The sequence below is a fragment of the Sorex araneus genome, chromosome 3, assembly GCF_027595985.1.
Source record: "Sorex araneus isolate mSorAra2 chromosome 3, mSorAra2.pri, whole genome shotgun sequence".
NCBI classification, from domain to species: Eukaryota; Metazoa; Chordata; class Mammalia; order Eulipotyphla; family Soricidae; genus Sorex; species Sorex araneus.
The window spans coordinates 233,587,091-233,654,176 of NC_073304.1; the positions used below are offsets into that span (position 1 = coordinate 233,587,091).

General features: G+C 63.7%; 5 protein-coding genes across 7 annotated transcripts in view; 4 read left to right on the plus strand and 1 right to left on the minus strand.

Annotated features, from left to right (window-relative positions):
* Positions 1-1,815, plus strand: part of TTYH2 (tweety family member 2) — a 35,120-nt gene extending 33,305 nt beyond the window's left edge. Inside the window, 1 exon segment of the mRNA XM_055130925.1 lies at positions 154-1,815. Coding sequence (XP_054986900.1) covers positions 154-237 — 84 coding nt within the window. The 3' untranslated portion in view covers positions 238-1,815.
* A 3,456-nt stretch (positions 1,816-5,271) lies between these two features.
* On the plus strand, positions 5,272-25,297 carry DNAI2 (dynein axonemal intermediate chain 2). Its single transcript, XM_055132439.1, has 13 exons — positions 5,272-5,335; positions 8,216-8,409; positions 9,654-9,815; positions 12,157-12,278; positions 12,784-12,926; positions 13,602-13,715; positions 18,099-18,238; positions 19,043-19,165; positions 20,427-20,650; positions 21,731-21,866; positions 22,385-22,531; positions 23,906-24,133; positions 24,580-25,297. Exons 2-13 carry the CDS (start codon positions 8,227-8,229, stop codon positions 24,691-24,693), a joined length of 1,836 nt encoding a protein of 611 aa, XP_054988414.1. The 5' UTR covers positions 5,272-5,335; positions 8,216-8,226; the 3' UTR covers positions 24,694-25,297.
* Positions 25,298-30,599: 5,302 nt separating this feature from the next.
* Positions 30,600-55,126, plus strand: KIF19 (kinesin family member 19). 3 transcript variants are annotated; one of them, XM_055133352.1, is made up of 20 exons: positions 30,600-30,705; positions 32,343-32,423; positions 41,222-41,332; positions 41,741-41,828; positions 42,651-42,787; positions 43,252-43,377; positions 43,899-44,093; positions 45,455-45,601; positions 46,684-46,806; positions 47,856-48,021; positions 48,584-48,758; positions 48,845-49,043; positions 50,122-50,392; positions 50,493-50,614; positions 51,586-51,719; positions 51,926-52,031; positions 52,159-52,258; positions 53,724-54,121; positions 54,320-54,479; positions 54,718-55,126. In XM_055133352.1, the coding sequence occupies exons 1-20, from the start codon at positions 30,667-30,669 to the stop codon at positions 54,846-54,848; spliced, it is 3,009 nt and encodes a 1,002-aa protein (XP_054989327.1). In that variant the 5' UTR covers positions 30,600-30,666; the 3' UTR covers positions 54,849-55,126. The 3 variants fall into 3 exon arrangements, with proteins under 3 accessions (XP_054989327.1, XP_054989329.1, XP_054989328.1); XM_055133354.1 differs by having other exon boundaries at positions 54,335-54,479; XM_055133353.1 differs by having other exon boundaries at positions 41,744-41,828.
* Positions 55,127-55,553: 427 nt separating this feature from the next.
* On the minus strand, positions 55,554-60,646 carry BTBD17 (BTB domain containing 17). The gene is made up of 3 exons (XM_004621672.2): positions 60,511-60,646; positions 58,890-59,166; positions 55,554-57,000 (listed from the first exon to the last, which is right to left on the minus strand). The coding sequence occupies exons 1-3, from the start codon at positions 60,593-60,595 to the stop codon at positions 55,926-55,928; spliced, it is 1,437 nt and encodes a 478-aa protein (XP_004621729.2). The 5' UTR covers positions 60,596-60,646; the 3' UTR covers positions 55,554-55,925.
* A 5,158-nt stretch (positions 60,647-65,804) lies between these two features.
* Positions 65,805-67,086, plus strand: part of GPR142 (G protein-coupled receptor 142) — a 3,045-nt gene continuing 1,763 nt past the window's right edge. Inside the window, exons 1-2 of the mRNA XM_004621682.2 lie at positions 65,805-65,933; positions 66,389-66,550. Coding sequence (XP_004621739.2) covers positions 65,840-65,933; positions 66,389-66,550 — 256 coding nt within the window. The 5' untranslated portion in view covers positions 65,805-65,839. The remainder of the gene's footprint in view (positions 65,934-66,388; positions 66,551-67,086) is intronic.

Consider the following 67,086-nt stretch of genomic DNA (forward strand, 5'->3'; position numbering starts at 1 on the left):
GCACCCGGGCCTCCAGGCTGCTCGGACCCCCTGTCACCCAGGCCCCCCCAGCCCATGTGGCCGGGGACGGAGCCTCACCCCGTCCACAGCACCCATCCCGGCTGGCGCGTGCGGGCTGCCGCCCGCCCTGACTCTCCCCTCCTCTGCCCACAGTACTCGCCCAGCATGCGGCCCGCCTACCTGTCCGTGGCCGAGGAACAGCACCTGCGGCACTACGGGAGCGAGTTTCCGGCCTAGCGCCCGTCGGGGCGTCCTGCCTCGCCGTCCGCCCTTCCGCCAGGGAGGAGCCGAGAGCATCGGGGCCTGGAGCAGACCAGACCGCCGGGACTGACGGCACGGGGGGGCCAGCTGGGGCTGGGGGAGAATCAGCCCCCGCAGACACCAGGCTCTCCGCTGCCCACCTGGCCCGCAGGTGCCCCCAGCCGGACACTGACCATCCATCCCCGCCGGACACTGACCATCCCCGCCGGAAGCTGGACATCAGGGCAGCTCACGCCTCTGTGCCCCCGGGCCTGGGGGCGTGGCAGGGGGTGGGGTGCCACCGCAGAGGGGCCAGACTCCTGCGGGTGGACGCGGGGCCTCAGCAGAGATGCACGTGCGGAGCCGGAGCCTGACCCGTCCAGTGGACAGCGGGGTGGGGCGGCCGCGGGCTCCGCCACGGTCTGACTTTGCAGCACCACCCTGGGCGGGAACACGGGCCACCGTCGACCCGCAGTCGCGGCCACTCTCTCGCCCCTGCCCCGCAGCTGGGCGTGGGCTGCGGCCAGCCCAGACTCAGGTATCCACGGACGCTTTGGTCGCCAGTTTAACTCCGCCTGTTTTTCCCCTTTTCCCAGTGTTTTCTCGATATGTTGATTATCCAAAGAACCGGCCCCCTTGCTCCACCCGGTTTCCACGCCCCGCTTGGCTTTCTGGCTTGGGCTGGTGAGAACTGACCCTTCACTGCGCCGGGAAGGCGAGTGGCCACAGGGGCGGACCCCCGGCTCCCGGCAAGGACGGATGGAGAAGGAAGAACAGAGAGACACCCCCTCCCACCCCCCCAGGCCACGGCCACACGTGCTGGCCGGCCCCGTCTCCGTGTCTCCCAGCAGGCGGCCCTCGGGGGGATGTGTGGGTACACCGCCACTGTCCCGGGACCCCCAGCACCCGGCACGCCTCCCAGCCACTGGGCAGCAGGAGGCGGTGAGGAGACCCCCAGCGTTGGGGTCTTTGGTGCTTTCAGCCTCCCGCCGACTCGGGCAGGGAGCCCACACTCCAGGTCCCCCCGGACGGGGACGCTGACCACAGCACTCGTGGCCCGCCGTGCCACGGCGGTTTTGCTTCCTAATGCCGGGCCCTCGGCCATGGGTGCGAGCCTAACGCCTGTCAAGCACACTCGCATCCCGGGTGCAGGAATAAAGCCCTCGCCTCGCCCCTGCCCGGCTCTGCCTCTGGGAGTGGGGGGGTGGAGGGGGGCAGAGGGTGGCCCCCCCAGCTGGGCTTGGCCAGGGGAGGCTGGTGACCCGTGAGGGACTCAGCAGGCTTCTGGCGGGCCCTCCAGTGCCCTCCCCCCAGCCCCACTATCGTTTTTTTGGTTTTGTCTTCTCACACCCGGAGGTGATCAGACTTTACTCCTGGCTCAGTGCTCCTGCCTCCGGGCGCAGGGCTCACTCCTGGCAGGCCTGGGGAGGTCCTGGGGATCGAACCCCAGTCAGCAGCGTGCAACAAGAAACCTGCCCACTGTCCATCTCTCTGGCCCCCTGCCCCCCATCTTCAGACTAAAGACAGGCCTTCCGCCGTAGCCATTTAAAATGTAATAAATGCAGCTTAATAGGACGGCCCGGCAGTTCTGTTTCCCCAAGGGTTGAAAGCAGGACTCTTTTGTGTGCTTGGGGGCTGCGACCCTGTCTGTTTGTTATGGGGGGATGGGGGCTGGTCACTCCCGGCTGGGGGGCAGAGCCAGGCCCGCGTGCTAAGGCCCCCCAGCTCTGAATCAGCATCTTTTTTTTTTTTTTTTTGCTTTTCGGGTCACACCCGGCGGTGCTCAGGGGTCACTCCTGGCTCTGCACTCAGGAATCACTCCTGGTGGTGCTGGGGGACCCTATGGGAAGCTGGGAGTCGAACCTGGGTCGGCCGCGTGCAAGGCAAACGCCCTCCCGCTGTGCTCTCGCTCCAGCCCCTAAAGCAGCATCTTGGAGAACTGTTTGTACATCGCATTATTCACAGGCACAGGCGAAGGCGAGGCTGGAGAGAGCCACACTCGCCACTCGCCGCACACGCAGCGGGGCCGGCCGGGTCTTCCTGCCACACACAGCTCCTGGGAGCATCTCCTGCAGGGATCCCCGAGCCCACCCCCCGCCCCCAAAAGACCAGAGGCCACCGGACCGCTCAGCAGTGGGACGATCAATGAACCGATTGGGTCTCTCCGTGCGCACGCTGGAACATTCTTCGGTCTCACGAAGGAAGGACGTGCGTGATGGGCGGCCTCACGTGGGGGGACCGTGAGGGTGTCGTGCTCAGAGCCACCCGCTGACAAGTACCGGGCCAGTTTGTGGACACGAGGTCTTCAGTAGAAGGCCGGCACACAGGGAGGGGGGCGCAGGGGAGGGGCGAGGTGCTGTTTCCTGGGGGGGAGAGTTTCAGTCTTGCAAGAGGAAAGGGATTTGGAGCTGATGGCTCTGGTGGGCGCGCAAGGCCCTGAGGGTCTTCATTTCCCCCAACTGCCCACTTGAAAACAACGTCAAGGCGGCCAACTTTACGTGAGGTGCAGTTTGCCACTTTTTTTATTCCTGCTTTTTGGGTCACACAGGTTGGTGCTCGGGAGTTAGTCCTGGCTCTGCACTCCGGGATCACTCCTGGCGGTGCTCGGGGGACCATATGGGATGCCCGGGTCAGCCGCATGCAAGGCAAACGCCCTCCTGCTATTTTTTTTTTTTAGCGAGGGTAAAATGGACCAGAGCAATAGTACAGCAGCTAAGACTCTCCTGCCTTGCACTCGGCTGACCCGGGTTCCATCCTTCGAATCCCACATGGTCCCCCAAGCCCCATCAAGAATGACTCCTGAGCACCGCCAGGTGTGACCAAGAACCAAAATAATGATAAATAGGGGCTGGAGCGATAGCATAGTGGGTAGGATGTTTGCCTGGCACGTGGCTGACCCAGGTTCGATCCCCAGCATCCCATAGGGTCCCCTGAGCACCGCCAGGAGTAATTCCTGAGTGCAGAGCCAGGAGGAACCCCTGTGCATCACCGGGTGTGACCCTAAAAAGAAAAAAAAATGATAAATGGGGGCAATGTGAGGGACAGCACAGCAATTTTATGGGGGGAGGGAGGCTGGGGGAGGCTCCGGGTCAGGGAGCTGCTGTGGATACAGAATTTCAACCGTCAAGGCTGGAGCAAGACGAGACAGTCCCGCGGGAATAGCGTTTGCCGTGCACATGGCAGACCCAGGTTCCATCCTGACACCCCATACGGTCCCCCAAGCACCACCAGAAGTGATTCCTGGGTGCAGAGCCAGGAGTCACCCCTGGGCACTGCTAGGTGTGGTCCAGCAGCTAAGACAAAAGAAAGTGATTTCAGTTGTCAGCGCTGCCAAGAAAACAGTCTTCGGTTACCAGTTCCCACCCCCCTCCCTCCCTCCCGCCGGACTGGCTGTGCGTGCTCCTAATTCTATGACTTCATGCAGGCTCCGGGGCGGCTGAGGGGGGTCCTGCCAAGGGGTGACGCCACCATTGTGCCCTTGGCACTGGAGGCTTGCAGGTCTGAGCGGGGGTGGGGTGAGGAGAGCCTGAGAAGTGTGGGAAAACGCTGCTTCCGACCTTCCCACAGCCCCCAGCCCAGCCCCTGTCTGCAGGGGGCCCGAGCAGGGGCGGCAGGCGGAGGGGGTCTCTGGTTGCAGAACCACCCAGTGTGCTGGCCCTCCTGGAGCCCTTATCTGCATCCGATTCGCCTCTGCCCAAGGCGGCTGTGGGGGGCAGCTCTCTCCCCCCTGCCCCTTCATCCTCTCCTGCCCACCCCTGTCTCCCCCCTGCCCCTTCATCCTCTCCTGCCCACCCCTGTCTCCCCCCTGCCCCTTCATCCTCTCCTGCCCACCCCTGTCTCCCCCCTGCCCCTTCATCCCATCCTGCCCACCCCTGTCTCCCCCCTGCCCCTTCATCCCCTCCTGCCCACCCCAGGGCGCCCCCACTCAGATGCGAATATCTTTTGGAGGTTGGGCAGCGTGGCCCCAATGAAACCTTTTATATCTGCCCCCCAGAAGATCAGGGTACATTGCTTGAGATGTCGGGGGCGGGGGGGGGTGTCTCCTACTTCCTGTTTCACTGGTTCTCCCCAAATCCCCTAGGAAGTTTCCAGGCATCTGAGACCCCTCTGCACCAACCAGGGCTGACCCTCACTTCCCACCCCTGTAAAACAGTCCCCCACCCCCACACCCGACACCTGCGCACGCGCGCGCGCGCACGCACGCACGCCTTCCTTCCAAGACACCCGCCCCTCCCTGGCTCACCCATGACCCCCCACCCCATCCCCCACAAATCTGGAATGTTCTCCCACGCCTTCCCTCTTGGACTCTCAGCCATTTCTCAAGCTCGGGCTCCACCCCCAAACTCTGAGCTGACACGTTCCCGCCTCTGCCCCGCCCCCCCAACCCCCTGGCTGGGCACCCCCTCCTGAGCTCAGGCTGGCCCGCCGCCCTGCGGTGGAGGGGCCGGAGCTGGCCTTGCTCCAGGCGGCCACTCTGCCGTGGGCACCGGGCTGGGCAGCCCCCTGAAGTCCAGTGATCCTAAGCACTTCCGCTTGCGTCTTAGGAAAGGACGGCCACCTGCCCAAAGGGCCACCATCAGTTGGTGCCCCGTCTTCTAGCCCCCGGGTCGCCCTCGGTCCTCTCGCTCTGGCCACTTTTCCAGGAGTTTAATGCAGCGGTGTCAGACTTGAGGATGTTCCTACAATGCGCAGGACGTGGACAGGGGCAAGGAAATGGCCAATGGCTATTCCTGATGGCAAACAAGTAGCTGTACCTGTTTTTTTTTTTATTTTTTGCTTTTTGGGTCACACCCAGCGATGCTCAGGAATCACTCCTGGCAGTGCTCGGGGGACCCTATGGGATGACGGGGATCGGGACCCCCTCGGAGAAGACTTTCCCAACTCTTCACCCACCGGGGCCTTGGACTCCCTGGCCGTGTGGCTGGGCCACTGGCGAGCCGGCGCGGGCCAGCGGGCTCCGGGGTCACGTGCCGCGGCCGGCCCCGCCCCCGCGGCTCCAGGCCCGGCCGGGGTTGCTAGGCGACGCGCGGACGCCGTTGGAGCAGCCCTGGAGCCGCCGAGCCCGGCTCTGGCGCTTCCCCGCGTCGCAGCCAAGGTAAGGGCGGGCTCCGGGGCCCGGCGGGGGCGCAGGGAGCGCGGGGCCCGCGACCCCGACGGGGGTCCATCAGCTCCCGGACGGGGCGTCCTCCTGGGCGAGCGCCCGGGGGTGACCACCCCGCCGTGCTCCCCGCCGCCCCTCGAGGCTGCCCCGTCCCCACTCACAGGCGCCTGCACGTTCTCAAAGCTCTGCCTCCGGGAGGGAAGCGGGGGAGCGCCCTGAACGCGGTGGCCGCTGCCCCGAGGGAGGTCAGCCTGGGATGGGCTGGGCCGGCCCCGGACCTTTCTGCAGAGACGGGGGCACGCAGGCAGGTCTTCCTAAGGACCTCATTTCTTTTCTTTTTTTTTTTTTTTTTGCTTTTTGGGTCACACCTGGCGATGCACAGGGGTTACTCCTGGCTCTGCACTCAGGAATCAACCCTGGCGGTGCTCAGGGGACCCTATGGGATGCTGGGAATCGAACCCGGGTTGGCCACGTGCAAGGCAAACGGCCTCCCCGCTGTGCTATTGCTCCAGTCCCAAGGACCTCATTTCTTTCTTTTTGCTTGTTTATTTATGGGTTTGGGACTCCGTGCCAGGCTGTTTTCACTCAGGCCGCCCCTGAGAGGGGCAGGTGAGAGCCCTCCCTGCCCCAAGGGACCCAGCCCTGGCAGCCGACCTCCACTACCCAACCGCTGCCATGCTCCAGGCCACTCTCCGGACCTGGACACATTATAAGACACTTCCTACCCATTTTCCATAATTACCACACCATATTTGATGGAGTTCAGACAGTTCGCAACAAATCATAGAGAGTAATATATATGGACCAGAGCAATAGCACAGCGGGTAGGGTGTTTGCCTTGCACGTGGCCGACCCGGGTTTGATTCCTCCGTCCCTTTTGGAGAGACTGACAAGCTACCAAGAATATGCTGCCTGCATGGCAGGGCCTGGCAAGCTGCCCATGGCGTATTCGATACGCCAAAAACAGTAACAATAGGTCTATTTCCCCGACCCTGAACAAGCCTCCAATCGTTGGGAGATGAGTCAGGAGAGGCTGCTAAACTCTCAGGCCAGGGAGATTTTACTGGTGCCCACTTGAGTAAATCACGAACAATGGGATGACAGTGATGACAGTGACAGTGATTTATGGGTTTGGGGCCACACCCGTCGATGCTCAGGGATTACTCCTGGTTCTGCACTCAAGAATTAATTACACATAACAGTGCTCTGGGGACCCAATGGGATGTGGGGGATCTAACCCAGGTCAGCCGCATCCAGGCAAATGCCCTCCCGCTATACTATCATTCCAACCCATTGTTTGTTTGGGGGGGCACATAGGGAGGTGCTCAGGGCTGATTCCTGGCTCTATGCTCAGGGGTTACTCCTGGCAGGCTTGGGGAATCATATGGGATGCCAGGGATCGAGCCTAGGTCAGCTGTGTACAAGGCAAGTACCCTACCCACTGCGCTACCACTCTGGCCCCAGGAATGCCTCTTTTTGATTTGTTTGTTTGGGGCCACACCTGGCAATGCTCAGGGCTGATTCCTGGCTGCGTGGTCAGGGATGACTCCTGTTGGGTCTCAGGCCACCGTATGGGATGTCGGGCATCGAGCCTGGGCTGGCCACGTGCCATGCAAGTGCCCTTCCCATTGTCCTATTGCTCTGGTTCTGGGAAGGCCTCTTTTTGAAGGTGAGTCCGTGAGGACCCCAAATTCCAGAAGGTTCACAAAGACACAGGTAGGAGGGTCACAGCCTCCCCTCCCCCCGCCTCCATCTGCCTTGCCTGGGGTCCCTCGTGGCCCCGCTCAGACCCCAGCCCTCTTGGAAACCCTCTTTGTTCACTGCGGGTTCCGCTTCCCCCATTTCCGTGCTCCCCTGCAGACAGGAAGGGGGGCCTTGATCCTTTGGGGTCTGGCCGCCCGCCGTCAGATGTGCCATCTGGGGTCCCGTGCGTCCTTGAGACGCCTGGGTCTCCAGCTTCCCATGGGGGTGGGGGGATGCTGATCTCCCCACAAGCACCCAGAGGGCGGCGAGGCGCTCGGCCTCCTCTGAAGGGCGCCCACAGGCAGCCCGGAGCGCTCAGGCTCTGTTGGGGTCCCCACGGGACTTGTCTCACCAGGGTGGGGAGTGACATGCCCCCAGCTTGACCCTGACCTGGCGATTCATCTCCGTGACCCCGCTTGTCTGTGGGAACAAGCGTGCACAGTCCTGGCGGGGGGCCAGTTTCCTGTTTCCTTAAGTGCCTTTCCAGCTGCTGTCTTTGGCGGGAGTTTCGGCCACACCTGACGGTGTGCTCAGGAGCTACTCCGGGCTCTGTGCTCAGGGTCACCCCGGGCCGTGCTCGAGGAACCATACCTGCTGATGATAGAACAGGAGGTTGGCCACTGACTTCCTGTACTATCTCCTTTGTGGGGTTGTGGTGTCACACCCAGAGATGCTCAAGGTGGAGTGCTGACTCTGCCGCAGGAATCACTCCTGGCGGTGCTTGGGGACCCTGTGCGATGCGTAGGATCAAACTCGGGTCGAGCGCATGCAAGGCGAACGCCCTCCCCCCTGCACTATGGCTCCAGCCCCGACTTTTTTTTTTTTTAAATCCATATTCAGGGGCTGGAGTGATAGCACAGCGGGTAGGGTGTTTGCCTTGCACGCGGCCGACCCGGGTTCGAATCCCAGCATCCCATAGGGTCCCCTGAGCACCGCCAGGGGTAATTCCTGAGTGCATGAGCCAGGAATGACCCCTGTGCATTGTCAGGTGTGACCCAAAAAGAAAAAAATTAAAAAAAAAATCCATATTCATACCCCTAACCCAACTGCTAATCTGAAGCCCCCTGGGCCCCCCCAGGTGTGTGTGTGTGGGGGGGTGTTACAGGACGCCTCACCTCCCTCTGCCCACAGTGCTTGTTGCCATGGAGATCGTGTACGTGTACCTGAAGAAGCGCAGCGAGTTCGGGAAGCAATGCAACTTCTCGGACCGCCAGGCGGAGCTGAACATCGACATCCCGCCCAACCCCGAGCTGGCCGAGCAGTTCGTGGAGCGGAACCCCGTCGACACGGGCGTCCAGTGCTCCACCAGCATGTCCGAACACGAGGTGTGCGGCTGGGCTGGCGGCCGGGTGCACCGCGGGGCCTGGGGCTCCCCGGCTGGCCTGGACCCAGGGCCGCGTGGACCTAGGCAGGCGCAGAGCGTGTGAGCGCAGGGTCCCCCCCACCCCCCCGAGCTCCACCCCGGGGGAGGCAGAGAACCAGCACGGCCCTGCCCGGCGCCCCTGCCCATACCAGGAGACCAGGGGCTCCCGCTCAGTCCCCCTCCCCGGAGGTGCCTGTGGGTGCGGGGGGAGCAAGGCCCCGTCAGCTGCGGGCAGGGCAAGTGTCTTCCCTGCCGTGCCGTCTCTAAGGCCTCCCACCCGTGAACTGTCTTCTTGGCTTAGACTTTCTGTCCACTTAGCACAACTGAGAAATATATAGGGGCAGGACAGCAGGGAGGGCATTTGCCTTGCATGAGGTCAACCTGAGTTTGATCCCTGGCATCCCGTAGGGTCCCCCAAGCACTGCCAGGAGGCCAGGAGTGATTCCTGAGCACAGAGCCACGAGTAACCCCTGAGCATCACCAGGTGTGGCAAAAAAAAAAAAAGAAATTGTTTTGGTCGGAATAATTTTTTTTTTGCTTTTTGGGGTCACACCCGGCGATACAAGGGGTTACTCCTGGCTTTGCACTCAGGAATTACTTCTGGCGGTGCACGAGGGACCATATGGGATGCCGGGAATCTAACCTGGGTTGGCTGCATGCAAGGCAAATGCCTTCCCCGCTGTACTATCACTCCAGCCCCTGTAATAATTTTTTTTGCGGAGTAATAGTACAGTGGGTAAGGCGCGCGCGTGGCATGCAGCTGACCGATCTGGATCCTCAGCATCCCGTAGGTTCCCCGGAACCCCTCCAGGGGCGATCTCTGAGATCCTCCACGCATGCCCAAGACCCCCAAAACAAACCAAAAAAAAAAAAAAGAGAGAGAGAGAATGAAAGGCAGGCAAAGCCATAGATGAAGGCATGAAGTGGGTCTGTGTTGGCCGCCCAGAGCCTTGTTTCTGTCTGACCCTGCGACCTCGTGGGGTTGCGGGGAAAGGGGGTTGTCCCGAGCCCTTTCTTTAGCATCCGTCACGGAATCAGCCAGGCCAGCCCGCGTCTCCACGGGCCGCCGCGCCAACCCGGGTGGCACGCGGTGACTCTCCGGGGGCCAGCGCCCCCTGCTGGAGGCTCAGAGTATCGCACCGCGGGGAAAGGGCGCCACCGAACCCTGACCAGCTGTCTCAGCCCTGTGGCTCTCTCTCTGCTCAGGCCAACACCGATCGGTTCGAGATGGAGACCCGGGGGATCAATCACGTCGAGGGGGGCTGGCCCAAGGACGTGAACCCCCAAGAGCTGGAGCAGACCATCCGCTTCCGGAAGAAGGTGGAGAAGGACGAGAATTACATCAATGCCATCGTGCAGCTGGGCACGGTGAGGGCAGCTGGGCACGGTGGGGGCAGCTGGGCACGGTGGGGGCAGCTGGGCACGGTGAGGGGCAGCTGGGCACAGTGAGGGCAGCTGGGCACAGTGAGGGCAGCTGGGCACGGTGGGGGAAGCTGGGCACAATGAGGGGCAGCTGGGCACGGTGGGGGCAGCTGGGCACGGTGAGGGGCAGCTGGGCACAGTGAGGGCAGCTGGGCACAGTGAGGGCAGCTGGGCACGGTGAGGGGCAGCTGGGCACAGTGAGGGCAGCTGGGCACGGTGGGGGCAGCTGGGCACGGTGGGGGCAGCTGGGCACGGTGGGGGCAGCTGGGCACGGTGAGGGCAGCTGGGCACGGTGGGGGCAGCTGGGCACGGTGGGGGCAGCTGGGCACGGTGGGGGCAGCTGGGCACGGTGAGGGGCATCGGGGCGGGGGAGACACGGAAGAAGGTCCGGAAGGAGTGTCTCTGGGGGTGCAGAGAGGAACAGGGCCAGACAGTTTTCCTGAGGAACCTGAAAATGGGAAGAGACCCTTAGGGCCGTGGACCCCAAAGGACAGTCCCCACCATCACTAAGACCTGAACACAGACGCTGTCCAGCCCCTTCAGCCTGGGTTTCTGGTCGGCCAGGCCCACCGGAAGTTGCAGGGAAGAAGCTGACATATTTCCAGGGCCCAGTGGTTGCACGAGGGGACAGAGACTGACTTAGGGTCACCACAGAAAGGCTGGGGGTCTGGGAGGCTGGAGATAGTGCGGCAGGGAGGGCGTTTGCCCTGCACACAGCTGACCCAGGTTCCAACCCCGGCATCCCACAGGGTCCCCCGAGCACTGACAGGAGTGAGTCCTGAGTGCAGAGCCAGGAGTAAGCCCTGAGCATGGCAGGGTGTGGCCCCAAAGCAGACAAACAAGACTGGGGGTGTATCTCATCAGGAACACACATGCATCTCACGTGGGAACCCTGGGAGCATCCAGGCAAACACAAAACACACAAAACAGGGGCTGGAGCAATAGCACAGCGGGTAGGGCGTTTGCCTTGCACACGGCCAACCCGGGTTCGAATCCCAGCATCCCATATGGTCCCCTGAGCACCGCCAGGGGTAATTCCTGAGTGAAGAGCCAAGAATAACCCCTGTGCATGGCCGGGTGTGACCCAAAAACCAAAAAAATAAAAATAAATAAATAAATAAATAGACAAAACACAAAAAACACACAACACACACACACACACACACACACACATGAAACACCTGGGGCTTGAGCCAGAGTAAGGGTTGTGCTTGCCTTGCACCTGGATTCCAGCCCTGGCACCCTGTATGATCAGTCCCTGGGGCCTGCCAGGAGTGATCCCCGACACAGAGCCAAGAGTAATCCCAGGGTGGCCCAGGAACAAAGAAAGACACAAATAAAAATAGGTGAAGCAACGCTGAGCTATTTTATAGGCCCCAGGACACAGCCCCGTGGTAGAGCTTTATCTGTTACATGTGGGAGGCTCTGGGTTCAAAGTCTGGCATCGCCACCAATGAAAGAGGCAAGGAAGGATACTTTGCCATTTTGCTCGGAAAGAAAGGAGGCTTGCTATCTTGCTGAAGGCATCAGGGAAGGCTTCCTGAAGGAGGTGACCCTTGATCTGGACTTGCCTGGTTGAACATTTGGAACAACGGGGAGGACACTGTGGGTGCAAGAACCAGGAAGCGGGTGCCGTAGGCGAAGTCGCAAATGTGTCTCTTGCTCAACCTTCCCCCTGCCCCCTGGGTGTCCTAATGCCCTCATGAAAAGCGAGTGCCAGGGTGCATGTGGATTGTGTGTTCCTGCTCTGTACCTGAGCCCAACCCCGCTACACCTCCACAACTGATGCTGGTCCCGGCTGAAATGGGTGGATAAAAACCCCACTGAGGGGCTGGAGCGACAGCACAGCAGGGAGGGCGTTTGCTTTGCACACCGCCAACCCGGGTTCGATTCCCAGCATCCCATACGGTCCCCCGAGCACCGCCAGGAGAGATTCCTGAGTGCAGAGCCAGGAGCAACCCCTGAGCACCGCTGGGTGTGACCCAAAAAGAAAAATAAATAAATAAAAACCCACTGATTCTTTTTTTTTTGGCTTTTGGTTGGCGGGCACGCCCGGCGATGCCCAGGGGTTCCTCCTGGCTCTGCACTCAGGACTCACTCCTGGCGGTGCTCGGGGGACCCTATGGGATGCCGGGGACCCAACCAGAGCCGGCCGTGTGCTAGGGAAACGCTCTCTCTGCTGTCCTGTCGCTCCAGCCCCCACCGGCTGCTTCCTGTCCTTCCCACGCTCCATCTCAGCCCCAGTGAGGCTGAAGGAAGCCCCCTCCCCGCCCTCTGTGCCCCTCAGATCATGGAGCACTGCATCAAGCAGAACAACTCCATCGACATCTACCAGGAGTACTTTGACGATGAGGACACGGCGGAGGTGATGGAGGAAGCCCCTTCCGCTAAGACCATCAATGTCTTCAGGTGCCTCCACAGGGGGCCAGGGAGGGGGGGGGTGGTCAGGTCAGGGGGAGAGGTGTCCAGGGATAATGCCCTGTGGGAGCCGGGCCAGGAAGGGACGGGCATGAGGCGCCCAGCCAGCGCAGGCTTCCCATGCAGGAGGTCCCAGTGTGACCCCCACCACTGCTGGGTCCCTCAGATACCAGCAGGAGCAACACCCCTGAGCAGAGCCAGGAGTAGCCACTGACCACCACTGGGTGTGGTCGGGAAGGAAGGAGGGAGGGAAGGAAGGCAGAAGGGTGGAGGGTTAGTACCGCGGGGAGGGGGTTTGCCTTGCATGCGGCTGATCCGGGTTCGATCCCCGGCACGTCCTATGGTCCTCCAAGCACTGCCAGGAGTGACCCCTGAGCACAGAGCCTGGAGTTAGCCCTGAGCATCGCCTGGGGTGGTTCTCGCCTGCAAAAAGAAGGAAGGAAGACTTTTGGGCAACCCTGCATTCAGTCTTCTGTCCTCCGGCTGCTCCCTGAAGGGATCCCCAGGAAATCAAGCGGCCCGCCACACACCTGTCCTGGCACCCCGATGGCAGCCGGAAGCTGGCGGTGGCCTATTCCTGCCTGAATTTCCAACGGGCACCCCAGGGCATGAGCAATGAGTCCTACATCTGGGACCTGGGTGAGAGGCGGGGCCAAAGGCGGGGCTTCGGGGATAAGGGGCGGGGCGGGCAACACAGGAGGGGCTGGGTCAGGGGCGGGGCCTATGATGGTGGGTGGGGCCGCGTAGGGGTGGGGCCTAGGTTGGTGGGCGGGGCTACGTACCCCCACCTCCCGCCCCAGACCCTAGTCTGATCACACGGCATACAGAACCCCCGGGGCAAGGTGGCCAGTTGTGGCCACGGGGCCTCCGGAGTGGCCCCCGGGAGAAAGAACTTCCACCCTACAGCTACAGAAGGGTGCAACTGTGTGACTTTGTCCTTTTATTTCCAGTTCTGGTGGGGAGACAGGTGGACGGAGAGGTGGATGGGTTGATGGACGGGCCGAGAGGTGACGGATGATGACAGCTAGATGACAGATCGCAGATGAGCAGATGGACGGACGGGTTGCCCATGGTGATAGGTGGTTATCGGTGATGGTGGTCGCTGATGAATGGGTAGGCCAGTGGACAGAGGGGCGGGCGGATGGACAGGAAGTGGACAGGCAAATGGTGGCGATGGCGCTCAGGCAGTGACAGACGGTGGACGGAGAAGGGTCGCGGATGGCATGTGCTAGCGGGGGTAAGATGCAGAGATATAATCGGATCATGGATAACTGCTCCCCGCCCCCCCCCCCCGCTGTCTTTCCTGCCTTGCAGACAACCCCAACCGGCCGGAGATGACCCTGAAGCCGGCCTCCCCGCTGGTCACCTTGGAGTACAACCCCAAGGACTCCCACGTGCTGCTGGGGGGCTGCTACAATGGGCAGATTGGTGAGGGGACACCCAGACCCCGCCCCTGGGGCCGCACCCCGAAAGACGGCCCAGCGCCCGGGCACTCCCTGCCCCCAGCCCTCCTGTGTGGCCGGTGGCGATCACCACGGTGGTCCCAGTGTGCTTCAAAGGGGCCGGAGCGATAGCACAGCGGGCAGGGCGTTTGCCTTGCACGCGGCCAACCCGGGTTCAAATCCCAGCATCCCATAGGGTCCCCTGAGCACCACCAGGAGTAATTCCTGAGTGCAGAGCCAGGAGTAACCCCTGTGCATCGCCAGGTGTGACCCAAAAAGCTAAAAAAAAAAACAAAAAACCAGAAAGCCAAAACACAGGGGCCAGAGAGATAGTCCAGTGGTCAGGGTGGTGACCCGGCGTGTAGCCCCCCACCTGCCGTTCAACCCCAGACACCCCATGGGGTCTTCACGAGGAGTGGTCCCTGAGCACGGAGCCAGGAGTAAGTAAGCCCTGAAGCACCTCTGGGTGTGGCCCACAAACAAACCAACCAAACAAAATTTGCTGCAAAAAGTTCAGGAGGTCTGCTTGGCGCGCCTGTTTGGGCTGTGGACTTTCTGACTTTCTGAATTTCCTCAGCCTGGGAAAACAACTCTCGTGGCTGCCTGGGGCTTCCCCCGGGAAAAGACAGGGCACTCTCTCTCTCTCTCTCTCTCTCTCTCTCTCTCTCTCTCTCTCTCTCTCTTCATTCCCTTCTGCTTCCTGGATGAACCTGTTTGGCAGAAAGAAAGTTCAGGAGGCCAGAGGCCAAGTGAACTCCAGTTGCATTTCCTGCAGCCAGCCTGGGGGTCCAGGGTGAAGGGGGAGGGCGAGGGGGAGGGGGGAACTCCCGCTCAGCAGACAGACAATGCCAACACAGAAATGGGGCCGCACCCTTGGGACGGAGCAAGCAGAAGCGTTGCCCCTCTCTGGTGTCAGGACTAACCGGCAAGAAGCTGCCACAAATTTTGGTTTGTTGTTGTGGGGCTCCGGCTGTGTTCAGGGCTGACTCCTGGCTCTGTGCTCAGGGGTCACTCCTGGTGATGCTCAGGGGACCATCTGGGCTGCCGGGAATGGAACCGGGGTGGGCTGTGTGCAAGGCCAGCGCCTCCCGCCCTGGCTGGCGTCTCTCCAGCTCCAGCACGGGCATGAGCTTCTCCCGTGTCCTGTGGGAGCCCCCGGCCCTCTGCTCTTGCGGGGATTCTCCGGAGTGACGTTGCAAAAGTCACCAATGCAGACACTCTCAGTGCTCCCTGTCCTGCTGTATTCTGTTCCTTCCCGAATCCGTTTGCCTGTTTTTTTTTTCTTTTTCGGTCACACCCAGCGATGCTCAGGGGTTCCTCCTGGCTCTGCACTAGGAATTACTCCCGGTGTTGCTGGGGGGACCCTGTGGGATGCTGGGAATCGAACCCGGGTTGGCCACGTGCAAGGCAAATACCCTACCTGCTGTGCTATTACTCTGGTCCCCCGGTTGACTTTCTTGAACTTCCTCCAATTAGCCATTTGTTTGCGATGACCCTGGAGGTGACTGTGAGGCCCCTATATCATTGCTGACTTTCTTTTCCTTTTCCTTTTTTTTTTTTTTTTTTGCTTTTTGAGTCACACCCAGTGATGCTCAGGGGTTACTCCTGGCTCTACATTCAGGAATTACAGTTACTCCTGGCAGTACTGAGTTCTTTTTTTTTTTCTTTTTGGGTCACACCTGGCGATGCTCAGGGGTTACTCCTGGCTCTGCACTCAGTAATTATCCCTGGCGGTGCTCAGGGGACCATATGGGATGCTGGGAATCGAACCCGGGTCGGCCGCGTGCAAGGCAAACGCCCTCCCCGCTGTGCTATTGCTCCAGCCCCAGTACTGAGTTCTCACATGTGTAGATTCGGGCTTTATTCCCTCAAAGCTGGAAGCTTCTGGTACCTGTTCCCCCATGTCCTCTCCCTGGCCCCTCTCTTTCCCCTCTCATCCTAGGACTTCTGTGTGGGGTGCACCCCTCGGCTCTCTGGGGCCTTGCTCCCCTGCCTCACTCTCTTTCCTTTCTCAGTCTGGATAATCTGCAGTGACCTGTCACCACGCTCGGTCACTTCTGCCCTCTCAGCTACCTGCCGAGTTTGCACTCCTGAATTTTCATTTCAGTTCACGTACATTTTCCGACTCTTTCCGAGAATTCTTTTGGTCTTCCTCTTAAAAAGAATTCCAGGGCCTGGAGCGATAGCACAGCAGGGAGGGCATTTGCCTTGCACAGGGCCGATCCCCCGGGTTCGATTCCCAGCATCCCATATGGCCCCCTGAGCATGGCCAGGAGTAATTCCTGAGCACAGAGCCAGAAGTAACCCCTGTGCATCGCCGGATGTGACCCAAAAACCAAAATAATAATAATAATAATAATAATAATAATTCCAGTGGACAATCTTTGTTCTTGTTTGGTTAATTTTGTTTGGGGGCCACACCCACCCGACGTTCCCGGGGGTTCCTCCTGGCTCTGTACTCAGGAATTACTCCTGATGGGGCTTGGGGGACCATAGGAGAAGCCCAGGATTGAACCCACTGTACTAGCTCGCCATATATTTATTGTCTTGGATCAACATTACTTGGGTCCAGAGCGATAGTACAGGGGGGAGGGCGTTGGCCTTGCATGCCTCTGACCTGGGTTCAATTCCCGGCACCCCATATGACCCCCTGAGCCCTGCCAGGAGTGATCCCCGAGCTCAGAGCCAGGAGGAAGTCCTGGGCACCGGCCAGGAGTGGCCCCCAAACAAAAACAAACAAAAAGCCAACATTCTTCAGAAAAATAAGGGTAAACATCTGTTTGCAGACAGTTGCCTGTCGATGCTAATTTAACCTGGCTGAGCTGTTACAGGCCCCCAGGAAACCAAGTCCTGATGGGGGAAGATTTCTAAAGTGGATTATCTCAGGGGGGTTTTCTCTCTTGGGGAGAAACAGAGATCAGCAGTTCCAGATGCCCCGGGGAAGTAGCTTTCCACTTTCCAGGTTAAAGGTCCCATAAACCTCCCATCCGGCTCTTCTCAGTCTGACTGGCCAAGCCCCCTCTCCCCAAGACCCAGTGGAGAGCAGAGATTTGTTCTAAGTCTGTGCTCAGGAGCACCCCCTGGTGGAAGCCAAGATATTTGCTTTGGTTTTGTTTTGGGGTCACACCTGGTGATGCTCACGGGTTACTCCTGGCTCTGAGCTCATAAATTACTCCTGGTGGTCCTGGGGGGGGAGGGCAGGGGCATATGGAGTTCCGGGAATCAAGCCTGGGGTGGCAGCGTGGGCAAGGCAAATGCCCTCCTGGCTGGGCATCATTTTTGGTGATTTGCACCTGGGCAGTCGTGCTCACTGCTGTGCTGTACTGGGGATTTTCTCAGGAGCATTTCAGAGTGTCCAAGACTCCCCGTCACCTATCTGCTTAGCCTTTTGCTTTTATTTTCTTCTGGGGCCACACTCAACAGTGCTCAGGGGCACTCTTGCCATTCTTTGGGGGACAAGATGGGGTGCCTGGCACTGCACCTGGGTAAGTCTCGTGCAAGGCAGGGCCCTACCCACTGTACTACCATTCCGGCCCCAGCCTATTGCTGTGGTTTGGGTTTGGGAACATTCCCAGCCGTGCTCAGGGCTTACTCTTGGCTCTGTGCTCGGGGCTCACTTGTAGCTCCACACTCAGGGGTCACTCCTGGTGGGGCCTGGGGGCCCTGTGGGATGCCGGGGATTGAGCCCACGGCGGCAGCTGTGGAGGGAGAGGAGGGGAGGACCCAGGCCCCATCTGCGAGGAAGGCTTGTCCCTGGGACCTTGCCTTGCAGCAGCTGGGCTGGCTTCAATCCCCGACGCTCCCTATGCCCCCCCGAGCCCCGCCAGGAGTGAGCCCTGAGCACAGAGGTAGGAGTCAGCCCAGAGCAGAAACAGGGGTGTCCTCGTGGCGCTTGGGGTGCAGGTAACGTTCCCTAGGTTTCCTTCCCTCCGAGGCAGCGCGCAGAGGAGCAGGTGATGAACGAAGCTGCGTTTCTGCGGCAGTGAAGCGCGTTCTCTGTTGGGGAGGGTTTTCCTCCTCTGCCGGGCTCCTCGCGCCCCATCTTGGCTCCTGCTCCAGGAAGCCTTCCCTGACTGCCACAGAGGCCCTCTGATGGGCCAAACTTGCAGGTCCCTTTCCTGCCCCTCAACACTTGTGCCTGGCCCAGTGACTTTCCCAGGGCGAGTATGGTGGTCAAGGTTCAGCAGAATGAGCCAAGTGTCCACTCGGGAGGCTGTTTTACAGGATCGGGGGTGGGGGTGGGGGGGAGCAGCGGGAAGCTCTGGTTGGTCAAACCCAACCTTGATGCTGAACACCAAGACGTTTGCCCCAGGGTGGGGTCCCCCGTCCCCCGTCCCCCGTTGAGCGGCCCACCCGTCTCGCCCCCCAGCCTGCTGGGACACGCGGAAGGGCAGCCTGGTGGCAGAGCTGTCCACGATCGAGTTCAGCCACCGCGACCCCGTGTACGGCTCCATCTGGCTGCAGTCCAAGACGGGCACCGAGTGCTTCTCCGCGTCCACCGACGGGCAGGTGCGGGGGCGGGGCGGGGCAGGGCGGGGCTGCGGGGGCGGGGCCTTAGGGAGGGCGGGGCTGCGGGCAGCGGCGAGACCTCAGGGAAGGGCTGGGCTAAGGGTAGGGGCGTGGCTCCGGGCAGGGGCGGGGCCTCAGGAGAGGGGGCTGCTGGCAGGGGCGTGGCCTCAGGGAGGGGCATGGCTCCAGGCAGGGGCGGGGCCTCAGGGCAGGGGCGGGCCTCAGGGGAGGGACCTCAGGGGAGGGGCGGGGCTGCGGCGGGGGCGGGGCTTCAGGGGCACGGCAAGGCTTCCCCACTGCACCCACCTACAAACGTTCCTTTGACACTTCACTTTGTTGGGGCCTGGAGGAGCACACCCAGAGGGTCTCAGGGCTGACTCCTGGCTCTATGCTCAGGGACCAGATGGGGTGCCGGGGATCGAACCCAGGCGGCTGTGTACAAAGCAAATGCCCTCCCCGCTGTCCTGTCGTTCCAGTCCTGGCTCCTCAGTAGTGACCATCCCCCACCACACAGTGACCATCCCCCCATAGTGACCATCCCCCACCACACAGTGACCATCCCCCACACAGTGACCATCCCCCCACAGTGTCCATCCCCCACTCCACACAGTGACCATCCCCCCCATAGTGACCATCCCCCCATAGTGAACATCCCCCCAACCCACACACAGCGTCCATGCCCAACCCGACATACATGCTCCCCGCCTTCTGTGCCCAGGGCTGGCCCTGCACAGTGAGGGGCGTGAACGGGTCAAAGCCCGGAGGCCCCCGGGGCCTGCGCCTCCAGGTGGCTGGTCCCCACAGGTCATGTGGTGGGACATCCGGAAGCTGAGCGAGCCCACCGAGGTGGTGATCCTGGACATCACCCGGAAGGAGATGCTGGAGAACGCCCTGGGGGCCATCTCGCTGGAGTTCGAGTCGGCGCTGGTGAGTGTCCTTCCTGTCCTCCCAGGTGGCCCCTGGCCAGTGCGGAGGATGCTGCTGGCTGCCTCCTCCTCCAGGGGGCGCCATGCACCCGCCCCTGTGTGGCCACACCCCCGTCCAGCAGGGAGCAGCCCAGCCGCCTGGCCATGGCCCCCTTGCTCCTTCTGGCTGGTTCCTGGGGGAAAACAGGACAAGGGTCCAGAAAAGCCCCCTCTGTGGGAGAGGCCGCCGGGGCCAGCAGCGGGAGCCCAGGCCTCTGTCTGGGAAGGGCCCTGGGCTGGTAGCTGTGCTTTGGGGGCAAGGGGAGAGGGAGGAGAGGAAGTGACGTCAGAAGACTGGGGGGGCAGCAGGAGGAGATCCCAGAGGGGGGAGTTGGGGAACGCCCCAGGGGGGCCGGCTACTGTCCAGGAAAGAGACCAGAGTCAGAAAAGAGCAATGCCCAAGTGATTGTGATGCGAGTGTCAGAGAGAAGCTTCTGGAAGCAGGAAATAATGCGCGGCCCAGGGTGCCAGGCTTGGCTGGCCCCTGGTTGCGTCCTGCCAGCTGGACCTGGTTTCCCCCTTGGACGGTCACCGGGTCACATGGGCTCCCGCAGGCTGGCAGGAGGGCCCAGAATCGGGGAGGGGGCGGGGAGGGGAGGCCCCGAGTCCGTCTGTCCCGTCTGTGTGTTCGTTTGTCTGGGGGCTGGGAGCCTCATCAGAGCCTGGCTCGGGTGGGGAGACAGCGGCCCGGGTCTGCGGGGCGGCGGTGACCCCCGGACTGCAGAGGCACCCTCGGGAGCCCCTCCCCAGCCCCCAGTTCTGCACGGCCCCTGCGGGCTTGGTCCTGCCAGGGGGCAGGGCTGTGTGGCCGCAGGCCGAGCCGAGGGACTGAGGGTGGGCAGGGACTTGTGTGGCGGAGGGGGGCCTTACTCGGGGACGGGGCGAGCACTGGGCAGGGAGTCTACAAAAGTGGGCAGAGCAGCTACCGGCGGGGGGACGTCGGGGTCTCAAGAGGGCCACACAGGCCGCTGGGGACCGAGGGCCAGCCAGGGCCTGCGTGTCCCTGAGTGCCCGTGGGGAGCCTCATAGCTCGGCTGGAGGTCCCCGCGCTCCGGGCGCAGAGCCCCCCGCATGAGCCCCGTTTACTTGTGGCCCCCTGGGCTTCCCTGGGGGGGTCCAGCCCTGCTCCTGCCTCGCCGCCTCCCTCCCGCCCTCCCCGCCGAGCCCCTGCTGAGCAGCAGCTTGACGGAGGCCCCCCGGCCCGTGTCTGTCCCCCCCAACAGCCCACCAAGTTCATGGTGGGCACCGAGCAGGGCATCGTCATCTCCTGCAACCGCAAGGCCAAGACGGCGGGCGAGAAGATCGTGTGCACCTTCTCGGGCCACCACGGCCCCATCTACGCGCTCCAGAGGAACCCCTTCTACCCCAAGAACTTCCTTACGGTCGGCGACTGGACGGCTCGCATCTGGTCGGAGGACAGCCGGGAGTCGTCCATCATGTGGACCAAGTATGGGGGAGGTGGGGGGCGGGCAGCCCTCCGAGCGGCCGTCCCTCCTTCGGAGCCGGCACCCCTGCCCCGATGATGCCCCCCACTTGAGGCCAGGCGGGGGCATGCAGAGATCCTGGGCCCTGCCCTGTCCAGGCCCCCGACGGTCACGGTCACCACCGTGGGTCTGTGCTTAGAGGCCTGGAGGCCGGGCCAGGAGCAGGTGATGCTGTGAGTCCCGGGAGAGAACAGAAGCCGGACGTGAGCAGACAGACCCTCCCCCACAGGCAGGGGCGGAGGCGGGATTTGAACCCGGGCCTCTGGGGGCCTCCCACCAGCCACCGTTTGTAATTCAGCCTGTGCCGGCCCCATAGCGAGGGGGCCCTGGCTTCTCCGCGTCCTGCTCCTGGCTCTCGGGGACGGCCGTAATGACCCGGTGTGGGCCTGGACAATAGCACAGCGGGGAGGGCGTTGGCCTTGCACGTGGCTGACCCGGGTTCGATTCCCAGCATCCCATAGGGTCCCCTGAGCACCACCAGGGGTGATTCCTGAGTTCAGAGCCAGGAGTAACCCCTGTGCATTGCCGGGTGTGACCCAAAAAGCGAAAAAAAAAAAAAATAACCCGGGGTACAGCGGGTCAGCCGTAGTCAACAGGCTTTAGTGCCCGGACCGAGACGACCCGAACCAGGGCAGAACTGGGTGCTGTGTCTGGTCTGGCTTAGTCTGGGGGCCACGCCTGGTGGTGCTCGGGACCTGCTCCCGGCTCTGCCCTCGGGGCTCACTCCTGGCAGGGCCGAGGGGTACCTCTGGGGTGCCGGGGATCGAACTCAGGTTGGCCGTGTGCAAGGCACGCCCTAGTCCCTTCATCCCTGGAGGTCCCAACGCTGCTGGGGGCCTCCTGCCTCAATCCCCGCTGTCGGGTCCCACGTCTGGGGACTCCCAACACCTGTTCGGTGCGCGGAGTGAGCTGGGTGGCCAGAGAGTGGACAGGGCCAGACCTGGGAGGCTGTTGGCACTTCTGGCGAGCTTTGCAGGGTCGTGTGGGGGCAGGGAGGGAGAACGTGCGCCTGTCGTGAGACCCCCCTGGGCCCGGACCCCCAGGTACCACATGGCTTACCTCACGGATGGCACCTGGAGCCCCGTGAGGCCGGCCGTGTTCTTCACCACCAAGATGGACGGGACCCTGGACATTTGGGACTTCGTGTTCAAGCACTGCGACCCGGCGCTCAGCCTGAAGGTCCTGCAGCCCCCCGGCCCCCCCGCCACCGGGGCCCCCAGGGCCCTGTACAGCAGCTAAGGGGGGAGGGCGTTTGCCTTGCACACGGCCAAGCCAGGTTCCGTCCCCGGCACCCTGTATGGCCCCTAAGCCCCGCCAGCAGTGGCCCCTGAGCACAGGACCAGGAGTCAGCCCTGAGCATCTTTGGGTGTGGCCCCAAGGACAGAACTAGAAGAAAAGCCGATGCGCGACCCCCTCCCCCGACCCTCCAGCACCCCCACGCAGGACTCCTGACTGCTGAGCTGTCGGCTGGCCCACGGCGCGGCCACCCTGGTGGCCGGTCACTCGGCCGCGCTCGGGCGTCACTTGTCACGGCCAGTGCCGTGTCGCTGCTGCCCTGGGCGGGGTGCAGGACGGCTGGGGGGACCCCGGGAGGACCTTGACAACCAGGCTCAGGGTTTGTGCTGGGCCCTGGGGCCCGGGGGCCAGGGCCACACCCTCGGCCCAGGAGGGGTCACGCCGCCCCCCTCCCCCCGCAGGTGAGCGACGAGCCCCTTTACTGCCTCCGGGTGCAGGACAACGGGACCTTCATCGCCTGCGGCTCCCAGCTGGGGACCACCACCCTGCTGGAGGTGTCCCCCGGCCTCTCCACCATGCAGAAGAACGAGCGGAACTTGGCTTCCTCTGTGAGTGCCGGGGGGCCGGGCTGGGCCCCCCTGCCAAGCCTCGGGCACAGACAAGGCACAGCCCTGCCCCGGGGCTCAGCCTTCCCGCCCCAAAACCACGTGTTTCCAGTGCTCAGGGCTGACTCCTGGCTCTGTGCTCTGGGCTGACTCCTGGCTCTGTGCTCTGGGCTGACTCCCGGGTCTGTGCTCAGGGCTGACTCCTGGCTCTGTGCTCAGGGCTGACTCCTGGCTCTGTGCTCAGGGCTGACTCCCGGGTCTGTGCTCAGGGCTGACTCCTGGCTCTGTGCTCTAGGCTGACTCCCGGGTCTGTGCTCAGGGCTGACTCCTGGCTCTGTGCTCTAGGCTGACTCCCATGTCTGTGCTCAGGGATGACTCCTGGCTCTGTGCTCTGGGCTAACTCCCGGGTCTGTGCTCAGGGCTGACTCCTGGCTCTGTGCTCAGGGCTCAATCCCGGTGCCGTGCTCAGGGTTCTCTCCTGGTGGAGACCGGGGTCCCACCCATCCATGGACCCCCTCAATGCGGCTGGTTCCAGCTGCGTCTGTTTCTTAGAACCCACCAAAACAAGGCGGAGCAGATTGAGCCCGTGGAGAAGAAAGATGGGCCGCCCCCAGCCCCCAGCCCTCCCCCCCGCAGCTGACCTGCCTGGAGGGGCACGTGGTAGAACGGAGACCCCAAGGGAAAACCTCTGGGCTCTGGCCGAGACTGGACTTCCACCCTTGAGCCGGCCCACGGCCACCACATGCTGCTGTTCCAGAACTTTCTGCACTCTGCAAACTTGGAATGGAGTCGCTGGGGGGGGAATCCCTGTTCCCACCTCCCACCTCCCAGGGGAGATGTTTGGAGCAGAGCTGGAGGAGATACTGTGCCCAAGGCCGCCCCTGGCCCCCACCCTCACTCTCTCTACATCCCAGGGGGGGTCAGATCTTCTTGTTTTTGGGGGGCCACACCCGGCGGTGCTTAGGGCTGACTCTTGGCTCTGTGCTTGGGGCTGACTCCTGGCTCTGTGCTTGGGGCTGACTCCTGGCTCTGTGCTCAGGGCTGACTCCTGGCTCTGTGCTCAGGGTTCACTCCTGGTTCTGTGCTCGGGGATGGCTCCTGGCTCTGTGCTCAGAGTTCACTCCTGGTTCTGTGCTCAGGGTTAACTCCTGGCTCTGTGCTCGGGGTTCACTCCTGGTTCTGTGCTCGGGGATGGCTCCTGGCTCTGTGCTCAGAGTTCACTCCTGGTTCTGTGCTCAGGGTTAACTCCTGGCTCTGTGCTCGGGGGTCATGCCTGGCGGGGTTCGGGGGACCCTCCGGGATGCCGGGTATTCAGCCCTGGCCGGCGGCGTGCCAGGCGAGCGCCCTCCCCGCTGTGCTCTCGCTGGGCCCGACTAGATCTTTGAGCGGGAGACGAGGCGCGAGAAGATCCTGGAGGCGCGGCACCGGGAGATGCGGCTGAAGGAGAAGGGCCGCGCGGAGGGCCGGGACGAGGAGCCGCGGGACGCGGAGCCGGCGGGCAGCCTGGACGAGCTGGTCAGCAAGGCCGAGGAGGAGTTCTTCAACGTCATCTTCTCCGAGCTGAGGAAGAAGGAGGCGGAGGCCCTGAAGAACCAGCAATCGGCTGTAGGGGTGCTGGGTCGAGGGCCCAGGGGAGGCGGGGGGCGCAGGGGAGACATTGGGGGGGTCCAGGGCTTGGGGGGAGCACTGGGGAGTGTGAGGGGACTCAGGTGGGGTCCCGGGGCACAGGTGGGGGTCAGGGAGTGGGGGTGCGAGGGGTCAGGGCACAGTGGGAATGTGGGAGGGGCCAGGGTGGGGGCCCGGGGGCGTGGGGGGCAGACATGGGGGACATGGAGGGCCCAGGGCACCGGTGTGGGTCTGGGGTGTGGAGGGCGTTTTAGGGGAACATGGGAGGGGCCAGGGAGCAGGGGTGCGGGGGTCAGGGCGCAGGGGACGCGGGTCGTGGGAGGGGCCGGGTGCAGGCGGGGTCCCTGGCGCCTGGCTGATCTGCAGGCTCTGCCCGCGGGGTCCAGGCCCCGCCCCCTCAAGCCCTGACCCCGCCCCCCTGGCAGGCGCTGGCCCCCGTGGAGGAGGAGGAGCAGGAGCTGCAGAGCGAGGGCGAGGGCGCCCCCGAGGGCGAGGGGGACACCCACCTGGGAGACACCAACGAAGCCGAGGAGCCTTAGCCTGCACCCCCCCGCGCCCGGGAAGCCCCTCACCCCGCCCCTGGCACCGCCCGGCTTCCCCCCGTGGAGGGCTGAGTCCTCTCCCCGGTTTATGTTTGTTTACTGGGTTTTGGGGTTGATTTTCTGGGGAGCCACACCCAGCGGTGCTCAGGGCTGACTCCCAGCTCTGTGCTCAGGGGTCGCTCCTGGCGGGGCTCTGACCTCACGACCCCGGGACAGCCTGTGGAAGGCCAGTGCCCTAACCACTGTGCTATCTCTCTGGCCCCTTGCTACACCTGGTGCTGGAAGCCAGGCAGGGCAGAGGCCAAACCTGGAGGAAGCCTGAAGTCCAGCTCTTGGAGTCCTCTCGGGGCCACTGGACAGAGCCCAGGCCCAGGGTGGGCCCATGGCGGGAGGGCGGGGCAGGGCTCCCCCTCCATCCTTTTGCCTTCGTCCCTCTCAGATGCCCACAGGCCCAGGGGAGGCTGCCAAGGCGCCTCCTCCCGCTCTGGAATGACCGTCGTAGCCACACACGAGTTCTGTCCATTGTCTCCCGGGGTTTCCGCCGGGGGCGGGCACTGTAGCGCGAGCCCCAGGCTGCTCCCAGCCCTTCTCCCCGGGCGGACGCGGCACATTAAACACCAGATTGCCTTGCCAGGGTGTCATCCTCTTTGCTAAGATTTCTCTTGTCATTCTTAATATAAACACACACACACACACACACACACACACACACACACACACACACAAAAGCAGATGGGGGTTGCAGAGACAGCAGCTGCCGAAGGCACGCGCCTGGAGATGTTGCAGACCCGGGTTCGACCCCCAGCACCCCATAGAGTCCGCTGAGCTCGCCAGGAGTAATTCCAGAGCACAGGGCCAGGAGTATCCCCAGAGCACTGCTGGGTGTTGCCCCCAAGCCTAACACCTAAAGCCAGTGGGGGCGGGGCGATGGCACGGCGGTGGGTGTTTGCCTGGCACGTGACCAACCCCGGCTCCATTCCCGGCGTCCCACCTGCCCCCCCCACCCCCTCGCACCGCCAGAAGCAGTTCCCGAGCGCGGAGCCGGGAGTGACCCTGGAGTGTCCTTGGGCCCCCACACATACAGCAATGAGAACACAGCCAGGAGTAAGCCCCGAGCATTGCCGGGTGTGGCCCCAAAGCCAAAAAGAGGAAAACCAAGCCCCTGAGTCTCACCGGAGCGGAGCGGGGCGGGCCGGGCCCACCTCTGTGACCACAGGCAAACATGATCCGCGGGCTCGGGTCCCGGCGTCCCGATAAGATCCCCGGGGCTCCACTTCCCCCGCCCTTGATCTTGGCAATCGCCCCGGGAGGAGCCAAGCCACCCTCCCTGTTCCCTGGGGACAGGGGCGCCAAGGGGGACTCGGGTGGGGGGAGGGAGGGACCTGCTCGCCCCTGGGGGGGGTAGCCTGTGGGAACTGGTGGGTGCCCGCGGCAGGCTGGCCCCTGTGCTGCCGTGTGGCCCCCGGGAGCCGGGAGGGCGGCAGTTTCCGCTCGTGGCAGGGACTCTCCCTGCAGGCACGTCCCTGGGTCTGTCGGGGGCTTCGATGGCCTCGGGGCGATGCTGCTGGTGTCCAGTGGGCTGAGGCCGGAGCCGATGCCCGGGACGGACAGATGGCTGGAGCTCAGGACAAAGACGACTCGGGGCCCAGTGCCAGCTGCTGAGAGTGGGTGGCCCACTTAGGACCTGAATCCCAAGGGAGCCTCCCGGGAGAGGCCGGCACAGGCGCGGGGGTGCAGAGCTCTTGGGGTGGCAGGGGGGTCTTTGCTGGATTTTAGGAACAGTGGTCTGAGCCCCGTGATCGGGTGCCCGTCTCTGCCCAACCTCACAGCGACCCTTCACCCCTCACCAGCCTCACCGGAAACGGAGCCTCTCCTCTCCCGGGGCCGCAGAGCCCAGCCGAGCTGGTCCCGGGGGGTGGGGGACACTCCCCGGCGGGGAGGACCATCCCGAGTGCCCACAGCACAGCTGGGTCTGTGTCACGGCTGTGTTCATGCGTGCCTGTGTGTGCGTGTGCATCTGTGCATTTGTGTGTCACCTGTGAGGCATCTCTGCCCCGTGTGTCACCTGTGTGTGCACATGTACATGTGTGCATGCATTTTCATAGCATATCTGTGTCTATGTATGCATTCATGTGTGTATCACCTGTATGCACACATGTATCTGTATAATATGCATGTGCATATGCATGTATGTATATCTGTGTGCATGTGTGCCACTCATGTATGTGTGTGTGCATGTGTATGCCTCTTTTGAACATGTGATTTTATGTGTTCACATGTGCATGCACGTGTGTGCTTCTACCAGAGTGTGAGGAAAGGGGGGATTTCAGGCAGCAACAACATACACACATACACACTCTTTCACACACACATGCATAAACACATATACACATACCCATACACACAGACAGACACACAAGCACACATACACACTCATGCACACACATACACCACACACACGTGCTCACACACACACACACACACACACACACACACACACACACACACCCGCCGAGGAGGCTGCTGGTGCCATTTGTCCGAGCCGAGGGAGACTCGGGGTGGCCGATGGTCACCTCTCCCCTGAGCTGCTTTCCAGGCTCTCCTGGGTGCTGCGGGGTGGGGGCACCGTGGGGCTCTGCTCCCTGCACCCCTGCCACGGTGTCGGGGCTCCTGGGAGCGGGGATGCACAGGGGACTCAGGCTTAGGCGAGCTTCCTCCCGCCCCTGCCACGAATCCAGGCCCGTGAGGAGCCACGTGACACCTGATCCCTGATCTCTCCGGCATCTGAGCCCCAGCCCGGGCGGCCTGGGAGCCTCAATGGGCGCTGTGTTCGCCCACGGGGCCCTTCCTCCCACGCCCGGCTCCATCTGTCTTCCTGAAGCTGCTGCAAAGCCCAGCGACAAGGCTGCCACCCTGCTCTGCGCCAGTCCCCAGCCCGCGGGGGGAGGGGACGCTCCCGCCCACCCCCCAACCAGCCGTGGTGTTCACAGGCTGTCACCAACCCCCTGCTTGGAATTCCCCCACCGCCAGGGTGGCCCCTGCACGGGGGCCGGGAGCTGCAGGTGGTGGGCGGAGGGCCCCAGTGTCCCCCTCCAGCACAGCCAGGAGTGATCCCTGAGCACAGAGCCAGGAGTCAGCCCCGAGCACCACCAGAGGGTGGCCTAAAGCCAAAAGGAAATCTGACCGGCGCTGGCAGAAGCAGCTCCTAGAAAAAACAGCCGGAGCCCAGGTGTGAGCCGGAGAAAGGACGGGAGGGGCAGGAGGGACGCGCCTGGGTCCCCGCTCAGATGGAGCTTTGGAAATTGGGGGAGTGGGGCAGAGGGCTCTCCCACAGGGCGCCCAGCTGGAGGCCCTGAGGTTCCCAGGATGTAAGAATGGAGGCCCGGGGCTGGCCAGGAGCAAGGAAGAGAAACAGGAGAACAAGGAAGTATGTCAGGGGGTGCTTGCCTTGCGGCCCCTGACCCCAGTTAGACCCCAGCGTGGCACAGGGTCCCCTGAGCACGGCCAGAGCCAGGAGCAAGCCCCAAGCACCGTGGGGTGAGGCGCCAAGGCAAAAAAAAAACATCTTCTGTTTCTGGGAGCTTCCATTCACCCCCTTTCACCAGCTCCCTCTGCTAGCAACACACCTTTGCTACCTCAAGTTCAAAATTCATGTATACGGGGGCCGGAGCGATAGTCCAGCGGGGAGGGCGTTTGCCTTGCATGCAGCAGACTCGGGTTCGATCCCCAGCATCCCATTTAGTCCCCCGAGCACCGCCAGGAGTAATTATTGCGTGCAAAGCCAGGAGTTAGCCCTGAGCATCGCCGGGAGTGACCCCAAAAGCCAAAACAACACCACCAACAACAAAATTCACATATAAACTACAGTACCAGCACTGTAGCTGTGAGCCTGAGCACTGAATTCCCATAACAAGCCCCCAGATGGGGAGGGGGAGGGAACCTGGGGCTCTGGCCAGGGGAGTGGGCGCTGGTGGCGGGATTGGTGCTGGAACATCGTACTCCTGAAAGCCAGATACGAGGTACTGTGGAAATCACGGTGCCTTTGGGTTGTGGTGGTGGTTGTTTGGTTTCTTTGGGGGCCACACCCTGCAGTGCTCAGGGGTTACTCCCAGCTCTGTGCCCAGGGATCATTCCTGGGGGTGCTCGGGGGGACTCTATGCGATGCCAAGGATCGAACCGGGGCCGGCTGTGTGCAAGATAAGCACCCACCTGGGGGAGGGCTCTAGTCTATGGTGCCTTCATAGTTAATAAAAAATAAACCGAAGAAAGGGGTAGCAATAAAACCATGCCACGACAAGTTGCAGAAGCGAACAAGCCCCATGGAAATGGGGCAGAGGACGGGGCCAGAGGAATAGCACAGTGGGGAGGACACTTGTCTTGCACACGGCTGACCCAGGTCTGAGCCCCAGCACCCAGCACTCCATAGGGTCCCCTGAACCCACCAAGAGTGATTCCTGAGTGCAGAGTCAGGAGTGAGACCTGAGCACCAAGTCGGACCCTCCAAAAAAAAGGGGGGGGCTGGAGCGATAGCACAGCGGGTAGGGCGTTTGCCTTGCATGTGGCTGACCCAGGTTCGATTCCCAGCATCTCCTATGGTCCCCCAAGCACTGCCAGGAGTAATTCCTGAGTGCATGAGCCATGAGTGACCCCTGTGCATCGCTGGGTGTGACCCCCCCAAGCAAAAAAAAAAAAAAGAAAGAAAGAAAAGAAAAGAAAAAAGAAAAATGAGGGTTAGGGCAGTAAATAGGTTCAAATGGACGTCTTGGTGGGTTCAGAAAGGCCAGGGGGCCCTTCTAGGAGCACTTGAACCTCAGAACTACGCGATACTCGTGGGGAATACCCATTCGCACACCAGCCAGCCACCGGGGGCGCGGGGAGAGAGAGCAGTAAAACCCTGGGCTTTGTCTCGGTGGCTGGGTTTCTCCCCATCTGCCTCCTGCCCGGTTATTAATAGCGCCACAAACAACGCGGGTTCCTGGAGCAGCTGGGGCAGCGGTCCCAGGGCACAGCTGGCATCGTGCTGTCTCTCTGGCCGCGCGCCAGGCCGGCTGAGCGGGCCCGGGGGACCCGAGGTCTTCCTTCCCAGCTCCCGCCTGGGCAATGCCCCTTCCTCCTGGCTTTGGAAGGCGCGGGCCCTGCCTGGCTGAGCTTCCGAGGGGCAGGAGAGCAGAAAGAGGAAACGTGGCCCAGGGGAGGGGTCCGCGCTCCCCCAGGGAGGCCCGCAGTCGGGTTGGGGAGGCCAGGGGCGAGGCGTTGGGTGCAGAGCGGGCACCCAATCCTGCCTCCCGGGGGCCGGGGAGAAACCTTTCCATTGCGCGCCGCTCCGGGATGGGGCATCGCTGGTCCCTTCGCCCCCTCCAGGGGTCCCGGCTCCAGCAGACCCCAGGGGACGCCCTGGACCCCGCGCTGGGCTTTGTCTAGAGGCCCGTTTGCCAGCAGGGCCCAAGGAAGTGGCCCCCTCTGTGACACCCCAAAAGTCATAGGGTGCTCGCTCCCTGCGGGCGGGGGGCTGCGCCGGGCCCAGGGACCCTTCTGCTCCCGACCCCTGGGGACAGCGGGTGGGCACAGGTCCCCCAGTCAGAGACACGTGGCCGCTGCCCTGGAGACTCGGATAGACGGACGGACGGACGGACAGGAGGGCGGCCGGGCCGCAGGTGCGCTTGAAGCGCAGGGCGCACGTCGCCGCGAGCGGGGGGCGCGAGCGGGGGGCGCGGGGAGGGCTGCAGGGTGGCCAAACGGACGCCGGGCGGGCACCGGCGGGCGCAGGGCGGACTCGGGGCGGCGCAGGCTCGGGGGGGCGGCGCGGAGGCGGCGGCGGCGCCCGCGGACCCTCCCCCGGCCCCGCCCCCGGTCAGCGCCCGGGGCCGCCCGCGCGTCGTTGGTTTCGGGTTGTCAGGCAGCGCCGGGCAGTGGGGGCGAGGCTGGGCCATGCCCGCGCGCGCGGCCTGAGCCTCCGCGCCCGCCGCCGGCATGAAGGACAGCGGGGACCCCAAGGACCAGCAGCTGATGGTGAGAAGCCCCCCACTCCGCGCCGCTGCGCCCCGTGCACGGGCCCGCCCCCCCACCCCTCCAAAGGCCCTCAGGGACCAGGGGCTGGGACTGTCGCGGCCGTTTGCCCCAGACCTGGAAAGTTAGTGTCGCTTCGGCCCCACCCCGTCTCCCTCCACCCCACAGAGGGGCCTCGGGACCCTACAATTTGTGCAGACGGGGGTCCGGGGGTCCTCCGCACAGGGCGGGTGTGGGAGCCAGTTGGGGAGGGGAGGAAGGTGGGCGTTTCCAGGGGGACGCGGGGCCGCTCGGGTGCGTGTGTGTGGCCACAGGTGGGCTGCCCCCAGGAGATGGGAGAGGCTGCCCGCGGGGTACAGGTCAGCCCCGAGTGCCAGAGCGGGGGCGGGGGGGGGGTTGGGGTGGGGGGGTGCTGGGAGGAGAAAGATTAAAAAAAGATCCAGTGGGGGCCGGCGGGATAAAGATTGAATTCTACTCATCGGTGGTGCTCGCTTGAAATGCCGGGGAAGGACTTGGTGCCCCCCGCGCTGCAGCTCCCTCCTGGCCGCCAAACTTCTGAGTCTGGGTGGGCTTAGCCCCCCCCAGGTGTGCAGGGGCGTGCCTGGAAGCCCCAAAGCCCCCAAGACACCCCGTGTCCCCCCCCAGGAAATCTGGGCTGTGGCCTCAGGCTGTTTGCTTGATTTTGGGGCCACACCCGGCAGTGCTTGGGGCTCACCCCCAGTTCTGCACTCAGGGGTCTCTCCTGGTGGGGCTCGGGCGGCCCTTTGGGGCTGGGGGGCTAGAACCTGACCAGCCGCGGGCAAGGCCAGCGCCCTCCCCCCGGGGGTCTCTTGGATTTCCTCGGCACGCAGAGGGTGACCCCCCCCCCAGGGCCTCGGGTGTTTGAGGAGGTGGGATGGGGGTCCGACAGGAAGTGGGGGGCCCTCTGCAGGGGGTCGCCAGCGCTACTCAACCAGCTGAGCAGCAAATTCCCCTGCAGCACCCACGGAAACCCCCTCCCGAGGCCCCAGAGCCACAGCACCACAGGGAGGGCACTGGCCTTGCAGGTGGCCGGCCCGGGTTCGATCCCCGGCATCCCATAAGGTCCCCCGAGCACTGCTAGGAGTAACTCCTGAGTGCAGAGCCAGGAGGAACCCTTTTGAAAAAACAACACAAGAAAAAACAACACAAAACAGGAAACTCAAGCTACCATTAGTTTTGTTCAGGAAAGACCCCCCCTCCCCATCTCTCCCTGGATGGAGCAGACCCCCTCCCCCTGCCGCCCTGCCCGGTGGGCTGCCCCACCCCCCACCCCCCATGCTCCTTCCTGGACAGCGAGTCCTTGGCAGGCCGTGCCCAGAGCACCACGTTCAGAGCCCAGGGCAGCCGGCTTCAGGGGTGGCGAGACGCGGCCGGACATGGCCCTGTGCGTCCCCGAGCGTCTCCCTGAGGGTCTCCCTCAGGCCCCCATACCCAGGGTGGGGGACGATCCCTGCTCCGTCGAGGGGCCCCTCCAAGCCCTGCCAGGAGCCCTGGAATGAATGAACGAATGAATGAATGAATGAATGAACGAATGAATGAATGAATGAATGAAGGGCATTGCTCCCGGGAGGGATCCGCTGCCCCCGCCGGCCCATCCTGGCGCTCTGCCTCCCTCCCAGGTGGCGCTCCGGGTCCGGCCCATCAGCGTGGCGGAGCTGGAGGAAGGAGCCACCCTCATTGCCCACAAGGTGGACGAGCAGGTAGGAAGGGGCTGGGCGCGCAGGGCAGGGCCCAGCTGCCCGCTCCCCTGCTCCGGCCAGAAAGGGCCCTGAGGTGCGCGCGGCCTCCGCCCTCTGACCGCTGGATCCTTGGCCCAGCCCTTGATGACATCGGGGAGGGAGCCAGGGATCTTCTTCCAGGAAGGCCTCCCAGATTGATCCATGGAGAGCCGTTTCCTGGGCCTGGGTGGGCCCTGGTCCCCTGCTCCCCCCGCAGACGCCCCCTAAGAGTGTCCCACACCTGCCAGCGCCCGTGACGTCACCCTCCCGCCTCACGTCCGCTCTCCACGGAGCACCTCCACGCGCTGGCTGCCTCTCTCAGTGTCTGGCTTGCGTCTGGCCTTGGCCTTGCTGTCCACCTCTGGCCAGCGTGAGGAGTGGCCAGGCCCCTGCCCCCTTCCACAGCAGGCATCCCCATTCCTGGGAAGTCCCCACGGGGCGCTGGGAACTGCTCCAGGTCCTGGGGAGAAGCCGCGAGGGGCAGAAGCTGTCCCCATCCCTCTCGGCCTCGGGAACGGGAGCACAAACAAAGGGCACCGGGAGCCCGCTGGGGCCGCCAGGCAGAGGTGCAGGCCTGGGGGTGGCGCAGGCAGAGCTGAGCTAGGCCTGAGGCTTAGGACCTAAGGCGTAGAGCACTTGCCTCTGATGTATAAAGCCCGACTTCCATCCCAGGCAAGGCACGGCCCCCAGAGGGCGTGGCCAGATAGCCTCGGGTGTGGTCCTTCCTGGGTGCTTCACCAGGTGTGGCCCCTACCACAAGTAAAAAAAGAAAAAAATCTGCAAGCCTACAGCTGAGAAGGGCTGAGCAGGAAATGTTGGCTGGGAGGCTGCATGTGCAAAGGCCCTGGGGTGGGGGCTGCCTCTTGAAAGGGAGGTGCCAAGGGAGTGATGGGGCTGGGCCAGGAGGCCAGCCACCCTCTAGACCCTGACAGGATGTCTGTTTGGGAGGGCAGGTGGGGACTCGGGGGCGAGGGCTGCTGTACTATCCAGTGGTTAGACCTCTGAAGAATCTGTGCGTGACCAGTGGTGTTGTCTGGGGCTACTGTTGCCAGCTTCTCCTGCGGGCCGGGCAGCAGGATGTGCCGGTGGGTCTGAGGAGTTGGGGGGGCTCCTATGTGACTCTAAGGAATTCCTGCGGGCCCTGCCAGGCCGGAGGGACGCAGGGAAGAGGAGAAGCCTCTGGCAGGGGCAGCCTGGCCTGTCACAGCCCGCCCCGGGGCAGCTGCAGCCTCACGGAGGGGGCACAGGGTCCACTACAGGGGCTGAGCCTTTCGGGCCCTGCAGGGCATTGCCCCAGAGGGCCAGAGGCTGGGGGACCCGGTCGCTGAGTGCTGGACACTGGGGGCAGCCGAGCCAGGTGCTGTGGGGAGAAACCCCTTCCCTGGCCGCCCGCACCGTTTGCTGGACTGTCCTCAAGACTCGTGTCTCTGGGGCTGGAGCGATAGCACAGCGGGGAGGGCGTTTGCCTGGCACGGTGCCAACCCGGGTTCTATTCCCAGCATCCCATAGGGTCCCCCGAGCACTGCCAGGAGTAATTCCTGAGTGCAGAGCCAGGAGCAACCCCTGAGCATCGCCGGGTGTGACCCAAAAAGAAAAAAAAAAGACTCTCACGTCTCAGCGAGAACAGGGGGGCTCCCGGTGGCCATGAGCTGCTCTTGCGCCCCAGGTGCTGACCGGAGGAGGGAATTGGGGGTGCCTGGAGGGAAAGGGGGCCAGCGCCCTCCTGCCTCCCTCCTCTGCCCAGTGGTGGAACTCAGGCTGGGCGGGGCCGCACAGGGGGCTGGTTACGCAGCCCCAGAGCAAAGAGCCTCTCGGTTTCCCCGGAGCCCTCGGCCTGCCCTCACCCGACTGTTTATCTGCAGGGGTGACACCACCCGATAATCCGATAATCCTGTAATTTTCAACAAGTCCCCTCCCTCACTGCCCCTCCCTCACTGCATACACACACACACACACACACACACACACACACACAGAGCAAGGCCCAGCGCAGGGGTGAGGTGGGGAGGGCGGGGAGGGTGGAGGGAAAGAGGAGGACGGGGCTGGACGTGGGGAAGGAAAGGGTCCTCGGGACCCCTCAGGACAGGCTGGAAGGCTGCCCCCTCCCCATCAGAACCGCTTCCCCGCCCCGCCCGGCCCCTTCCCTGCAGTCACTGTTTCCTGGCCGAGACGCGCTCTGAACAGTGGCCTAGAGGTGCCGGGGTTACAGGACTCCCTGAGACACTGACAGGAGGCAGGGGGAAAAACAGGGTCAAAGGTGACAGTGCCAGAAACCAGAGGCCACAGCTGGGCCAGTGCTCCCAGAGCCCACCCCAAATAAAGGCCCGCTGGGAGGTCCGGGGGGAGGCCACAGACCCCTCTCCGCCTCCGACACAGCAGCCCAGGGGTCCCCGCCGCGCCCGCACACCGCTGACCACTGCTGACCACCGCTGACCACTGTCTCTGGAGTCACCTCGAGTTCCCCGGAAGCAGAATCCTGCCAAGTGGGGTCCTTTGGGACGGGCCCCTTTCCAGCCTGCAGAGTGGTGGCTGCTCCCCCCACCTGTGCAAGGTGTTTCTCCCCTCCCCCCTCCCCCTCCCCTCCCCCTCCCTCTCCCCCTCCTCTTCCTCCTCTTTCCCCCTCCAGCCTATTCAGCCTTTTGTTTCTTTGTTTGTTTTTTTTTTTTTTGCTTTTTGAGTCACACCCTGCGATGCTCAGGGGTTACTTCTGGCCCTGCACTCAAGAATTACTCCTGGCGGTCCTCGGGGGACCATATGGGATGCTGGGATTTGAACTCGGGCCGCGTGCAAGGCAAACGCCCTACTCGCTGTGCTATTGCTCCAACCCTCCTATTCAGCCTTTTGGAAGCATTGGAGACAATGAGATGGAATCCTTCCCTTTTTGGGAGTCACACCCGGTGATGCTCAGGGGCTCAACCTGGGGCTCCTACATGCAGAGTCTGCAGTCCAGCCCTTGGAGCCATCTCCTTGACCCCAAGTGTAACTTCTGACCCCCCCAAAGGTAGCCAACTGTTGTCCGGAGTCTCACGTAAAACACACACAGCTGGTCAGCAGCTTCCCTGGTGGGACTGTTATACCTCTGAGTCTTATTACAAAGGAAGCAAGAAAGGAGTGTGCTTAGAGGGGCTGGAGCGATAGTGCAGCGGGGAGGGCCCTACCTTGCATGTGGCTGACCCGGTTTCAATCCCCAGCACCTCTGAGCACCACCAGGAGGGATCCCTGAGTGCAAAGCCAGGAGTAACTCCTCAGCACTGCCGAGTGTGGCGCCCCAAACAAAAACTATAATAAGGAACATAATTATTTGGTCACCAAAAAGGCTCCATCCTGGGGCCTGAGCGATAGCACAGTGGGGAGGGTACTTGCCCTGCATGCAGCCAACCTGGGCTTGAGCCCTGGCATCCCATAGGATCCCCTGAGCACTGCCAGGAGTAATTCCTGAGTGTAGAACCAGAAGGAACCCCTGTGCATCGCCAGGTGTGACCCATAAAGAAAAAAAAAGCTGCTGAGATCAAGCTCTCTAGCCCCCGTGTCTGGGCGCTAGGTCAGGCAGGTGTGGGGTCCGCAGGCCAGTTCTGTGGGTGGGCTGCGGATCGGGCAGTGCCTGGGAATCTGCATTCCAGTAGTTGCTGGGGCAGGAGCTGTGATGAAGGGGTCTGCAACCCCCCGCTCCTCTGCGGCATGCCCCAGGCTGCTCCGAGGGCTGTCGGCCTGTCTGTGAGGCATGACTCTGTCCCCAGCAGCCGGCGGGTCCTGTGGCTTTAAGAGCTCAGCAGAGATAGACGCTGAAGCTCCTGGTCCCAACCCCCTTCTGGTGGCACCATGTGCTGGACAGTCTGTTTCCAGCTAGAAACGTGGCCTGCCACCGATTCTCGTTCTTAGGTACAAATGAACACCCCCCTCCCCCCAAGCAGCCCTCTGGGATGAGAGTCACCTGCCTTCAGGCTTGGATTTGGTCAGAGACAGAAGGGGTTGACCCCGGGCTGGGGAGGAAGTGACCTCGCTGGGCTGGCACCTTTCTGGGTTCAGCTGTGCCGGGGGGTGTTCGGAATAGATTGGGTGTGATCTCCTCTCTCAGCGCTCCCACCCTACTCGGCCTCTTTTAGTTATGGTAGCACTGCAGCACTGTGTCCCGTAGTTCATCGATTTGCTCGAGCAGGCACCAGTAGCGTCTCCGTTGTGAGACTTGATGTTACTGTTTTTGGCATATCGAATACGCCACGTGGAACTTGCCAGGCTCTGCCGTGCGGGTGGGATACTCGCAGTAGCTTGCCAGGCTCTCTGAGAGGGACTGAGGAATTGAACCCAGGTTGGCCACATGCAAGGCAAATGCCCGGCCCGCTGTGCTATCGCTTCAGTCCAGTTTGATTTACAACTGGGGAAAAATATGTGTGCCCAGGACGGGAGTGATAGTACAGCAGGGAGGGTGCTTGCCTTGCCAGGAGTCCAGAGCCAGGAGCAGGTTCTATTTTTATTTGTGTGTGTGTGTGTGTGTGTTTGGGGGCCACACCGGGCAGTGCTCAGGGATCACTCCTGGTGGGCTCAGGGAACCATGTCGGGTGCTGGGAATCGAGCCCGCGTGCAGGACAAGCATCCTGCCAGCTGTTCTACCATTGCCGTGGCCCCCAAGAGTAAGTTCTGAGCCCTGCTGGGTGTAGCCCCCCAAAAGAAACCAAAAATACAAGGCCCAGAGAGGTGATGCGATTTCCCCATGGTCACACAGCCGCGTGGAGCCTGGTCCCCACTCGGGCACCCCCTTCCCTGGTGATCTTTGGTGTCAGTCTTGGAGGCTCCAGGAGGAATGAACTTGACTCCGAGGCTCTCGACGGGGGGTGGTTTTGCTCCCTAGGAGACACTGACTCAGTGAGGAGGGCCAGGGCTGAGGCGGCTGATGACAATGGCCTGGCCCTCAGTGGCCAGGGCGCTGGGATTGAGAAACCCAGGGTTGGTCTGGGCGTCGGCGGGCCCATCAAAGCCCCGCGGCTCAGCGGCACCCGCCCGGGCAGGCGGAAGCGCACGGCCTGCTTTTGTGCCGGGAATTTCTCACCTAGGAGATGTGCGGAGTCGGCTCCGGGCAGAGACGCCCTCAGCCGGGCCCCAGATGCGGCTTGTCAGGCTCCAAGCTGGGCAGCCGCGAAAGCCTGCCCGGAGCCCGGCTGGGGGGAGGTGGGGAGAGGCTGAGAGGGGGGACAGCCGGGGGTCCGGGAGGCAGGGAGAGGCCGAGAGAGGGGACAGCCAGGGGTCTGGGAGGCAGGGAGAGGCCGAGAGGGGGGACAGCCGGGGGTCCGGGGACCTCGCCCCCCCCACCAAGATGCCCGTCGCCCCCGTCCAGCGGGGCCAGGACTGGGGGCCTCCTGAGGAAGGGGGTGCCGCTGTTGTACCCCGGGGGTCCTGAGAGGCTGAGGGGGGCTGGCGGAGGGCCCAGCTGGACTCGTGTCACTGGGCCGCCGTCTGCAGTGCCACATGGTCCCCAAGGCCTCGGCCTCAGCACTGAAAATGGTGCAGAAAAACAGGATTTTTCTGGGGCTGGGTCGATAGCACAGCGGGGAGGGTGTTTGCCTTGCACTCGGCCAACCCGGGTTCGATTCCCAGCATCCCATAGGGTCCCCTGAGCACCGCCAGGAGTGATTCCTAATTCCTGAGTGCATGAGCCAGGAGGAACCCCTGAGCATCAATCACTGTGTGTGGACACCCCCCCAGAAAAAAATAAAAGCCAAAAGAAAGGGCGTTTCTGGGCTGGAGCTGGACAGCAGAGGGCTGGTCCCTGGACGCCCTGCCCCCGGATCCCCTGGGGCCTGCAGGTGGCTGCACCCCACCCCTGGTCTCTGCCCCCGGGCCTGGGCCCTGCCTCTTCCTCTCTCTCGGTTGGTGGAGATTCCCCTGTCACTGCTCACTCCGTGTCCCCGGGAGGCTGGCGGGGGAGGGGCGGGGGTACCAGGGATCAAACTTGGAGCCTCGCATGCACTGGACAATTCGTGCGACCCCACGAGCAGCCCAGGAGCGGAAATTTCCCAAAGCCCCCAACCTAAACACCCCTGGGCCCTCCCGAGTGGTCCCCAGCCCCTCCCCTCCCCTCCTCTACCCTCTCTCAAACTCAAGGCCGCACCCCCTCTTCCAGGAAGCCCTCCTAGAATGGTGGGCACGCTGAACCGGGAGTCTCGGTGTGCCCTCGGCCTCGGGGGCACCTGTATCTAAGGGGACCTGAGTCACAGGTCCCGGAGGGAGAGCAGAGTTCCTTTTTCTCTACCCAAGGCTTTGCTTAACTCGGGGTGCCCCGAGGGTGCTCTGAAGAGGCCAGGGTTCCCTGGACCACTGGCATGCTCCCCGCATTCCTCCGCCCGCCCTCAGCGGCTCACGCCCCCCCTCACCTGGCCGAGGGGCACAAGGACAGTGTTGTTTGTGCCGTGGGCAGGGCGGCAGAGGAGACAAAGCCTCCTTCAGAGGGTCCAGGCGGAAACCACAATGGGCTGATTCAGGAACCCGAATATCAAAGGAATGAAATGCCGCCCTGAGGTCACGGGGAGGTGATCAGGGGGTGTTGCTGCCCCCGCGCCCCCCTGCCCCCTCTGCCCGCCCGGCCCACGGGGTCGGTGAGCTTGTTTCCCAGCCTCGGAGAGCGCAACCTCTGCGCGTGTGCTTTATCCTTTGTGTTTGGGGGTCGCACCCCGGCCGTGCGGAGGGCCCACTCCTGGCTCTGCACTCGGGGCCCGGGGGTCTTGCCTGAGCTGGCCACGTGCCGGGCCAGCGTCCTCCCCACGCTGCATTGCTCGGCCTGACTCTCCCTCTCTCTGCGCTGAGGTCTGAAGTTGACCAGGGCTCGGCCTGAATCGAGGCTGAAGTCCCGAGAAGGCTGGAGGCTCGTGGGCACCCCGGGGCCAGTGGGTGCGCCCCACACTAGCCTACGGCGGCCCAGCGGCCTCCGGTCGGCCGAGAGGGCACCTGAGACGGCGGCCAGGGAGCCCACCTGGAGCTGCCCCGTCTCTGGCTCCCCTGGTCCTCTCTGACCAGAAGGGATCAGATGGGATCGGATGGGATCAGATGGGATCAGATGGGATCAGATGGGATCAAATGGGGTCAGATGGGATCAGATGGGATCGGATGGGGTCAGATGGGATCAGATGGGATCGGATGGGATCAGGCGAGACCAGGCGAGATTAGGCGAGACTTCCGCATGCAGCTGAGAGGTCCCATCCCTCTGGGCCTGGGCTTCCAGGCCTGACTCGGTGGGGTCCGCTCAGGGGGACCCCCGCCAGGGCGGGCCCTCTGCACTCTGGCGACAGCCTGTGCCTGTTCTCTCCTCCAGCCCTCTGGCGGGGTGGAGGGGGAGCTGCCACCACCCCGCCCCCCTGCCCGCCAGGAAGGGCAGATACGGGGGGGACTGGGTCGCTGGGCAGGGCAGCCCTGGGCATGACCTTGGTCTTCAACGTCCCCATCTGAGAATGGGAATCACATTCATCAAACAGGACTTTGATTTCTATTTTATATTTCTATGAAAGCAAACATCGACTGTTTGGCTTCTATAAAAACTGGGGGACTGTGTCTAGAGTGATAGCACAGTGAGTAGGGGGTCGGTCTTGCATGTGGTCGACCCAGGTTTGATCCCCGACATCCCATCTGGTCCCCCGAGCACCGCCAGGAGGGATTCCTGAGAGCAGAGCCAGGAGTAAGCCCTGAGCATCGCTGGGTGTGACTCAAACTCCCCCTCCCCAGCACAAAAAAAAAAAAACAAAAGGGGGGGGGCCCTCAAACCCCAAACCAAACCAAAGCAAAAAAGCATCTGTGTGGGGCTGGAGCAATAGCACAGCAGGGAGGGCCTTTGCCTCCCACACGGCCGATCCGGATTCAATTCCCAGCATCCCATATGGTCCCCTGAGCGCCGCCAGGAGTAATTCCTGAGTGCAGAGCCAGGAGTGGCCCCTGTGCATCGCCGGGTGTGACCCAAAAAGAAAAAAAAAATGGGAGGAGTGGTCCCCATACAGTCCTCAGGGACCCAGGTGCCTTTCCCTGGGATACTGGGGGCCACATCTCAGTGCTGGGCCCTGAGGGGTCACCAGGGTCATTCATAAGTCTCGGGGACCCTGTGGTGTCGGGGACCAGCCCTGGGTCAGGCGCCTGCAGGCAACCCCCCTACAGTCTGTACTCTGGAGGGGCTCCGTGCCGTGCCAGGGGGAGGGTTGACCTTCCCTCCACTGCCCCCGCCCTCTGCCCCAGCCTCTGCTGGGTGTCCACAGCCCCTGGGGACCCCTCCTGCCTCGTGGGGAAGGGCACAGTGCGGCCCCTCACCCCAGACCTAGGGCCTAGCACTTAGGATGTCAGGGGGTCCCTGGGGCAGCAACCAGCCCAGAGCCCCAGAGCCCAGGGGTCTCGGGCAGACTGGCCCTGTGGGGGCACCCTGGCGGCCCCCTCAATCTAGGGGCAGAAGTCGGGCACACATCCCATCCCGCCTCACCCTTCCTCTTCCCAGTGCTGACGCACGCCGGCATCCAGAACTACAGGTACCCCTGGGGGCCCCGTGTCCCGTGGCTGGGGTTGGCGTGGCTTACACCCAGCTCCCCGGGCTGCCTGCATGTGGCCTTGGGCACGTCACTCCTTTGGGACCCAATTTCTCCATCTGTAAAGTGGGAATAATCCGGGTTTCCAGACCAGCCGTCCTGAGATGGACTCCGGGTTCTGCCGCTGGATCCGTGTTTGCAAGTGTCCGAGCTGGGGCGGGCGCCCGACTCAGGGCGGGAAGGTTTGCCCCTTGACCCCCAGGGCCCCTGCTGAGGCCCCTCCCCCTGCAGATGGTGCTTCTTATGGACCCCATGGAGGACCCGGACGACATCCTGCGCGCACACCGCTCGCGGGAGAAGTCCTACCTGTTCGACATGGCCTTCGACTTCACCGCCACGCAGGTGACGCCCGCCGCGCCCCTGGAGGTGCCCCTCGTGTGTGTCCCGAGCGCTGGGGGGGCGGGCGGGGCAGGGCACACGGAGGGTCTGCAGCCCATCTGGCGCCAGGAGGAGCCACTCGGGAAAGCTGACACCGGGGGCCGGGGACCCCCACCGCCCATCTGCCGGGGCCCCAGGAGCAGCTGAAAAGCGCCCGCTGGGCCCCGGCCCGGAGCCAGGCGCGGGCGGGGGCGTCTCCGGTGTCCCGAGGGCTCCCTCAGACCTGCACCCCTGGGCGAGAGCAGAGACACTCCCCACACCCCTCCCCCCTCCAGGGACGGCCGCCGTGGCCGCCTGGGAGCCGGGATGGGGGCGGGGGGCTCTGCCCGCCCTGCCAGGGGCCCTCGGTCCTGACTGTCCCGCACCCCCCAGGAGATGGTGTACGAGGCCACCACCAAGAGCCTCATCGAGAGCGTCATCTCCGGCTACAACGCCACGGTCTTTGCCTATGGCCCCACAGGTGAGGGGTCCCGCCGCCGCCCCCAGGCCCCCAGGAGAAGCCCCTCCCCCATCTCTGGTCTGGCCCCAGCTGGGACAGAAATCAGGGGCAAGACTGAGGGCCCCACGGGTGGAGGGAGAGTGCAGGGGTGAGGGCTGGAGAGACAGTACAGGGTCGAGCCCTGCCTTGCATGCAGCAGACAGTGGTTTGATCCCCAGCACCTCAGAGGGTCCTGCGCCGCACCATGAGTGAGCCTTTAGCACAGAGCCAGGAGCCAGCCCTGAGCACAGAGCCAGGAGTCAGCCCTGAGCACAGAGCCAGGAGTCAGCACAGAGCCAGGAGCCAGCCCTGAGCACAGAGCCAGGAGTCAGCCCTGAGCACGGAGCCAGGAGCCAGCCCTGAGCACGGATCTAGGAGTCATCCCTGAGCACAGAGCCAGGAGCCAGCCCTGAGCACAGAGCCAGGAGTCAGCCCGGAGTCAGCCCTGAGCACAGAGCCAGGAGTCAGCCCCGAGCACAGAGCCAGGAACCAGCGCTGAGCACAGAGCCAGGAATCAACCCTGAGCACAGAACCAGGAGTCAACCCTGAGCACAGAGCCAGGAGCCAGCCCTGAGCACAGAGCCAGGAGCAAGCCCTGAGCACAGAGCCAGGAGTCAACCCTGAGCACAGAGCCAGGAGCCAGCCCTGAGCACAGAGCCAGGAGCCAGCCCTGAGCACAGAGCCAGGAGTCAATCCTGAGTGCCACCAGATGTGGGACTGAGCGTCTCCTTCATGGCTCTCGGACCCCTGGGGCCCAGCCTCCCTGAGCCCCTGCCCCCAGCCCTCACCCACCCGTCCGCCCAGGCTGCGGGAAAACTTATACCATGCTGGGCACCGACCACGACCCGGGCATCTACATCCGGACCCTCAATGACCTCTTCCGCGCCATTGAGGACACCAGCGATGACATGGAGTACGAGGTGTCCATGTCCTATCTGGAGGTGAGCCCCGCGCTGCCGGCTCAGAGAGGTCAGGCGTCCGGAGTGCGGTCACACAGGAGCATGGGCAAGGGGCGGAGCGGGCATCCCTGCGCCAAGGAGCTGCCTATGGGGCCTCCCCGCGCCCCTGCTGGCCGCCGGCGGCACTGCGCGCCCTGCAACCTGCCCGGCCGCCGCCCACCGGGGTGCTGGGCCAGGTTGCTGCGGGCAGCGGGCAGAGGCCAGCAGAGGTGGCGAGGGGCTGATAATCTCTCGGGTGATTGTCACCTCCGGATGGGCGAGGCGTTGCCCAGGACGTGTCCACTCAGCTGGACTCCCAGACGCTCTGGGGGTCACCTGGCAACCATCAGGGCGGGCAGAGGTGGGCTCTGTCCTGGCCCCTGGCAAGGAACGGGCCCTGGAGAGGGTCCCGGAGGGCCCCTGCGCCTGGGCGGAGCCCCCTGGCACGCCGCGTCCACTCCTACCAGATCTACAACGAGATGATCCGAGACCTGCTCAACCCCGCGCTGGGCTTCCTGGAGCTGCGGGAGGACTCCAAAGGGGTGGTCCAGGTGGCGGGGATCACCGAGGTCTCCACCATCAACGCCAAAGAGGTGAGCTCGGGGGCCCCGGAGGAGGCGGGAGGGGCAGGGCGCGGCCCCTGCCCCTTTTTGCCGGGAGCCAGGTGCGGTTCTTCTCTTCGGCCTGCAGGGGGCGCTCGCCCCACCCCGCCCAACTTGGGGGAACTGCCCAAACTCACCTCCCCGCCTCTAAAATAGTGCTCTGGGTGGACGGCAGAGACGGTCAGGGGGGCAGGCGCTCGCCTCGCACGTGGCCGGCCCCACTCTGACCCCTGGAGCTGCATTTATATGGCATCACCTGGGGAGATCCCGAGCACAGAGCCAGGAGCCAGCCCTGAGCACTGCCGGGTGTGGCCCCCAGGCAGGGAAAACTATTGGGGGGTCCAGCGCGGTCGGGCGCTTGCCTGGCCTGCAGCTGACCCGGGTTGCAGCCCCCGGAGGTCCCGAGCAGGGGTGACTCCCCCGGTGCCGGTGGGGCGGGGACGGCACTGGGACCCCCCCGGCCGCAGGCGCTGTGCCGAGCCCCCCCCCAGCGCCGTCCGTGCCGCCCCCAGATCATGCAGCTGCTGCTGAGGGGGAACCGGCAGCGCACGCAGGAGCCCACGGCCGCCAACCGCACGTCCTCGCGCTCCCACGCCGTGCTGCAGGTGGCCGTGCGCCAGCGCAGCCGCCTCCGCGACGTCCTGCAGGAGGTGCGGCTCGGCCGCCTGTTCATGGTCGACCTGGCGGGCTCCGAGCGGGCGTCCCAGGTGAGCCTCGGGGCCAGGGGAGAGGGAGGACGGGGCAGGGCTGAAGTGGAGGGGGGACCGGGAAGAGTGGAGGGTGAGGGCAGGAGGGGTGAGGGAGGAGGAGAGCAGGGCTAAGGGAGGAGGGAGTCGGAGGGGAGGGGTAGGGCTGAGGGAGGAGGGGGAGGGAGGAGGGGGAGGGCCACCCACTCACACTCCTATACACACAAACCCATACTCATATACTCACACACCCATAGACTCATAGACTCACACTCATGCACACGCTAATATACTCACACTCATATACTCACTCATACACACTCAGGCACTCAGACACTCAAACACTCATATACACACACTCGTGCACAGCCATACTCACACACACATTCATATACTCACACACACGCACACACTCACACACCCATACAGTCACACACTCTTGCTCACATGCACACCCACACGCTCATGCACACACTCCCTCCTACACACACTCATATACTCAGACACACCGTACAGTCACACACTCGTATACACACTCATGCACACACACTCATATACTCAGACACACACTCATATGCTCACACACATATACACACTCATACATTCATACACACACTCATATAATCATACACACCATACAGTCACACACTCGTATACACTGATGCATACACACACACTCATATGCTCACACACATATACACACTCATACACTCATACACACACTCATATACTCATACACACCGTACAGTCACACACTCGTATACACACTCATGGACACACACACTCATATACTCAGACACACACTCATATGCTCACACACATATACACACTCATACACACACTCATATACTCATACACACCGTACAGTCACACACTCGTATACACACTCATGCACACACACACACTCATATACTCAGACACACACTCATATGCTCACACACATATACACACTCATACATTCATACACACACTCATATACTCATACACACCGTACAGTCACACACTCGTATACACACTCATGCACACACACACTCATATACTCAGACACACACACTCATATGCTCACACACATATACACACTCATAATTCATACACACACTCATATACTCATACACACCGTACAGTCACACACTCGTATACACACTCATGCATACACACACACTCATATGCTCACACACATATACACACTCATACATCCATACACACACTCATATACTCATGCACACCGTACACACACTCGTATACACACACACACACACACACTCATACCCTCACTTTCCCCCCTGAGCTGGGCCGCCCCTGGACGTGCCATTTCTGAGCACCCGGGGGAGGGAGGGCCGCCCAGCGGGGGGACTGTCCCCTTCCTGCGGCCTCTCGCCCAGACGCAGAACCGCGGGCAGCGCATGAAGGAGGGCGCCCACATCAACCGCTCGCTGCTGGCCCTGGGGAACTGCATCAACGCGCTCAGCGACAAGGCCGCCCACAAGTACGTCAACTACCGCGACAGCAAGCTCACGCGGCTGCTGAAGGTAGGCGGGGCCGCGCTCCCCAGAACCCAGGAGCCCCCAAAGACGCAGGGTCACGTGCTCAGCCCCTGTCAGAGAAGCGGCCACACCCTCGGGCGGCTGAAGCCGTCCCAGACACCACACGGGGGCGCTCACAGCACACGGCCCCGACGCCCGCATCCGACGGGCGCGCTTCGCACCCGGCGCCCAGAGAACAGAGGGGCAGGAGAGAAGGGACCCCGGCAGCCCCGCAGCCGCCTGCCTGGTGCTCAGGGAGGAGGGCGGGAGAGGGAAGGCCAGGAGGTGGCCCAGAGCCTCCACCCTGAGGAGGAGAAATGGGCGTGGGGGTGGGGAGCAGGGCACAGCAGCCAAGGGACGGCCACGGGAGTGTGTGTGTGTATGTGTGTGTGCGTGTGTGTGTATGTGTGCGTGTGTGTGTGTGTGGGCTCTGCGTGTGCACATGTGGGAGTACATGTGTGTGTGAGTGTAGGCTATGAGTATGCACGTGTGTTAGCGGTGTGTGTGCGCGTATGTGAGCTGTGCATGTGCAAGTGTGTGTGTGAGTTCAAGTGCGTGTGTTCAAGTGTATGTGGGAGTGTGTTTGGATGGGAGTGGGTGTGTGGATGTGTGAACATGAGTTGTGTTTGAGTGTTTGTGATGTCTGTGTGAGGGTTAGTATGTGTGTGAGTGTAAGCGTGAGTCTGAGTGGGAGTGAGTGTGTTTGGAAGTAGGAGCGTAGGAGTGTGAGTTTGCGTGTGTGTGCGAGTGTGTGAATGGGTGCGTGAGAGAGTGTGTGGGAGCGTGAGAGAGTGTGTCTGACTGTTTGCATAAGCAAGAGCATGTGAGTGTGTGAGTGTGCTTCTGAGTGAGTATGTAACTGTACATGCATGTGGAGGCGTGTGTGTGAGAGAGAGAGAGCGAGCACCAGTGTGTGTGTGTGTGTGTGTCTGTGAGTGCAGCTCCAGAGCACCCCCAGGGCACCAGCGCACGGTGCGGGGAGCAGGTGGGCGGGGACAGTGCTCGAGACCCGGGAGCACCCCTGGAGCACGGTGCGGGAGCAGTGGGGGACAGCCCGCGTGAGGGCTGACCCGGCCCCTCTGGCCCAGGACTCCCTGGGCGGGAACAGCCGCACGGTGATGATCGCCCACATCAGCCCGGCCAGCAGCGCCTTCGAGGAGTCCCGGAACACGCTGACCTACGCGGGCCGCGCCAAGAACATCCGGACCCAGGTGAGGCGCCCCCTGCTCTGTCCCCAGGCCACGCCCCCTGCTCTGTCCCCAGGCCACGCCCCCTGCTCTGCCCCAGGCCACGCCCCTTACTCTGTCCCCCAGGCCACGCCCCCTGCTGTCCCCAGGCCACGCCCCCTGCTGTCCCCAGGCCACACCCCCTGGCCAGGGCCAGCACCCTGAGCTGCTCCCTTCCCAGGGCGGGGGCACCCTGGGCCGCGCCCTGACTCCCACCGCCCTGAGGGTCTCCCTGCTCCAGCCTGTGCCCCCCCCCCGGCCCACCCACTTCCGTCTCCCGTGAGCGTCTCTCCGAGCCCCTGACCAGCACGGGAGAGGGACCCAGAGGGCCTCTGAACCGCCTCCTGGCCTCACCCTTGGCAGGGGCACAAGTCACAGCTTTGACTGTGCCCCAGGGAAGGAAACTGAGGCAGACGGCAGGGGAGTGACTTCCCTGCTGGCCAGGGGAGTGGGGGTCTGAAGCCCCCAGGCCCTATTCAGAGGCCAACTTCCCCTGATACCGGGCGGGTGTGGGGGTGGAGTCATCCGCCAGAGAACACTGGAGAACATTCTCCGGGATTCTGTCTGCGTGGGGATTTCTGGGCAGCGGGGACAGCCGGGCAGATGCAGGGCAGGGGAAGCTGAGGCAGGTCCAGCACCGAAATGGGGGGGATGCTGCAATCCCATGGAGCTCTTTGGTCCTGCTGGATGGCAGAACATTCCAGAAGGGACGGCAGAGTGTGGCTGCAAAGGGCTGGAAGGAGATGGCATCTAGGCAGGGGGCCCTGGGGACAGGGCTAGGGGCTTCCTCAGCTCGGCTATTGTGTCCAGGAAGGAGCAGACAAGGCCACAGCCCCCCAGTGGGCCCAGGGGGGCGTCTGCAGACCACCAGCAGCCTTGGGCCCTGGGTGAGCCGGGAAACTGCATTTTCATGGGGGAGGCAGAGAGGGGCAGCGAGGCAGAGGGTGCTGGCGGCAGGAGAGTGGGCGACAACAGCAGGCAGCTCCCCCCCCCGGCCACCAGGGCTGACCCGTCCACTCCCGTGCCCCCCCCAGGTGAAGCAGAACCTGCTGAGCGTGTCCTACCACATCGCGCAGTACACCAGCATCATCGGCGACCTGCGCGGGGAGGTCCAGAGACTCAAGCGCAGGCTGGACGAGCAGGGCCGCAGGGGCCAGGCGCGGGGCCGGCCGGAGCGGGCCGACATCCGCCACGTCCAGGGTGTGTGTCTGTGCCGGGCGGCGGGGGCGCACGGGCTGGGGTGGACGAGCCCTGTGGGGTGCAGGCTTAGCCGGGCTCCGAGGCTGGTGCTCCGAGCCTCCCTGAGGACTGAGGGGCCAGGGGGGTCCACCTGGGGCCCCCTCGCTCCCATCACCACGAGGGGCAGGTGCCCGCCACAGTTTTCCCGATAGGAAAAGGTCTGAAGGGTCCTGTGTACGGTTCTGGTTCGGGGACCTCGCCTGCACATTGCTCAAGGTTGTGCCGGGGATCAAACCCTGGCCTCTCGCGTGCAAAGCATGCACACGAGCCCTTGAAACCACCCCCCCCCCCCTTCCCAACCTCAAGGGCACCTTTTCGTGGCTGCCACAAAGGTACTCTCAGGGCTGGTGGAAGCCCAGTTCAACCAAGAGAACTGGAAGTAGGAGGACTTCCTGCAGGAGGTGGCTCCAGCTAGGAGTCGGGAAAGAAAGGGCAGGAAGGGCCTCGCCCAGAGCCTACGCCTCCTGGTGTGATGCATTCTCCTCCTCTCGCCTCCTCCCCCACCGGCCTTCTTCCCGAGCAGCCGAGGTCCAGCTGCACGGCGGGCAGGGGGAACAGGCAGAGATGGGGCAGCTGCGGGAGCAGCTCGTCAGCGCGTTCCAGGAGCAGATGGACGTGCGCAGGCGCCTGCTGGACCTGGAGAACCGCGCCATGGAGGTGCAGATCGACACGTCCCGCCACCTGCTCACCATCGCGGGGTAAGCCCTGCGGGAGCGTCACCCCCACCCCGACCCCCTGCCCCGGCCCTGGGGCCTGACCCCCCCTGTCACCCTGGGCTCGACAGCTGGGAGCATGAGAAGTCCCGGCGGGCCCTGAAGTGGCGGGAGGAGCAGCGGAAGGAATCCTTCACCAAGGACGACAGCGAAAAGGACTCGGACACGGGCGATGACCAGCCGGACATCCTGGAGCCGCCCGAGGTGGCCGCCGCCCGGGAGAGCATCGCCACGCTGGTGGGCGAGCAGAAGAAGCTTCGCAAACAGAAGGTGCCTGGGCTGGGGGCTGCGGCTGGGTTGGGGGGCTTAGGCCTCACACACACACACACACACACACACACACACACACACACACACTTCCTGGGGGACCCGTAAATCTGCTGCCCATCTGCAGACAAGGCTGGAAAATGGATTAGGCACAGGACAGCCAATAGGATGGGGAGGATGAGATTAGCCCCGCCCCCGCCATTGCCGTGGAGCCAATAGGATGGCGATCCGCTGGGACTCTGGTTGTACCTGCGCAGACCAAGAGGCTCTTAAGTGTTGGCTACGCGGGGCTGGTCCAGAGTCCGGCCCGAGTGCCTTGCACGTGGTCCACCTGGGTTTGATCCCACAGGGTCCCCCAACACCACCAGGAGTGACTCCTGAGTGCAGAGCGAGGAGTAACCCCTGAGCACCAATGGATGTACCCCTCAAAATAAAACCCTGAAACCCCAAAAATATTCAGCCAACCGGTGGAGAGGTGAGCTGTAGTCCGAGTGGCAAGAAAGGGGGCAGGGGGCATGAATGGCTGAGCCTGGCACCCCACAGGGTCCCCCGAGCCCACAGGAGTCATCCCTGAGCAGAGAGCCAGGAGTAAGCCCTGGGCACTGATGAGTATGGCTCAAAAACAAACAAACAAAAAACCCCAACACCCCCCAAAACAACATATCCAAACATGTAGGGCGCCTTGCACACCCCCTACCTGGGCTTGCAAGAGCCAGGAGTGAGCCCTGAGCACAGAGCCAGCAGCAAACACCCTAGTAAGGGGCCAGAAAGATAGTGCAGTGGGCCGGGAGCTTGCCTGGGTACGTGGCCGACCCTGGCACTCCGAACGGTCCCCGAGTCCAAAGGGGTGATCCCTGCGTGCTTAGCCAGGCGTAAGCCCTGAGCACCGCCGGGTGTGGCCCCCGAAACCAAACCCACCCACAGACCCTCCCCCCCAAAAAAAAAAAACAAACCGAAAAGCCCCTGTCTGCAAGGTGTGCGGCGCAGCGCGCGGGCCGGCGGGGGCGGGAGCTGCGCGCTGACCGCGCCCTCGGTCTGTCCCGTCCCGTCCGGTGCGTCCGCCCGCGCGCGCGCGCGGCAGCTGGAGCTGGAGCAGCGCTGCCGGGAGCTGCGCGCGCGCGGCCGCCGCCTGGAGGAGACGCTGCCGCGGCGCCTCGGCTCGGAGGAGCAGCGCGAGGTGCTGGGCCTGCTGTGCCGCGTGCACGAGCTGGAGCTGGAGAACACGGAGATGCAGTCGCACGCGCTGCTCCGCGACGGCGCGCTCCGCCACCGCCGCGACGCCGTGCGCCGCCTGGAGCGGCACCGCAGCCTGTGCGACCACATCATCCGGGGCCAGCGGCAGGTCATCGACGGTAGGGCCGGCGCGCGGCGGGCGGCGGCCACACCCCCCCCCCCAATAGGGACGCGCGCGGCTGCCCGCGGCCGCCGCTGACCCTCCTCCCCCGCCCCCAGACTACAACCTGGCCGTGCCCCGGCGCCTGGAGCAGCTGTACAGGGCGTACCTGCGCGAGCTGGAGGAGGGCAGCCTGGAGCGGGCCACCATCATGGACCGCGTGGCCTCCGGGGCGCTGCAGGTGGGCCCCGGGCCGGCGCAGGAACGCTGGGCTGGCCTGGACCCCAGGGGAAGGGGGCGCCGTTTCTGATAGGCCAGTGACAGTGACAGAGACAGAGACGAGTCAAAGTGAAGGAAATAGGGGCTGGAGCGATAGCACAGCGGGTAGGGCGTTTGCCTTGCACGCGACCGACCCAGGGTTCGATTCCCAGCATCCCATATGGTCCCCTGAGCACCGCCAGGGATAATTCCTGAGTGCAGAGCCAGGAGTAACCCCTGTGCAGAGCCAGGTGTGACCCAAAAAGCAAAAACAAAAAAAAAAAAAGTGAAGGAAATAGGAGAATTTATTGGGGTGCGCTCCTGGGTGGATACTACGAATCTCTGGAGGGCCTGGGTGGAGCCCCACCCTGGGGAAGTCCAAGGGGGCTTTTAAGTCTTGGGCAGGAGAAGGGGGGAAGGGAAGAAAGACCAGTGGAACGGCTGTGCTTGGTCTGGCCCGTTATCTGGGGGTTGGGGGATGCAGCCTAGCTCCCTGTCGCTAGGTGGGCGGTAAGTCCTGTCTTCCTCGCTGGGGACAGGGGATCTGGGAATGTTGCTGGCATTTGGTCCTGGGGGCCATTTTGCCTGAGCAAACCCCACAATTTCTTTTTTTTTTCTCTTTTTTGGGGCAGGAAGTCTTGGGACCACACCCAGCAGGTCTCAGGGGAACCATATGGGGAGTCGCGGGCAAGGGAAACGCCTCCCCCCCTACTATGGTTCTAGCTCCAGACCCCACAGGCCTGAGCTCAGGGGCAACTTTCTCCCACGCGGGCACCCAGCCAGGGCCCCAAATGCCCTCCAGGAGGCCCGGCCAGCAGGAAGGGGGGCCAGGTCAGAGCCCCCTCTTCAAGCCCTCCCGGCTTCCCGGGCCCCCTGCCAGCTCCGGTCACCCCGGTGCCTTTGTCCCTCGGGCCAGGACCCTGGGCTCTCACCCTGCCCTCCCTCCTTCCCCAGGACAGCTCCTTGCCCAAAATTACCCCCGGAGGAAACACGCTCACCCCGGAATCAGACCCCGAGAGTGTGAAGATGCCAAGCTCAGAAACCCAGCGGCCCACGCAGGGCCTCCTGCCCCCGCTCAGCTCGGAGAGGTGAGACCAAGCCCTGCTCGGGCTGGACCTGTCCCTGAGATGCCCCCAGTTGGAGCTCTCGGGGAATGCTGGGAGGCGGAGGCTGGTGGGGGACGGGGGGGCGGGGCGGGGGACTGGGGCTGTTCCCCTGCAGATGGGCCCCTGGGGGGCGGGGTAACCACCTAGCGACACTGCGCCCCGCCCCCCTCCTCTGCTGCCCGCCTCAGCGAAGCCGACCGCGTGTTCAAGGCCAGTCCTCGCGCCTGGCAGCTGAAGGGCCCCTCGGTGCCCACCCCGCCCCCCATCCAGATGGGGAACCTCGTCACCCAGGAGGTGAGCTCAGAGCATGGCAGGCTCCCGGGCAGGGAGGGGGCCCCAGGGGCTGGCCCTTTCTTGAGACAGGCCCCCCAGACCCAGCTGAGCCTGTTGGCACAAAACTTTTCTCCGCCCCCCCCAACAGGGCCCCACTCAGGACATCCTGGCCAGCCCCCGCAGCCGCGTTAACTCCTCCCCTGACGACGGCAGTGAGAATCTCTCAGCTGTGCCCTTGTCTCGCAAAGGTGTGTCCTGTCAGCCCGGGGCGCCTGGCGTCTCCCCTCCCCTCCCCTTCCCACACCCTGCACAGCTAAGCATACCAGTCTGGGTCCCACTGTCCCCTCCAGCAAGGCGCCGATGCCCAGAGAGTTGGGGCTCCCCTTGGGAACATAGCAGGGGAGCACATGTATCCGGAGGTGAATGTTCCCACATTCTGGCCACATTCTGGCTTAGGCTTCAGAGCCTTGAGGCTAAGCCCGGGACCCTCACGGTGATAGGAGGGGCGGCGGGCACGGGCATCAGGAGCCCTAGAGCGCCACCTGGAGTGGATCCTGGGCATAGCACTGGAAAGAGCCTCCCAGCTCCAGGGCGGGTGGTTCTGGATTGAAAAACGTTCTGTGGGGGCCGGAGCGATAGCACAGCGGGGAGGGCGTTTGCCTTGCACGCAGCCAACCTGGGTTCGATCCCTGACATCCCATATGGTCCTCCAAGCACTGCCAGGAGTAATTCCTGAGTGCAAAGCCAGGAGTAACCCCTGTGCATCACTGGGTGTGACCCAAAAAGCAAAAAAACAAAAAACAAACAAACAAAAAAAACATTCTGTGGATTCCTCCTGCCACCTTCTCCCATCCCTGTAGGGCGCTTGCCTTGCCCATGGCTGACCCCACAGTTTGATCCTTGGCACCACTCCTGAGCCCCTCCAGGAGTCAGCCCTGAGCATGGCTGGGGGTGGCCCCACAACAAAAAGCAAAGTGAAAATAAAATACAGGGCGGGGGAGACAGCTCAGGCGGCTGGAGAGCATGCAAGAGCCCCGGGCTTGATCCAGCCCTCCTCGAGCACTGTGGGTAGGAACCCCAAGCACTGAGCTGGTAGTAGCCCACCCTGCTATAGCCCAAAAACCAGAGAGAGAGAGAGAGAGACAGACAGACAGACAGAGGAAAATGAAGAAGCAACGCTTAGAAATTTTGGCTGGAGATATAGTACCGTGGGTAGAGAGCTTGTCTTGTGCACACCTGACCCAGGTTTGACCCCCAGCATCCCCCATGGTCCCCTGAGCCCCATCAGGGTTGGTCCCTGAGTGTAGAGCCAGGAGTCAGCTCTGAGCATCCCTGGGCATGCCCCCAACCCACTCTCCCAGAAAGGAGATCTTGGGGCAGAACGATAGGACAACAGGTAAGACTCTTGCCTGGCACATGACCAGCCTGGGTCCAACCCCTGGCACCCTGTAAAGCTCCCCTGAGCCCGGCCAAGAGTAATCCCTGAGCACAGAAGCAGGAGTAAACCCTGAGCTCTGTTGGGTGTGGCCCAAACACCCGCCTTGGAAAAACTAAAGATGCCCCGTTTTTTACATATCAGGCATGGGGTGCTGGGATTGGAACACAGACGTCGGCGCCATCGTGGTTCTGAGTGTGGGCGGGGGGGCGGGTGCAGGGTGGGAGGGGAGCACGGCCTCAAGCCTGACCGGGGGGTGCTGTCTGTCCATCCCTCAGAGAAGAAGGCCATCCTGACCGGGACCAAGTGCATCTCGGTGAAGGCCGCCAGGAGGCGCGCGCGGGCGCCGGGCCCCGAGGGCCGCCAGCTGCTGGTCCCCAAGGCCGAGCGCAGCAGCCTGTCCCTGCACTCCCTGAGCGAGGCTGACGACGCGCAGGCCCCGGGGCCGCTGGCCTGCAAGCGGCCGCCCAGCCCCACGCTGCAGCACGCGGCCAGCGAGGACAACCTGTCCAGCAGCACCAGCGAGGCCCCGCCGCGGGCGTCCGGGCTGGGCGGCGGCGACGGCCCCGGGCTCTGGCTGCGAGGCCAGAAGAAAAGTCTCAGCAAGAAACGGGAGTCGTCACTGGAGGCCAAGAGGAAGCGAAGGTCCCAGCCCTTCGAGGTCACGGGGCAAGGGGTGAGCCGGAAGCGGGGGGGGGGGGGGTCTGCGCCCCTGGGCTGCGGGTGGGGGAGCCCTGGGGGCTGGCGGCCCCGCGATCTTGGGGCGCCTCCGTCAGGCGCGCCCGCGGCTGGGCTCAGAGCTGGGCGCAGCCCATTTCCCGGGCCCGGCGCTGCAGCCTCCTTGCCTCTCTCTGTTCTCCTCCGACGGACGTAGCTCTCCCACCCCAAGGCCCACCCCCTGGGACCCCGTGCCACCGACAGCGGCTCCGACCCCAGAATGCCAGTGTGCGGGCTCCCGGCCCCGGCTCTGCGGCACCTGGGCAAGGCCACGCTGCCATTGGCCAAAGTCAGACTTCCTCCGGGCCAGAACGCAGGTCAGTACTGGCAGGGACCGAGTTGGGCGTGGCCCGCGGAGGGAGGGAGGGAGGGAGGGAGGGAGGGAGGGAAGGAGGAGGCCTTGGAGCGCCCCCTGCTGCTGGATGGCCCTGGCTGGGATGTGTTCTTCCAGAATATTCCTGGGACTTCCATCTTGAGTTTGTGGCTGGCCAGGTGGAGGGAGGGGCGGGGCGAAGGTTCTCCCTGAAATCCCGCCCCTGCCCCTCCCCCCTGCAGGCCCCAGGGAGGCTTCGCCACTCGTTCCTGCCAGCGAGGCGGCTGGCGCCCCCCGACGTACTGTCCGGGGGCCCCACGCGCCCCACGGCACGAGCACCCACGTCAAGGATGGCTGTTTCCGGCGTCACTGAGCGGCCCTGCCTGGCGCTGGGCCCTCTAGTCCCTCAGACGAAACAGCAGGAAGCGGGAGATGTGGCAGCTGATGGGGACTCGGGGGGCTCTTGAGAGCCAAGAACTGGGGGGGCTCCTGCACCGTGAGGACAGATGTTCCGACCCCCAGGCCTGGAGTGGGGCCTGTTGTCTGACCCTGCAGGGGTCAGGCCCGGCCTCAGATGTGACGGGCTGCGAGACGTCCTGGGACAGGGCTGGGGGTCCCCTGAGGTTGGGTTTTTCTGGGTCGGGAAGGACCAGCAGCTCTTCAGATGGGGCGCAGGGGGGCAGGGGGAGGCGGGCATCTGGGCTTGCTACTGGCAACAGCTCCCCACACTTTTTAGCAATAAAGTTCCACTTGGGTCCTGAGGGGGATGTTGGGAAACATCCTGTACGGATGGTGAGGTGATGGAGACGCTGAGACCCAGCCCACTCCCTTCTCCCCAACACCCAGGGGGGCCTCCCCCCTCCCCCGAGGTTTTCCTTCAGACCCAGAAGCCTCCCAAGAAGAGGCAGGTGGACAAGGCCTCTTCCCGCCCTGCTCCCCCCGCCCAGTCACCCCTCCCCTGGAGAGGTCAGAGACGTGGCAAGGCCCGGAGCACAGTAACCGGCAAACCCTGTAACTTCCATGCGGTCGGGAAGTTGCTCACCCTCTCAGAATCAAGACACAAAAGTTCTGCCCGGGGTACTTGAATCATCCTTCCCAGATTGACCAACTGGACTCACAACTCTGACCCGCTCTTAGGAGAAAGGGTGCCTGGGGGCGGGGCAGAGGGGGACCCCTAAATGTATGGAACCCTCCAGACCCCAGACCAGGAGCTTCGGCCGCCCTCGTGCTGCTTCCCTTAAGCATCGGTTTATTCAGCCAAGAACGGTGGTCTAGGAGGCAGGCCAAATCAGACATCTGGTCTACCAGGCTGCCTGCGCGCCTCCGGCTGGGCCGCAAACCGGCGTCCGGCCACCGCGCGGTCCTCCACTGCCCACGCCCCAACCGTGTACCCTCCCCCGCCCTGTCCCGGCCAACAGCTCTTTAATTCCCACCCCAGAGCCCCGCCTGGCTACTTGGGGGTCCCGATGAGGGTGTGGTAGACGGGCTTGACGATGAGGTGCAGGTGGAGCGCGTTCTCCACCAGGTACTCGGAGTTGCGCCGCTGCAGGTCCGCGTGCGCCAGGAAGTCCCCGGCCTCCTCGCTGCTCTGGTGGAAGCTGTAGGCGTGGCGGACCAGCAGGCGGCCGTGCTGGCGCGCCCCGACCAGCACGGTCTTCTGGAAGCTCACGCCCGCCGCGTCGCCCCCGCTGCTGGCCGGCGTGACCACGAGCCGGGGCCGGCCGTCCTCGGGGCGCGCGGCGGGCAGCGCGGTGCCCGCGGCGTCCGAGTAGACGGGCCGCAGGCTGACGGGCAGCCAGCGCGGCGAGAAGAGCACGTTCCAGGTGACGCGGCGGCCCGAGTCGTGGCCGCTGGGCCCCAGCTGCGTCTGGAAGCTGGTGCTGCGGTCGTCGCGGGCCGGGTTGTGGATGATCCACGGGGCGCCCCAGGCCGGCGCGAGGTAGTTGCGGGGCAGGAAGGCGCTGCCGTTGACGTCGAAGAACTTGGCGTAGTGCAGCGGCGACGCGGCGTGGAACTGGTAGGCCTGCAGCAGGAGGTCGGCCACGGCCGGGCCGTGGCGCGCCAACGCGGCCGAGCGCGCCTGCAGCTGGAACAGCTGCGCGGGCGGGATCATGGGGTAGCGGATGGCGCGCAGCGCGCGCTCGGCCACGGCAGCGGGCGGCCGCGCGCGCCCCAGCCACGCCTCCAGCGCCTGGAACAGCTCCAGCTCGTCCTGCAGCACCAGGTCGGAGCGCGGCAGCAGCTGCGCCAGCAGCTCGGGGCTCACGGCGCCCCACTCGGCGCTCCCCGCCACGGCCGACAGGTTCCAGGCCAGGAACTGCAGGCAGCTGTCGCGCAGGGCCTCGTCGCCAGTGCTCACGGCGTAGTGGTACCAGCCCACCGCCGGGCCCGCGCCGCCCGCCAGGTGCGCGCGCATGTAGTCGGCCACGCCCCGCTGCAGCGAGGCCACGCGGTACTTGGTGGCCAGCCGGTGCAGGGGAACGGCCTGCGCCAGCAGCACCGTCAGCTCCCCGCAGTACAGGTACCTGCGGGAGAAGCACGGGGCGGGGAAGGCTCAGATGGGGCGCGGCCGCGGCTGTCTGCGTCCACGAGCGCTGTGGGGTCGTGGTGAGGGGCGCCTTGGAGCAGAGTGGGCCTGGGGCGCCCAGAACACACATGCGCGCGCGCGCGCGCGCGCACACACACACACACACACATACACACACGCCCAGCTCCAACCTCAAGTCAGCTTTGTCACTTTGTCATTCTGGTATTCTGGTGGCAGCAAGGAAACAGGAAGTTTTACAAAGGACAAAACTCAGGGTGGCGTTGTGGCCACGGGGGCCAACCCCAGTTTGATCCCTGGCACTGCATAGGGTCCCTTAAGCACTGAATAGCCCTGGGCACCACCCCCATGCAGCCCCCAAACCCAGAGCCCCCTCTCTGCAAAAAAAAAACACAAAACTAAACCTCGGGCTCGAGAGAGTCCAACAGGGAGGGCGCTTGTCTCACACGCGGCCAACGGGCACCCCCTGGGCCCCCCGGAGTCTTGGCAGCAGTGACCCCTGAGTGCAGAGCTAAGAGAACGCCCTTGCGCGTTGCTGGGTGTGGCCCCCAAAGAAACACAATAACCTCCCCCAGCAAACGTGGTTCCTGCCCTGTGGGGCTCACAATCCCAGAGCACCCGTTTCCTTCCACCTATTTGCTGGACCTGACTCGATCCCCGAGGGCCTGGGGTCGTGGGCGTGGCACAGGGCTTTGGGAGCACGGGAAGGGATGCCCAGGAGGATCGGCTCCCACTCGCCCTCCCACCTCCCCAGTGCTCTCCCCCGCCTTACTCTGCACCTCTCCATTTCCTTCTGCCTCCTCCCTCTGTAGACCCAGCCTGTCCCCATACGCGGGAGGGGTGGGGGGTGGGAGTGTGCCGACCGTCTGGGATCGCCTGCACCCCTGTTCCCTGTCTTCCTATTCTCTGGCACCCCCTGCTTCCTGCTGATGGACTTTTAGTTTTTGTTTTGGGAGCTACACCCAGTGATGCTCAGGGCTTACTCCTGGCAGTGCTCAGGGGATCCGCTTTTGAACCCAAATCGGTCGTGTGCAAAGCAAGCACCCTCCTTACTGTACTATCTCTCCCGCTACCAGCTTTCTGCTAATGGGCATGATAGTTCAAGGTGGAAGACAAAGGGAGGGCTCTGGGGGAGGCTGGTCAAAGGGAGCTGACCCTAGGCGTGGGGAAGACTCCTCTGGGCCCTTCTGTGTTATCCCTTTTCCTGCTGCCTGGAACTCATAAGTGATGGCTGGAATTCTGCAGCCTCTTTGTCTTATGTGGTCGCATCTCAGAGCACAGTGTGAGCAAAGCCCCCGCCACACCCACCTACCCACCCACCCGCCACATTCAGGCCCTGACAGGGTGCAGGAGGTGGGACATACAGCTGCATGGGGGGTAGGTTCTTTTTTCAAATGACCTCCAAAATCTATGATTCCAGCCCAGGCCAGACACCAACCCCCAAATGGGACCTTCAAACACAACGAAACCCCCCCCCCAAAAAAAAAAACGATGCCCAGGTCCAATTTCAGATTCGAAGCTGAGTATCCAGGATGGGGCTCGGGGTTCTAGAGATTTTCAAAGCTCTCTGGGCTTTGATGTCAGCGTTGGGTCACGCGTGTTACACCGGCTGGCATTGCTGATGACAAACACCAGGGACCGGGGCTGGCCTCAGGGCCGACTCCGGGCTTACCATGCAGGGGGCCTGGATTTCAGCCGGGGGCAGCGCACAGCACCCCCAGCACTGCCAAGTGGGGCCCCACCCATAGCCCAAGGCTCCCAGTGCCCATGGTGAGCCCCAATCCATTCCAGGCGAGCGCGCACGCATGTTTGTGTGTGTGTGTGTGTGTGTGTGTGTGTGTGTGTGTGGAGGGGGCGTCTCCTCCCCACCTGATGAACTTGTCGAAGACGGCGGCGCCGTCCCTGGCCTCCTGCAGCACCACGTCGCTCTGGTTGTGCAGAAGCTCCCGGAAGCGCTCGCTCTGCAGCCCCAGCAGCAGGCGGTGGGCGTGGAAGACGCGCACCTCGTCCGTGCCCGCCGCCTGCACCCGCAGCACCACGTCGCTGGCGTTGCCCTGGCGCAGCAGCTCCTGCAGGCGCTGCAGCTGCAGCTGCGAGTGGTTGATGGACGCGCCCGCGGCCTCCCCGCCGACGCCCGCGCGGTGGGCTGCGGCCGGAAGGAGGAGGACGGTCAGCGGGGGCGGGGCCGGGGGAAGAGGGGCGGGGCCGCAGCCGGAGGGGCGGGGCCGGGGGCGCACCTGCCCCCCCGGGAGAACCCGAACCTTCGTGGACCCTGGAGTGGGAGGGTCGGGGGTGCTCCGGACAGGAAGGGGCATGTGAGGCCCAGGACCACCTCCCGTGGGCCGGACGCCCAGGCCACGGGGCAGTTTCGGTCCCTGCCCCTCGCACCTGCTGAGAATCTTCCAGAAGGGAAGGACAGGTGGGGAATGGACAAACCCGCTTGATACATGCACAGAAGCAAACGCAGCCTCTTGCCAGAGCTAAGGCACAGAGCGAGGGAGGGGGCCGAGGGGCTGATGGGAAAAGCCCCCCCCAGGGGTCAGGGGGAGCGGGCGAGGCTGTGCCCAGGGCCTGCCCAGAGAAAACCTGGCAGACGGTGCGCGAGGGGGCGAAGAGGCCGCAGGCTGGCGTGGGGGCGGAGGGGGGCTGTGTCCCTGCCCTGCAGCCCCCCACCCCGGAAGCCTGATCTATGAGGCAGAGGTCCCAGCTGACACGCTAATGGGACTCTGCTGTCCCTAAAGGTCAGTCCTGCCGTGTCCCCACCCCCGCCCCCCCAGGCTGGTCATGCCAGAACCTTCCCGGGAGGCCCCCTGGGTCAGCTGGGGACATGACCTCGGCCACAGACAACCCCGCCAGCAGCTTTCCCAAGCCTGGGAGGTGCGAGGAAGCACGAGGCCAGGGGGGCGGGGCGGGCGGCTGGGGGCACAGATGGGCACCCGCACGTGCTCGGTACACACACACAGGCACACGCATGCACACGCATGCACACATGTACACAACGCCAGTCAGAGGAAAGGTCACCGTGGCGCCCGAGCGATAGGACAGCGGGGAGGGCTTTGCCTTGCACGTGGCTGAGCTGGGTTCGATCCCCGACAGCCCATACGGTCCCCCGAGCCTGCCAGGAGTGACCCCTGAGCACCGCTGGGGGTGGCCCGAAGGCCAAGGGAAAAGAAGGAAGCGGAAGGTCACCGTCACACAGCAGGACGTGTGCACGGGCGAGGGGGCGGGGGAGGGGAGGCAGCTGTCGCTTAGGGGACCTGAGCGCTGAGGCCGGCCCAGCTGTCCAGCGCCAGGACAATGGGCAGAATGAATGAATAGAAGGCTTTGGGGGCCCCGCTGCCAGCCAGCCCCTTCCTCCTCCCCCAGGCTGCCTCCTTGGGAACTGGCCCGCGCAAGGGCTCTGGACGCCCCTGGCCAGCTGGACCCCGCCCGCTGGGAGTGGGCTGCTGGCCTGGCCCTCCCCGGCCTCCCCCCGGCATCGCCCACTTACCCGCTCGCGTGGCCAGGCCCACCAAGGTGAGGGTGGCCCAGAAGCGGCCCCAGGAGCCCAGCCTGGCGTGGCCCAGCCTCCCCATGCTCGTGCCCTGTCCCCGAGTCCCGTGGGGACCGCCAAGCCCAGACCCCCGGCCGCCCCCATCCCTCCTCTTTATATAGGGCCGGCACCTCCCTCCCCCCCGCGGCCCTGCCCTGGATTGGTGGAAACTGGCCCGCAGTTGCCCGGGCAACCTCTTAAGCCGGGGAGCAGGCCCAGTGGCTATTGTGCTGCCCAGGCTGGAGGGGACAGATCCGGCACCGCCCCCCTGTCCCCTCCTGGGAAGGTCTTCGCTGTCCCGAGGGCAGGCCGGGCCTCCGGGACCACTGCCCCCCACCCCCCCACCCCGCCTACACCCTCCCCCGCACCCTCCTCCTGGCGCAAAGGGGGCAGAGGGAGGGTGAGGGCTGCACCCTGCCCACTTGCAGCTGGGGGCTCGCTCGCAGACCGGAGAGGGCCGGGAGTTTCAGGGTCCTGGCGCACTCTGGGGGCGATGGGCTTCTAGGGCCCCCCTAGACTGTCTTTCCCCAGAGTCCAGGGAGCCAGGATGAGCAGGGCGCCCCCACATGGGCAGCTGGGTGCAGGTGCCCCACCTGGCCGGGGTGGGGGAACCACACTGCAGAGACTTAAGTTTTCGGTTTTGGGGTCACACTCGGCCCCGTGCTCAGGAATCACTCCTGGCAGGGCTCAGGGACCCTGTGGGGTGCCGGGGACGGAACCCTGGTTAACTCTGTGCAAGGCAGACGCCCTCCCTGCCGGCAGCCAGGGGGGTGCGCCCTGCTGAGGCTCAGTGAGCCCCGTCCCGGCCCTTGTGGGGGGCCCCCTCGAGGCTGGTCGGCTGAAGAGGAGCATCTGAGAGGACCAGCGCTGTGGCCGGACTTTGGTTTGGGGGCATGTATGTGTGTGTCGGGGGCGGGGGGCATCTGAACCCCCCCTCCCTGCACTCAGGGCCCCAGGGCCCCACTCAGTACAGAAAGGACATTGATTTCTGGCCCCGGCTGGCACTCCCTGCCAACACACACACACACACACACACACACACACACACACACACAAACTCACACACACACGGGTAGCCAGGCCTGGGGTCTGCTGCCTCCCAGCTGACCAAACAGCCCCCCGAGCGCCCCCCTCCAGCTGTCTGCCCTTCTCACCTGCTGGCAGACACCAGCCCCCCCCTCCCCGGCCCTCCCCAGCCACCCCCTCCTGCAGCAGGCGGGGGGCCCAGGGACGGGCGGGCGGGCGCTGCCGGCCCCCTGGGGCAGGAACATTGGATGTCAGTGAGCTGTGACCAGCCGGCCAGTGTCCAACAGAAGCCCACACCTGCACGCAGCCACCCCCAGACCCGCAGCAGGCGAGCGGCACATGGTATGTTCTCAGCCCCGTGATGGGGGAGGGTATTTTTTGCTTGTTTTCTTTTTTTTTGGGGGGGGGGTCAGGGTTTACTCCTGGCCCTGTGCTCGGGGACCACTCCTGGTCGGCTGGGAGCTCAGGGGACGGTGGGGGTGGGGGGCTGGTAACGGAACTGGGGTCGGCCCAGCAAAGCATGTGGGGGGGGCTGATCAGTCTCTTCATGCTTGTGTGTTTCATGTCTATTTCATGCTCGTCTCTCCCACCCTCCTTTCTCCTCAGGACCCCAGGAGTCCCCGCTGCCCTGGAGGGACCCCCAGGGAACCTCTTCAACTCCTTGTCTCTCTCAGAGACACCCCCTCCTCCCCTCTCCCACCTCCTTTACCCCCAAGATGCCTCCAGAGATTTACAGATCAGCTTCCCTGATCCTCGGACCCTCGGATCCTTAGACCCTCGGACTAAGAGAGCTTCTTAGTCTGAGGGTCAGGAATGCATGTGGGGGGGAAGGGGGGTCAACCCAAACACCCCGGGCAGTTGGAAAGGGCAGAATGCTTTTGTTAGAATCAAATGATCATTTCAATACAGGGATCCAGGTCGTGCTAAGTGAATGTTGCTTGGAGGGCTTGCTGGGATGGGAGATGGTGCTGAAAGTAGACTATGGACCAAACTTGATGGCCACTTACTACCTGCATTGCAAACCATAACACCCAAAGGGAGAGAGAGTGAAAGAGAATGCGCCTGCCACAGAGGCGGGGGAGGGGGGTGGCGGGAGGGATACTGGGAACATTGGTGGTGGAGAATGGGCACTGGTGGAGGGATGGGTCCTCGATCATTGTGTGACTGAAATGTAATCACAAAAGTCTGTGAGTCTGTAACTGTATCTCATGGTGATTCATTGAAAAAAAATTTTTAAGGGGGCCAGAGTGATAGCACAGTGGGTAGCATGTTTGCCTTGCATGCAGCTGACCTGAGTTTGATCTCTGGCATCCTATATGGTCCCCCAAGCACCACTAGAAGTAATTTCTGAGTGCAGAGCCAGGAGTAACCCCTGAGCATTGCTGGGTGTGACCCAAAAAGAAAAATAAAATAAAATAAAATAAAAGGATTCAGGTCACTGTCATCCCGTTGTAACGTCTCTCATTGAGAGACTTATTGTTACTGTTTTTGGCATATCCAATATGCATGGGTAGCTTGCCAGGCTCTGCTGTGGGGGCTCAATACTCTCGGTAGCTTGCCGGGCTCTCCGAGAGGGGCGGAGGAATCAAACACGGGTCGGCCTCGTGAAAAGCAATGCCCAACCGCTGTGCTATCGCTCCAGCCCAAATAAATAAATAAATAAATAAATAAATAAATAAATAAAATCCCACCACTCGTATTCCTAGCTGGGTGGACAAAGGCCAGGGTGTTACGGAGGAGAGGAGGATGGTAAGGGGAAAGGCTGGCTGCCTGGAGACGTTGCATCTCCAGAAAGGATGGGTACCCCGGGGGTACTCACAGCCCTGCCTGCTAACTTCTCAAATACTGTCGGGTTTTCTTCTCTTTTTGTGCTTGTTTGCCTTGGGGCGACACCTGGCGCTGCTCAGGGGACCCGGCGGGAGGCTGGGGGTCAAACTGGCTTGGCCGCATGCAGAGGAAGCGCCCTCCCTGTTAGACGACCGCTTCAGTCCCGTCTGGACAGGTACCAAGACCCCCTGTTTGCTTGCACCCTGCCGCCAGGAAACCCTCTTTGGATGACCCCCACCAGCCTTAGCAGGAGGGACACGTCTATGAGTGCAGCAGACGGGAGCCAGGACTCACTCCCAGCCCGGGGCCGTCCTTCCCCGGGGGATCCGTCACCAGAAGTGACCCCGCCGGACAGGGAATCTCAAGTGCTGGAGCAGCCGCCGGAAATTCGCACAGGCTGGGGCAGGGCAGAGAATTCCTGTACCTGCAGATGGGTCCGGAGGTCCCCGGAGGCCCCCGCCCGCCTGTCCCCCCCACTGTCCCCGCTCTAGAGTGGCCCTTTCCTGAGTAAATCTTCCCCTGAGGTTGGAGACTGAAGTTGGCGACTAGAATCCTGAGTGTCCATCTGCAGGGACAGGACAACAGGGAGGGCGTTTGCCTTGCACACGCTTGACCCGGGTTGGATTCCCAACACTCCATACGGTCCCCTGAGCACTGCTAGGAGTGATCCCTGAGCTCAGGGCCGGGAGTAAGGCCTGAGCACTGTTGGCTGTGGCCCCCAAACTAAGGGAGTCCCAAAAAATCTTGAGGGGGCCGGAGAGATAGCACAGTGAGAGGGCGTTTGCCTTGTATGCGGCTGACCTGGTTCGATCCCTGGCATCCCATAGGGTCCCCGGAGCACCACCAGGGGTGATTCCTGAGTGCAGAGCCAGGAGTGACCCCTGAGCACTGCCAGATGTGGGTCGATAAGCCAAAAACATTCCCGAGTCTTGGCTTCAGAGATCTCTGCATCCTGTCCAAGAAGGCTTCCCTCCCCAAAGTCCTGGCTGACTCCCCCTCGCCCCCCATGGCAGTCCACCCTTCTACCTGGCTCCCTCGGGTCCCTCGGGTCCCCACTCGCTCCCACCGAGGCTGCTCGGGCCCCTCCTCCCCAAGGCCCCAGCTCTCGGGGCCACTCCCATCCTGAGCAAGTTTCCGGAACAGGTTGCCCAAGGAATGACAAATGACCAAGGGACAGGCCGGGAGGGACACGCCTCACTCCGGTGCCAACTGCCCCTTCCAGCGCTGGGCCAGGCGCCTCGATGCCTCGCCTCCCTGGGGCCCGGGCTGTGGCGGGGATGAGTTGCAGTTACACCGAGTGGGCGTCTGTGGGACGCCAGGCGCGGGGGCCAGCGCGGGTGCAACCCCTTGGCTAAAGCGTCAGCAGCTTTGGCTCCCGCAGAACCTCCAGGTGCAGGAAGCGGGTGGCTGGGGAGGGAGTGTGCCTGTCCTTTTTTATTTTTTTACTGTCTGAGACTGGGGTCTGCACCCCGTGATGGGGACCAGCATGACAGTTGTCCCTCTGGTCACCTTGGGCCACCAGCAGACCTGGGCAAAGCCAGTGGACGCTGTGGAGCCTGCAGGGTCAGGATGCCGCCACCAGGGGGCAGCAAGCCCTCAGCTGTGCCTGCAGGGTGGGGATGGAGGTTAAGGATGGGGGAGGGGGACTCCCCCCCCACACACACACACCACCCCCCACCCACCCACACGCCAGATGTGGGGCCTCTCTTAGGGAGCTGAGGAGCCACGGTGGGGAGTGACTCCCGGCTGGCTGCCCTGGTCACCTCCCCTCCCCCCGCCAAGTGACCGGCTGGTGTTTATTTACCAGCGTCTGATATTCCGGGGGAGGGGTGATGGGGGGGTTCACGATCGGTTTCACCAGGCTCAGGAAAACAGCAGCTTTGCGGGGGCCCTGGATGGCGGTTTCCCAGCGCCCCGAGAAGTCCCTGGGGTCACTGCCACGGCTGCGCAGGACTTGACGTCCTCCTGCCTGGCCAGGGGCCCCTTGGGGACTCTCCCGCCCCCACTTGCCTCCCCCCCCTACTCTGGGCAGGAGCCTCCAACGCTCCCATGAGGGCTCCCTGGGGGGTCTGAGCTGCTCCAGCCTCACCTGGTCCTGGCCCCCAGCCCCCAGACGCGCCCCCTTCTGTTTGGTACCCAGAGTCGGCTCCGCCTCCCCCCACCATCCCGTCTGTCCCCCTAGGTGACTCGAGGGCGGCCCCTCCTGCTCCCCGCCCCCGGCCTGACCCCCTGCCCCCGGCCCGGGCACCCTGGGGAATCGGGGTGTGCTGCAGGCGGTTCTGCTGTCTAGACTCAGTCCCCCCAGTCTCAGCCCCACCTCTTCCTTCCTCCTCCTCCTCCTCCTCCTCCCACTCTGCTTGCACTCAGAGCCCGGGAGGAGCACGGCGGGGCCAGGAGCACTCGCCCAAGCCGGGAGGGGTGGGGGCACTGGGCGATGCTGGGAGGGAGCCTCGGGGGGCCCCGAGAAAGCCACAAGATGACCCCAGACTCAGGCGCCCGGAGTGTAAGGCTCGAGGCACGAGAGACAGGTGAAGTATCAAGAACTGGGGGGTGGGGGGCTGACGGGTGTGGGGGGGCAGGACAGAGAGGCGGGGCGGGGGCATTTACAGGGAGGGGAAGGTGAGATGGGCGCGTGGGGCCAGAGAGGGGCTGGGGGCTGCAGCAGAAATCACAGACTCCAGACTCGGGCCGGGGTGGGGGGGCGGGCCGCAGCCTCTGGCCCCCCCAGAGCGCTGAGGAGGGGAGGGGGAGGGGAGCTTTTATCTGGAACGCGGGGCGGGGGGGCCTGTGGCGTCCATCCTTAGAGGGGCGTCCACTCCCCCCCCCCACGCCCGCTGCTGTTGCGCCCCAGTGAGGAATCTCTCGCCCCCGCGGAGCCTGGCCGGGGTGCGGGGGTGGGGGGCGGGGGGTCTGGCCAGGGCCTGAGCTGGGTCTGGAGCGGGGGCGGGAGGCCTCATGCTCACCCCCCCGCCCCCGCACACAGCTGGGCAGCCGCGCGGGGCGCTCCTGCCCACCCCCAACAGCAGCGGCCTGGGCCCGGCGTTCCAAGGCTACTGGCCCGAGATCCCCGAGCAGCGGTCCCCGTGCGTGGCCGGCGTGGCCCCGGTCATCTACTACAGCATCCTGCTGAGCCTGGGGCTTCCTGGTGAGGGGCCCTGGCGGCCGGGCCTGGTGGGGGGGAACCTCTGGGGGGGGAGGCGACACCGATCCTCTGCGCTGACCCTGAAGCCCCCCCCCCATCACAGCCCCCCGGGCTGCCCTTGTGTCCCTAGAGGGAGCCCCGGGGAGGCGCTAAGGCTGGGGCTGCTGTGTAGAGAGCCCTCCAGAACGGGCCTCCCCTTCTCCCCTCAGTTGTGGGCACTGTCTGGGGAGGGGGGTCAGTCTGGAGAGACCCCCCCCTCAGCACAGGGCAAAGCCCCCTCACCTCCAGAGAGCAGGGCTGGGGCAGGGGTGAAGGCGGCAAAGGAGAAGGGGGCTTGGCCTTGGGGGTCATCTGCCTGCGCCTAAGGCAGCCCCCCTGCCCTGCCAGAAGGGCATGGTGTCTGTGGGAAGGACCCCAGGGCGCCCAGCAGGCAGGGTCCCACCCCAGGGGGCAGGCCACAGGGCGGCTGCTTTGAACGGCTCCCACCCAGGGGAATTGGGCGGGTCACACCCAGCAATGCTCAGGGGTCACTCTTTTTT

Excerpts from the sequence above, each read along its gene's own strand:
- DNAI2 (XM_055132439.1), top strand. The coding sequence starts at position 8,227 with ATGGAGATCGTGTACGTGTACCTGAAGAAGCGCAGCGAGTTCGGGAAG. Across the intron at positions 8,410-9,653 it reads CCAGCATGTCCGAACACGAG|GCCAACACCGATCGGTTCGA; the intron begins GTGTGCGGCTGG and ends CTCTCTGCTCAG. Across the intron at positions 18,239-19,042 it reads CCGCGTCCACCGACGGGCAG|GTCATGTGGTGGGACATCCG; the intron begins GTGCGGGGGCGG and ends TGGTCCCCACAG.
- KIF19 (XM_055133352.1), top strand. The coding sequence starts at position 30,667 with ATGAAGGACAGCGGGGACCCCAAGGACCAGCAGCTGATG. Across the intron at positions 45,602-46,683 it reads AGCTCACGCGGCTGCTGAAG|GACTCCCTGGGCGGGAACAG; the intron begins GTAGGCGGGGCC and ends CCTCTGGCCCAG. Across the intron at positions 52,259-53,723 it reads TGTGCCCTTGTCTCGCAAAG|AGAAGAAGGCCATCCTGACC; the intron begins GTGTGTCCTGTC and ends TCCATCCCTCAG.
- BTBD17 (XM_004621672.2), bottom strand. The coding sequence starts at position 60,595 with ATGGGGAGGCTGGGCCACGCCAGGCTGGGCTCCTGGGGCCGCTTCTGG. Across the intron at positions 59,167-60,510 it reads GGGCCTGGCCACGCGAGCGG|CCCACCGCGCGGGCGTCGGC; the intron begins GTAAGTGGGCGA and ends TTCCGGCCGCAG. Across the intron at positions 57,001-58,889 it reads GTCTTCGACAAGTTCATCAG|GTACCTGTACTGCGGGGAGC; the intron begins GTGGGGAGGAGA and ends CTTCTCCCGCAG.